Source organism: Equus asinus, chromosome 6, assembly GCF_041296235.1.
Source record: "Equus asinus isolate D_3611 breed Donkey chromosome 6, EquAss-T2T_v2, whole genome shotgun sequence".
NCBI lineage: Eukaryota > Metazoa > Chordata > Mammalia > Perissodactyla > Equidae > Equus > Equus asinus.
In genome coordinates, this window is record NC_091795.1 from 64772353 (window position 1) to 64844441 (window position 72089).

Consider the following 72089-nt stretch of genomic DNA (forward strand, 5'->3'; position numbering starts at 1 on the left):
GTTTCGTAAATTCTTTAGAACTTTCTACGTAAGAAATCATGTCATCTGAAAATAGAGACCGCTTTAATTCTTGCTTTCTGATCTTTAAACCTTTTGTTTCTTTTGTTGCCTTATTGCAATGGCTAGAATCACAAGGACAATGTTGGACAGAAGTGGTAACAGTGGACGTCCTTGCCTTGTTTCTAAACTTACTGGGAAAGTATTCACTATTTCATCACTAAGAATACCCTTGGTCAGAGTGAGGAAGTTCCTTTCCATTCCTAGATTGTTGAGAGTTTTTATTATAAATGCATGCTAAACGCTGTCAACTGCTTTCTCTGCATCCATCAAAATGATCGTATGGTTTTTCTCCTCTGTTCTGTTAATGGGGTGAGTTCCATTGATTGATTTTTTAATATTAAATCAACCTTGCATTCCTGGGATAAACCCTCATTGTTCATGATGTTTCTTCTTTCTTATATGTTGTTAGGTTTAATCTGCTAATATTTTGTAAAGAATTTTTACATCTATGTTCATAAGGGATATCTGCCTCTTTTTTATGTGTGTGTGTCAGATTTCAGTATTAAAGTTTAGCAGCACTTTAAAGCAAGTCTGGAAGCAGACCCCAGCCTCCTCTATCTTTTGATAGATATCTTTTGTAAGTTTGGTGTTATTTCTTCTTTGAACGTTTGCTAGAATTTACCAGTGAAATAACCTGCATTTAGAATTCAGGTTTTCTGTTTCATTTTGTATAAACATTAGTGATTTATATTTTTAAAAAATTTCTCCATTTCATCTAGTTTGTGAAAATCATTGGTATAAAGATCTTCAAACAACTCATATTCTCTTTTTATTGCTTTAATGTTTGTAACATCTGTGGTGACAATCCCTCTTTCACTCCTGATATTGGTAATTTGTGTTCTCTCTTTTTCTTCAGCACTCTAACAAAATTTATCAAATTTTTTTTTGTTCTTTACAAATAAACAACTTTGAGGCTTGCTAATTTTCTTTATTGCTTGCCTGTTTCTTATTACCTTCCTTTCTGCTCTCATATGTATTATGTTATTTGTTCTATTTTCGTTTAACTTGGATTCACCGTGGAATCTTAAGTCAATGAATTTAGACCTTTCTTCCTTTCTAATATAAGCATTTAAAGCCAAAAAATTCTCTCTGAGCACTGCTTCAGCAGCATCCCACAAATTTTGTTGTATTTTCACTATCATTAAGTTTTACCTATTTTCTAGTTTCTCTGTAATTTCTTCTTTCACCCATGGGTTGTTTAGAGTGTGTGTTTAATTTCCTAACATTTAGGGTTTCCCTTAACCTTACTTTTATTGACTCCGAATTTAATTACATTGTGTTTAGAGGATACATGCTACTGTTATTTCAATCCTTTTTATTTTATTAGGACTTGTTTTATAGCCCAGGATATGATCTCTCTTGGTGAATGTGTGCAGCTTAAAAGAACGTGTGCCCTTCAGTTGTCAGGCATGGTGTTATAGATACCAATTAAGTTAAGGGGTTGATAAAGTTGTTACAGACCCTCTACATCTTTACTGAATTGTCTAGTGGTTCTATCTATTTCAGAGAAAGGTGTTAAAATATCCTACTATAATTGTAAAATTTTCTCTTTCTTCTACTTCTTCTTCTTCTTCTTTTTTTTTTGGTGAGGAAGATTGGCCCCAAGCTAACATCTGTTGCCCATCTTCCTCTTTTTGCTTGAGGAAGAGTGACCCTGAGCTAACATCTGTGCCAATATTCCTCTATTTTCTCTGTTGGTTGCCACCACAGCATGGCTTGATGAGTGGTGTAGGTCCACACCCAGGATCTGAATGCACAAACGCTGAGTCGCTAAAGCGGAATGCACCTAACTTAACTACTATGCCACTGGGCCAGCCCCTCTATTTCTTCTTTTATTCTGTCAATTTTTGCTTCATGTATCTTGAGGTTCTATTCTTAGGCACATACACATTTATGATTATTATGTTTTCCTTATTAGCTGATCTTTTATATTTAATGTTCATCTCTTTTTTTGAATTTATTTTTAACTTTATGAGGAATAACTGACAAATATTATTGTATATATTTAAAGTGTACAACATGATGATTTGTTATACATATGTATTGTAGAATAATTACCAAGATCAAGACAATGACTACATCTGTCACCCCACATAGTTAACTTTTTTTGTGTGGTGAGAAAGCTTAAGATCTACTCTCAGCAAATTTCAAGTATGCAATACCATATTATTAACTATAGGCACCATGTGTACTTACTCTTCTTGTAACTGAAAATTTGTGCCCTTTGACCTATATCATCCCATTTCCCCCTCCTCCTCACTCCTAGCAACCACCATTCTATTCTCTGTTTCTATGAACTTGGTTTTTTTTTTTTAGATTCCACACATTAGTGATACCATACAGTATTTGTCTTTGTCTGTCTTATTTCACTTAGCATAATGCCCTCCAGATTCATCCATGTTGTAGCAAATGGCAGATTTTTCTTCTTTTTTATGGCTGAATAATATTCCATTGTACATATACACCACATTTTCTTTATCCCTTCACATTCCCCAGAAGGCTACTGTGGATGCAAGCTCATTTCATTGTCCCCAGTTCTTTCTTCTAAGCCACCGGAGGATTTTGAAGAGCTTGCTTGCTCCATCTGCTTTGCCAACTCAACTAAGAAAGGAAATCTCTTCTGTTTCCTAGGAGTTTCTTATTCCCAAAGACAGCAAGAATAAGAGGAAAGAAATCATTCCTGAATAATCCATCGAGTTGCTTTATTTAAAAAACCATTGCTGTTTCTAAAACTAGGATGCATGTTTTGAACTCTCCTGCCTGAAACCTAGGCTGGGAAACATCACGTAATTAGAAAACACTCGCTTAACAAGAGCTGGGAGCCAGCGGGAGTGCCTTCATCCTTCCCAAGCACCGGACAGGGAAAGACATAAGCAGAAGCACGTGGTGTTGGCGTGTGCTTTTATTGAGTGAGATGTGATGTTCAGAAAGTCTACAGCACGTATCCCGAGTGGAAATTCTTTCAGTAACAGTGCATTAGCCAGCCGGCCCTCGCTTCCCACCATCCCCCATTTCCTCCTTGTTCTTTCTTATACACAGTCATGGAATACGAGCACCTCCCCTTGGCTGGGTCACAGTGGGGCGTCACCTTCTTGACCCCCTCAGAGAATGTTTGCAGTGTTTTGCTATTTTCTCTGCTGGGTGCACTTGTGATAACAGGATGAGGCCCACTCTACTCTGGGGCTTCCTTGGTTGACAGGGCTCAATTCAGAAACTAGTTCTCTTAAAATATTAAAATAAGTCACAAACACCCGCCCCCTACCTCCAACTTCCTCATCCTGTTTCCTTCTGCCCTCCTTCCTCCTCCCCAAACAAGTGATGATCTAAAATCTGTTGGTAAAGGGTTTGCTACCTGGAGTGTGAGTTTCTCTACTTGTGAATGTTTTTCCTGCCTCAGGCTCCCTGGGTCTTTGGCACGCAGAGCACGTGTCAAGAACAGAGCAGAGCATCTGGGTCAGAGGGAGAGGTGCCCATCCAGGCCAGGGAGAGGGTACAGTTTCCAAGTCGCCTGGACAGCATGGCTGCTCAGCTTTCCTCCTGGCAGGTCTCAAAGCCGTTTGGACAATGATGTGTGTGTACCCCAGCGAGCATCGGCAGTGGTCCTGCAGGAGGCAACAGGGGTCTGGAGGCCCTCGTGAAACCGCCCAGAACATCCTCATCCTGGGAAACAATGACACAGGCAAAACTGTCACTGTGTCCATGTCACAAGGGTCTGCTACTGTGCATAAGCTTAGTTACAAGAGCTAAAAATGAGCTTTCGGTCGAAGGCCCCCTCCGTGTCTATCTGCCTCCTGCTCCCCACGTCACGCTAGACCATGATGCCTCCCTGAAATTTTAGAGATTTGTCTTCTCACTGGGGAAATTAAAAAAAAAAATCTTCCCTTTCCAGATTCCTCTGCTGTGTGGACTGCATGAGGAGATGTCTGTAAGAAATTGTGGGTAGATATCTCAGACAGAAAAAAAAAGCACTTTAAATTGACAAATCAGTCCAAACCACTAAGGTTATAACTCTTTTTTTCCTTTTCCAGCAGAATAGTAAAACAGATGTGTTATTGGCAGCTCATTAGTGCGAAGGAGAGGCGGTCTCCAGCATGACATCAGCCCACCGCTTGACCCAAATCTATTATTTCGCCAGAGAGCCTTACCCTGCCGCCTTTCCAACCGTATAGAAGACACACACGGGGGAGCGGGGAAGAAGGCATAAATAAGACACAGATTGGAGACTTTTTGATGTGTTTAGCACAGTTTTTGTGACTTCCTTTAATACCACAGACCTTGCCTTCTTCCACCATTAGGAGAACAAAAGACAAGCCTGAGATGGGGGTGGGAAGCAGGGGGTAGGGGGACCGATTCGATAAAAAGTTGTTTGCCTAATTAGCATTTTTAATTCAAACCCTGCAAAGGGGAGGCAAAAATGGGAAGAGAAGAATGCATACCACAGCTGAGGAACTTCAGATATAAAAAGTCCCTTCATTAAGCCAGTTGTTTTTTAATTCAAAATTGAACTTAAATAAAGAGCGACCTATAGGCAGCTGTTTCTAATATGGAGTCCCCACCGCACATGAAAGACGCATTTATTCCTGCAGCAGCCTCCCTACCCTTGGGTGTTATCAGCTGAACATGTTTTGAACCTACCTAATGCATTTGAGGTAGCTTGGGTTTATTTTTCTTTCAATAAAATAAATGGTTTTGTAATTAAATTTCTGCACTGCCTGTGCTTAATGGTTACATTGACAAGTGCTAATGTATGGCAAGAGAATGAGCTTGAAATGAAACATGCTGTTTTCGAATCTGCAAGCAATTTTGCAACGGGGCAATCAAACCCCTCGTGCCAGCGAAACATTTTCATTAATCTGTTCTTGGCGCCCCTGCCCATTGGCCGGCTGGCCCAGCGACGACACGTTTTAGCTCCCTCTTTGCCCACCCCCCACTCTGCCTTTTTTCTCAGACACACACACACACAGACACACACAAATATCATGAAGCGAGCCGTTGTTTGAAACCATTTTGTGGTCTCTGGCAGGCGGGCCGGTGGAAATTCGCTGACTTTACACCGTGAAATGTTGCAGCTGTCTCCACCGAAGGGACTGGCTGCCTCGACGTTTCAGTCCCTGGCAGCCTGTCAACAAGAAAATCTGTCCCTCTGTTTTCCCTTTTTTTTTTTTAAACTTTCCCCCCTTAGCTAAATTTATTTTTGAGTAAATCTTCTCATAGAAAATAGAGAACGGCTATTACATATCTGGACTTGGTCTGTGCAAACCACTTCAGGCCGTGGCAAAGGACGTGGCCTTCCAGCCTTGCACTTGTAGAAGGTTCGTGAATGGAAACCTGGATGGCGGTGGTGGCCTTTGCTGGGTCATCTTCTGCCCGCCGCCTGGGGAGGGGAGCCTGCAGCTCGTGCTCAGGCCTGCACAGGTACAGGCAGTGGGCAGGTGATCTCTGGCCCTGTCCTTTCCCCAAAAGGCCTGTGTTTCATCTGACCACTAGAGGGATGTCTTCCCAGGGCAGTGGCTGCTTGGAGCCTCCTAGGCCCCCACATCAAAAGCCAAGAAGGGTGTACAAGGCCCGCAAGCTGTCTGGGGTATGGGGAGATGGAGAGCAATGGGGTCTCTGGCTCAGTGGCTGCCCACAAGGTGTGCAACTCAGCATTTTCCCTCCAGGCTGGGGGAGAGGAGCCAGAGGCTGCCCGCATGAATGCTGACTCACCCCATCAGGGCAGGCCAGAATTACAAGCCGTCCCACCCCAGCACAGCTTTCCCTTGCTGTGTGCTAGGACAGCCTTGAGGGGAAGGGCTTCCGTGCGGTCCCGGCCTCCCAGTGGACGGTAGAGGAGACGGCTGCTTGTGCTGGTTTTCAGGAGCGTGAGGAAAGATCTCAACATCCCAGAACTCGCCTGCCTGTTTCCTAAGGTGTGAATTGCCTTTAATAAGGGATAAACCTTTCATTTCATAGGAGGCTTGACTGGAAGTCCTTGGGAAAGAGACATAGGGACTCGGACCTCCACTATGGTACAAATGATGGACAAGGCAAAGCCCACCATGAGAGGGTGAAAGAAAAAGCACTAGAATTAACTAGTGGCTGAAGGGCAGGAGGAGAGCTCTAGGAAAGGGGCGAGAGCAAAGAACTGGGGGACCAGCGTCACAGCCAACGGACACCTTCACACCTAGGGAGAAGTAGAAAGTTCCTTGGTTAAATGGCTGCTGGTAGACTTAGGGAAGAGATAGAGTCTTGATCTTATCGAGGGTAAAGGGGCAGAGGAGAGGCCCATGTCCCAGAAAGAGAAAGGAAAGATAGTGAGGAAGCAAAGCTGGAGGGCTACTCACACGAGTCTTGGCAGAGTCTCAGCCTGGATTCTGATGAAACCAAGATATAAATATTATGAGAACGCTGTCATCTACCACTCAGTCTACCATGAAACTGATTATACTTATTACTCCCACACAACAGTGGGACACTTTAGTCATTCATTCACTCATGCATTCAGCAAATAATAAGTTCTCACCATGTGCAAGCCATGCTGCTAGGTCTTTCAGGGTATAAGCATAACAAAGACATGGTCTGCCCTCTCAAGGATGCAGTAGTACTGTAATGGAGATACAAACAAAATGCAATGTGACTTCAGAGGAGGAAGTCAGCTGTGCCAGGAGGAAGAGAAAGCTTCATGGAAGAGGCGAGCCTTAAAGATGAGTAGGATTTCAAAAGGGGAGAAAGATGTTCCAAGGTAAGGAACCAGCATAAGCATGAAAGGAACCAGCATAACGTGAAAATATGAAAGTAAAAGTTGTATCTGGAGAATGATGGGTGGTCCCAAATGAAAGGAGGACAAGATAAATGCCTTTGGGGTGAGTGTGTGTGTGTGTGTGTGTGTGTGTGGATGTGTGTGTGGATGTGTGTATGGATGCGTTTTGGTGGGGGTGGGAAGGGAGGTGGGAAATGGAATTGAATGGCCATATTGAGAGCCATGGTCAGCAAGCTACAGAAGGCATGCTTTATGTTGCAAACCACAGCCACCCCTTAAAGGTGTTGGAGCCTTGAGGATGGGGGTGAATGAGTGGGGGAGTGGTGATGTGACCCAATCTATGTATTCATAATAGACCCTGTGAGCCATAAAAAAAGGGCAAGCTGAGGAGGGAACATACTGGAGGCAGGCAGACCAGAGTCTATTTCAAAAGCCCAGGTTAGAGAGGAAGAGGGCTGGCAAAGCACAGACAGTGTTCCTGGAGAGAGGGGATGGATGCTGGAGACCCAGCAGAGGTCAGGGGCAATCAATTGGATGTGGTGGGAGGAAGGGAAGCACCAGCAAGTAGTTTGTTATCTTCAGGTTCCTAGGAAGACGCTCATGGCCGTGACAGAGACAGGGAACTCAGAGATAGAAGTGGTTTGCGGGGAGGGAGAGAAGAAAACACCATCCAATTGGACATGTGGTGTTGGAGTTCCTGGCCATGACTTTCATGAGACAATATCCCAGGGACAGTAGAGGGAGGAATGGACCAGAATAGGAGAAATGTAGAACTCTGAGGAATATCCACATGGAGAGGTGCCAATGCCACATACAAGAGGGAGCAGCAGGGCATGTAGGAGATGAGCCAAGAAGAAAAGGGAGGAGAGTTTCGAGAAGAAGAGCTGGAACACATTTCTGATGCTTCAAGGATGCCCCTTAAGGGAAGGTGGTGAGGTGGTTGGTCTTGGCAATAAAGAGGACAATGGTTATCTCTGGGAGGACAGTCCCAGAGATAGTAGTAAGTAAAAGGGAAGTTGAGTGGGAAGTCAGAAGTAGAGGCAGCAGGATTTAAAGAAGTTTCCCACTGACGGGTGAAAGGAAAGTTTTCTTGGGTGATGGGCCCTCGAACAATATTCAGTAAGGAATCGGTAAGGAGAGAGAGATTGGAAAGGTACCAGACAGGGGACTCTCTGATGGAGCATGACCATGGAAGACACAGAAAGGGGTGGAGGGGTTGACCTTGGAAAGCAGCAGGAAGAAGGGGTGATGGGCCAGAAATGTTGAGATAAAGGCAGGGCAGGGTGAGAGTATTGGCAGCCTCTTGGGGAAGGAACTAAGATCATGCGCAGAGAGTGGGGGGTGGTAAGAGTGGGTGGCTTGGAAATTTGAGGCAGGAAATGGGATAGAAAGTCAAGCAGGATTGAATAATAGGGCCTTGAGCAGCGCTGAGAACCAAGCTAGAGTTGGAAACCTGGTTCTGCAGCGGCCCAGTGCGCATGGCCGTGACATGCGCTCCAGCCGTTCCTGGCCATCTGGAAGCAGGAGCAGAAGCAGGCAACAGGTGGTGGGATACTCTGCTAGGGATGCCACCACAGCTGCAGTGGTACCAGAGGCAAAGACCTCAGGCCAACCAAGGAGAATTTGACAGCAGGAAGCCTTTTGGGTGACATGTGTGAGCTTCACCTCCAAGACTGGTGCAACCTTGTCTTGGGCTGAAATTTGGAGAATAAATTTGAAAAAATTTTAAATAAAAATTACATACTACTGCAGAAAGAATTGTAAACTAGAGGTTTAGAAAACGAACTCCCATTGCAGCTTCTCCTTCTCCCCCTCGGCTTGCCATGCTGTGTGATCCAGCAGATCACTTGTTACATCGTTTCTCCTAGGCACCTACCTCTGGGACACCTTCTATGATTTACTAGCTTCCCAGAAAAAGAGATGCTATTTAAATAAAGGTAACCTCACTGAGAAAGAGGATTGAGTCTACAAAATTCTCTAGTTCTTGCCCTCCTGTTGCAGTGGTAAAACAAAGCAAAACCAACCAAACAAACAAACAAAAAGAGTTTTGCAGAAACCTCGTCGGTCTTTTGACTTGTTCTTGCTATTCATTGGGGCGGTCAAAGCTAAACTGATACCGAACCAATTTGACCCGGTTCCATTGGGAAAGTAAACCCTGTCAGAGCTGTGGTCGGTCTTCACCCTCCACGCAGATGGAGGATCCCGGCATTGGTTACAATCACCTCCAGTGCTGACTCTTCTATGAGGGCAGCATCCTAGTCTTGACCAGAGTGGAGGAAGGATCGGAAGAGCTCAGGCTGGCTGTCCAGGGTCAGGAAGGCTCAAGCAGGGGACAAGCCCAGTAGAGGGGGCACAGTGCACCTTGGGTGCTGTCCACTATGACCTTACTGATAAGGGGCAGTGATTGCATGGGGTCTGTTCTTCCATGCGCCCTTCAGGCATCTCCAAGTCCCTCTGCAAAGCCCTAGGGAGACTTTTGAAGCCATTCTTCCCTCCTGTTAACTTTAAGCTCAGGCGCTCTGCCATCAGCAGGCCAGAGTGAGACAAAGAAAGTCAGAGCCCAAGAAAGGCCTCCACAGGGTCAGCACCCGGGGTTCTGTCCAGCCTAGAATCTCGTGACTTCTGAGATACCCAGGCACAGTTTGGGGCAGGGACTATGAGGAGCCTTTACCACAGCCTTGAAAGGCAGAGCGTGGGCTGAGCATCCCGGGAACAGCTTCCACGATATCTCCTGATTCTCCAGTGAGCCCTTCGTATTTTCCGTCAAGGCCATGTCTAGGAAGAGTGAAGCTCATAAGTTGACTTCCCACTGTCTAAAATGTACACATCTTTCTCTCCCAAAAGAACCACTTCACCAGCTTGAATTTGTTGACCCACCAAAGAGAAGTAAATGATTGTGATTGGGATGTGCGACCCGCTAAATCCTTTGCTAAGTGTTCCCTTTTGCTACATTGTTTCACAGCACACCTATTATTTAGGCAGCATTATCCCCATTTTACAGGTGAGGAGCTGGGTTTGAATCATATCTAGATTAAAGCCCAAGCCTGTTCTCCAGATTTCCTCTTACTGCCAAACCCATAATACCTTTATCTGCTGAGCTATAGCAACCTCTGTCTTCCCAAAGGGGAGTCCTCCTAGTCTAACGCTCCATGTTGGTTTCTGTGAGCAAGAGGGCTGGACAATCACACATGTTGGCTGGAAACACACAAATCTCTCAAGTATTCATTGAGACCTACGACATGCTCAGCAAGGGGAGAAAGAGAGCCCGTCTACAAGAACACAGCTACCTGCTTTGGAATACAGAAAAACACACAGAAAAACACATCCACTTGCCTCATCTTCCTTGCAGCCAGGCCCTGGAGACACAGTTTGTCATTTCAAGATGCAGAATAAACATCAGGAAATAACTCTGAGGACCCAGTGAGCTGCGAGGAGCCCCTTACTACACACCATCCTGTAGCAGTGAGTCTTAGAGCAACCTTCTTCAGTGGTGGCGAATGTGCCAGTGGGAGGCAGGCATTCTTAGAGCCCCCAGCTGGCTGTACCCTGCTTTGCTTCTTTGATGTCCCCACTGGAACCTGGAGGGAGTGGCTGACATTGGAAGAGCGAAATGGGATTGTTCTGGTGATAAGAAGCAAGCTAGCTCAGCGTGCTGGGCAGCTCATGCTTTAGGTAGCAGAACTGACTGAGCATCACGATTCACCCTTCGGCCCTTGTTAACACTTCCAGGAAGGAAGCCGCACCGAGGAAGGAAGGGAAGAGGGAGGGAAGCGAGGACAATTCCCACAGTGTGAAGGTGCCTGGGCTGGGATGGGGGAGGGCAGAACCTGAAGGCTGGCTGCTGAGAGGGCCAGGGAAGGCTGGGTGCTTTGGGACCAAAGTGCTCATTTTGAGAAATTTCTTAATGACTTTACGTCCTGAGGGAGGCGTGTGAGCAATGCCTGGCGCCAGCCATGCTTACACGGGGCCTTCTGTCCAGATGGAAATGTGTAGGGAGTGAGGGAGGAGAGTGAGAAGAGAACGAGTGGCTGCTGAAGGTGACTGATGGCCTTGGGACGGCAAATCTGGCTCCTGTGGGATCGAGTTTTACTGGAACAAGACACAAAGATTAGTGACTTTCAGGTGAGAAAGAACCCCAGTTCCGGGCTTCTGGAACAAAGTTTCTTTGTGGTTCTTTGAGAGTTTCATTTGTGTTCTCCACCTCCAGACCTGTGCTCATGACCTCTCTTCCTTCTTTGCACATGTCCAAATCTGATAAGGCCAACTCAAGCCTTCATAAAGACCTCTTCACGCAGCCATTCCTGATGGTTGGAACTGGCGCCTCCCACCCCTGACCTGCTGACCTGCCACAGGCAGAAATGATGTTTGTTTGAGATTCCCCAACAGGGAGATGAGTTCAGGATGAATGCCTGTCTTCTCAGAGCCTCAATGTTAATCAAAGATTCTGGGCGAATAAATTTATAAGATTTAATATAGTAAAACATTTTATGGAGTCAAATACAAAATAGACAAGAATGTTTATATTAAAGCTGAGACTTAACAGAAATCTCATGAATGTGGAGGGCCACTTTGGGCCATACCCAGTTGGACACAAGCTTGCTCTCCTCTGCACTGGGGAACTTCAGCAGAAGCATTGGAGAAGCAGACAGTGTGATGTCAGGGGACATGGGGAGGCCCCCTTCTCTTTATAGAGGCTGGGTGATGGAGAGGTGAAGCCTTGCTGATTAAGAGCAAATGGAAATGGTTTCATCAAACTGCAGTTAAAAAATAACAACTGCCGGGGCTGGCCCAGTGGCACAGCAGTTAAGTTCACACATTCCGCTTTGGCGGCCCAGGGTCCACCGGTCTGGATCCCGGGTGCGGACATGGTGCTGCTTGTCAAGCCATGCTGTGGTAGGCGTCCCACATATAAAGTAGAGGAACATGGGCATGGATGTTAGCTCAGGGCCAGTCTTATCGAGGTCCAGGATATGATCCAGGTCTACTGGACTCTTACGTACTGTGCCATGCCACTGTGGGGCTATGAAGGAAGAGACGCACAATGTACATCTCCACAACTCATCATAGGCCCGCCCTAATATCTCGTGATTCTTGTGTTGGCCCCAAATGTTGACCTCCACAGTTGCAGGTACAGACCCCAGCTCCAATAGGGAGCTCAGTTTGTCCCACTGGTTCCTTCTCATCCTGGGGCTCCTGGGCCAGGTGTGTGGGGACCTCACCCCCTGCACAGATATCTGGAAGGTCTCACAGGGCCCCAGCTTGATTTATCTAACCAGAGATAAAGCGACTGCTTTGGTCCATCCCTTTACAATTTTGAGAATCGCCAAGTCAGATCTAAGTGTCCATAAGCAAGAGATAAGGATCAGTTTAGAGGGCAGCCAGGGTATGGCTGGTTGTCAATCCACTCTGCACACGGAGAACTCAGAGTTCTCAGGGTGCGAAATCAAGGTTGAAGCCTAACAGCTCATCTCCAAGGACTTTTCCATCGAGTAAGTGTCCTGCTTGATATTTTTCCTTGCGGTCACAGTGAGGAACGCTGGTTATTTTTAATTCACACACCACAACCATTGCATTCATTTAATCCCACAGCATTTTATTATGTGTCTGACCTGGGAAAATGTGTGGCTGCGGGGCGGGGGGGCATGCGGGGATGGTGAGGAGGCCTTCATTTTTCTCTCCTCTTTCAGCTTTTCCTTTCCTTGGCACTTCCCTGCAGAGGGAGTGGGTTTTGACATCCCACGTACACTTTTCCACTATCTGCTCAGATTTGCCCCGTCTCCCAAAAGGCCCTTCTAACTTTACATTGCACAAATTCATGTCCCGGGGACTTGCCAAATCTGTCAAGTCCTAACGTTTTCCTTGGCAGGGACCGCGCCACCCCACTGAAATGGGTCGGGTGATCCATCGGGCCTTGGTGCCGCTTCTCAGGGCGCCGAGTGCAGCCGCTGGGACTTTCCTGAAACCCTTCCCAGGCTCCGCGGGCTCTGGCATGCCCTGCGTCCCGCCTCTTCCAAGCCCGCTGGCTTCCTGGAGCATCAGCTGACTTCGGCGCCTCTCAGGCCCAGGGCCCGCAGGAACGTCATGAAGTTTTAAGCTTTATCTTCATCACCTCTACCCAATTCACCCAGCACCCTTGCCTTGTTCTCTCCCAACTACCCCTTGTGGTGGCTCCAATCTTTCGGGTCAGAGGGGAAAATTCATTCATCCCCTCAACCAGTATTTGTACAGAGTATTACACACTCTCTTCATTGTCCTAGGCACTTAACGATGAACCAGGTAGGGAACAAAACAACCACAGAGCCCGGCCCTCATGGCGCTTACATTCTAATTCATCTGATAAACTTTTAAAATGAAATTGTTAGAATTTTATATGCTCCTCCTCCTGGAACTTCTGCTTCTTAAAAAGAGTCTGGAGAAGTATAGTTTAACCTCCCCCAAAATGAAGTACCAATGGCCCAATTCCTGGTGTTTGCGGGGCAATATTTGGGACTGAGAGACCACTTTGGTCCTCTGGAACACAGCTTGACAAGCTCTGGCTCCTGGACAGCCCATACCTGTTTTGTATGGCCCACCAGCTAAGAATGGTGTTCACACCATTAAATAGTTAGAAAAAATCAGTAGAAGAGTAATATTTCGTGACATGTGGACACTGTATGACACTCACATTTCTGTGTCCAAACATGTTACTGGAGGACTGCCTCGCCCATTCATTTACGCCACGTCTGCGGCCACTTTCACGCTGCAACGGCAGAGTTCAGTAGTTGTGAGATTGCATGTGGCCCCTAAAGCCCAAAGCCTTTACTTTCTGGCCTTTTACAGAAAGTTTGCTGACTGCTGCTCTAGAATCACGCGGTAAAGACAGCTATTTATTTCCTGTGTGCATAGAGCTTGTCCAGTCGGGCAAGCAGGAGTCTCTCTTTCTCAATGTGCCTGTGGAAGAGAATCGTAAAGCGGACTTTATGTTGGAGGCTGAGAACTTGTTGCTGACATCTGTTTTCTCTTCAGCACACATGGAGACAAGCCCTCCTGGGAAGTGTCTGACAAAGGCAGGATTCCTTCCCGGCAGAATCTCCAAGGTTATTTGCTGAGTTCAGGAGCAAACTTCACCTTGGGAGGTTCTGGGCTCCTTAGGGGGGTGTGAGTGGGGGTCTAATCCATGCTCTCAACCCTACAAGTTTAAATAATAGTATTTATGTCTGTAGAAAGAACCAGGACTAGCAGTCAGAGGAAATGGGTTCAAATCCCCACTCTGCCACTTAATTAGTTGTGTGGCATTGGGTAAATTATTTAACCTGTGGAAAGGAGCCGCAGCTCCCTAATCTGTGCAAGGGCCAGCCTTGCCTACCTCAAAAGGCTGTTAAGAGAAAAGAATGCGATGATAAGCATGAAGGTGCTTTGTACACTGGACAGCAGCATGCAAATACATCGTCTTTTCTCTTTCCATGGATGGAGAGCAACATTGGCTGAATTCTCATCCTTCATTCTTCTTTGTCTGTGGAGACACCGTCAGAGTCAAGGTCAGAGACCTAGAATGGCGTTCTCCTTGACCTCAGTCAGGGGCTCTGCCTGTCCTGAGGCCCCACCTCCCACTCCTCATCCCGGGTTCCACCTCCTCTCTGGAGTCAGTTTTGGGGATTCTCAACTATGTGGGGGCATCAGCCTCACACAACCAAACAGGAACCATGGCAACACTCCTATGATTCTTCCCACAGGGTCCTGTCTCTTAGTTTGGAGGATGCCACAGCTGCCCTCCATCAAACGCCCCAAACCCCGTACAACGTATGATGGAGCTACTAGCTGCAGCCCCCTGCAGGGTCTATTTGCTTATTTCTGCCCCCAGTCTGTCGCCCTCTCAAGTCCAATGAGTTTTTTCCCCACTATGTACCCCTGATTATCCTAAATCCCACAGCTATCTTTTTCAGGTAGTTTAGGGTTGGGGAAAAGGTGAAATGTGCATAAAGGAATTATTTTTAAAAATTAAAATCTTTCGGGGCTGGCCCCGTGGCCGAGCGGTTAAGTTTGTGCGCTCCGCTGCAGGCGGCCCAGTGTTTCGTTGGTTCGAATCCTGGGTGCGGACATGGCACTGCTCATCAGGCCACGCTGAGGCAGCGTCCCACATGCCACAACTAGAAGGACCGACAACGAAGAATATACAACTATGTACCAGGGGGCTTTGGGGAGAAAAAGGAAAAAATAAAATCTTTAAAAAAAAAAAAAATTAAAATCTTTCGACAGATGGACATCATGTGCCTCCAGTTGTGAAACCCTGAGAAGGACACAACATTGCCTGTGGAAGAAGATTCCAGTAAAGAATACATACAATAGAACATCTTTCAGCCATAGAAAGGCATGAAATTCTGACACATGCTACAATACGGATGAGCCTTGAAGACATTACATTAAGTGAAACAAACCAGACACAAAAGGACAAACATTGTATGATTCGACTACATGAGGTACCTAGGGCAGTGAAATTCATAGAGAAAGAAAGTAGAATAGTGGTTATCAGGGACTAGGGAGAGGGGAGAATGGGAGTTAGTGTTTAATGGGGACAGAGTTTCAGTTTTAGAAGATGAAAAATTCAGGAGATGGATGGTGGTGATGGTTGCACAACAATGTGAATGTACTAAATGCTACTGAACTGTACGCTTAAAATACTTAAAATGGTAAATTTTATGTTATGTATATTTTACCACAATAAATTTTTTGATTAAAAAAAGAAAAAAAAATTTTAAATCTCCCCCCCTTACTGGACCATGAGCATCTTAGGGGCAGAGACTATTTCTGTTCTGCTGCCCTCCACTGTGTCATTATCATCTACATGGTACCTGGCACATGGTAGGGGCTCAATAAACTTTCTTTGCATGAAGGAATGAATGAATGGTATCTTAGGATTTAGTGATAAGACTGGGGTCATTCTATTGATAACTTTCACGAGTTTATACATATCCCTTCTATGAGAAATACAGCATTCTACACACAGTAGGCGCCTAATACACGTCAGTAGATGGTGACAACAATGAACACGAGGTTGAAAAGTCCGTCCCCCGAATCTCAAAGCCAAATGAACAGAACAAGATATATGAATAGGGCTAAGTTTAACAATATCTTTTTAAAAAACTTTCTTTCACGAGAGGGCTAGTAACTTGTACTTCATATTTTGTTCAAGGATTTAGTTGCCATAACATAATGATAACTTGGAAATTTGACATGTGATGTGGGAAGTTTGGGGTGGCTGGTTCACTGGTTGTATCTCCTGAGAAAATTCTCAAACTAGGAAAAAACACTCTGACAGTGACACACAAAGGCTGGTACTTATAATTACTGTCCTCAGTGTTTAGGGGAAAGAAGTTTTAATTATGGGCTGAAGAACAGATGTCAAATCCCCAGCCATCCTTCTGCCGTTTACTGTTTGTTATGTCACCCTGGAGCCCGTCCATGCCGGCAGCAATTTTCATGGGAAGCATCAGTGTGTGGCCAGAAGTGCATGGTGATGGATGGGCTCACGTGAGGATAGCTGGAAGGCCGGGCCTCGGGCTTCCGTTGGCTCTGGCCTTCTTTGCTTCTTTGGTCACTTTGTTTCCCTTCCCCCACAGCCCTCCTCCATCACTTTCATCTTCCCCTACAGAGCTGGATTTTCACAAGAAATGTGGACTCTCATTTCAGTTCCTGCAGCACTGGCTCGTCAAATACAGAAGAGAAGCCTGCAGAAACACCTCTGCTCAGGATGTCCGTGTTGTCCATGACACCCATGGGTAGCGAGAATTCTAAGAAGGGAGAGGGCCATCTCCTGGACAGCAGAGGGAAGAGGTGAGTGGCTTTCTTGGTCTTTTCACTTGGCACCCCAGGAGAGAACCCTTTAGCCATCCTGACCTTGTCCAGTCACTCCAGTGCTTCCTGGGGCTCTTTCCAGGTTTGCTGGCTGGCTCAGCCATTTCCACCAGCAGACCTGATCACCCATCTCCCTTACTCTTCTGAACTAAGCATGGATAATTCCCCTTCCGTTTTATTTAAACTAAGATAATGCTGGGATTTTGCAGAAGGAACTTTGCCAGAAATCTAAGGAAAAAACCCAAACATTTGGAACAGTTTCCTAAGCCTGGTGGACTTCATTAGTCAAGATCCCTGGTCCTTCTCCTGTTCCTATTTAACTCAGTTCCTAGACCAGCTATGCAAAGCCCTAAGCTGATAGGCACATGTTAGCTTTAGTAGATACAGCCGGTTCCAGAATGGCTATCCCATTTTCCACTCCCATAGCAGTGAGGAGAGTCCCATGGCTCAAGATGCTGGCCCTCCTCTGTTGTTGCCTGTCTTTTTTATTTCACTCACTTTGGTGGGTATGTATTAGTATCAAGTTGTGATTTTAATTTATATTTCCCTGAAGAAAAGCATGTGGAGCACCTTTGCTTGTATTTCTGAGACATTAGATTATCCTCTTTTGTAAAGTGCATTTCAAGATTTTTGCACAGTTTTACCTGGAGATAAGCCCTTTGTCAGCTATAGCTATTTTAAAAATCTTCTGCTCGTCCGCAGCTTGCCTCTGTTCTCTTACGCTTCACACTCAGATGGCCAATGACATCTTCCTGTAATATAAAACCAGAGAGTTAGAAAGACTGACTCTACAGTACGGCCAGCTGCTTTTACTTGATTGCATTTCCAAATCACATTTCAGAAAGTCAATAATATTTATAATTCAGCACCACAGAAGGTGCCCTTGTGTCCCCTCTCAATCAATACTCCCCTGAAAAAGTAAATTCTATCCTGACCTCTATCACCATAGATTTGTTTTGCCTGTTCTTGACTTTCACATGAATGGCATCATACAATGTGTACTCTTTGTGTCTGGCTCCCTTTGCTCTACATTATGTCTGTGAGATTCCTTTACTTTGTGTGTTGCAATAGTTTGCTCTTTTTCATTGCTATATGATATTCCAGTTTATAAATACACTGCAGTTTAGATTGTTTCCACATTGGTGCTACAATGAATAAAGTTGATATATAGTCATGTAAATTTATATAATATTTATATTTATAAACGTAAAATACATGAAGCTATATTCTTGTATGTCTTTTGATGGCAAATGCAATCTTGGGCCTATACCTAGGAATGGAGTTGCTGGGTCCTAGGGTATGAATGGTGCTTTTATTTTAGTAGATACTGCAAGTTTTCCAAAGTGGTTGTACCAGTGTATATTCCCACACACAGCGTATGAGAATTTCAGTTGTTCCACTTCCTCTCTAACACTTGGTATTGTCAATGTTGTTGTTTTTAATTTTGGCCCTTCAGCAATGTGTATATCTCAGCGAAGTTTTAATTTGCATTTTCCTGATGACTAATGACATGAGCACCTTTTCATAAGCTTGTTGGCCACTTGGATGTCTTCTTTTGTGAAGTGTCTGTTGAGTCTTTTGTACATTCATAAACTTTGGTTTGTTTGTATTTTTCTTATTGATTTGTCAGAGTTCTTTATATATTCTAGATATGAATCCTTTGTCAGATATAAGTGTTGTGAATATATTTCTCACAGTCTGTGGTTTGCCTTTTCATTCTCTTAATGATGTCTTTGATGAACGGAAGTTCTTAATCTGAATCAAGTGCAATTTATCAATTGTTTCTTTGCCTTCAGGGAGACACTCTGCCTTGGGTTCCCTCTCTGCTCTTGGCTCCCAGGCTGCAGGCTCCCTCCCCTTCCCACAGATGCCTTCTGCTCTGTTGCTGTCGATTCCCTGGATGGAGGCTGAAGCTGTTACTCTTCTTTGGATAACCAGAATCTCTCTTTTTCTGTTTCATGCCTGGACTTATTTCTTCTGTGGCCATAGATCTTGATGGCTGGAACTATGCATCCTCCCAGGGGACTCCCTGTCTGTTATCAGCAGTCAGTACTGCTTCCCTAGCTTCCTCTGCATTTCATGGTCCAGTCTGAGCCCCACCCTGGGCTCACTTACCAAGCAGAGGTGATGCACTCATCCTTATCAAGTCCTTCCTGGCTCTGGCTACATACCCTGCTACTTTGACAGGTGACCTTTGACACCCTTCAGTTTTCTCTCATCAAGGGAACACTTCTCAGGATCTCCATTCTACGGGATTACAATAGAAAGTTACTTATCACCTCAGGACCAAGATCTAACATCACAGGCTCAACATTTAAACTTCAAATTTAAGCCCAGCATAATCCAACCAAAGTTGATTCAAATGGCTATGAGCATCTCATTGCATATCTCGAAAGTACCACTAGAACTGCCCCTCTTTCTCCTTCTAAGGAGTTCTCCACTTGGAAGCGAAGTGATTTGGAAATGCAATCAAGTAAAAGCAGAAGTCCATAAACTTGGAAGTGAAAAAATTACATCTTCATTTCTACTAAACTCTATTTGAAAATTAGCATTTCTTTTCATTATGAATGCAGACAACAGACTACAACCTTAGCAGTGCCTGTACTGTGTCACCAAGAGCAATCCCAGATACCTCCACATCACATTGGAGTTGTTGACAATATTTTGAATTATCATTCACACTTGTCACTATTTCAGTGTTACAGAAGTTAGTAGTCCCACCACTAGATCTTGCATTTAACGTGTTAAAAAAAGAAGCAAATATAATACTATCTCACAAATTTGTTTCTTAAAAATATTCTGATAATTTTATTTCAACGTAATTCAGGCCCTTAAAAATATTATTCTGAGAAGGAACCCATAGGATTTACAAAACTGCAAAAAGGGTCCCAGGAATGATAAAGGTGAAAAAGCTCCTGTGGATGAGAGATTCTCTTAAACCCCTAGCAACTTAAAGTCACACGGTCACCAGCAGCTGTGCTTCCGGGTTGGGTGGTGCCTACTGTCTGCACCATCCTCGTTAACATGTTGCTTTGGGGGGCGGGGGGGGGGGGTCGGAGAAGCTCAAGGGGCCCAGGCATGTGGCTCCACTTTTCTCTGGATTCTGGCATTCCAGGGATTCTGAAAGAACAGGGCATCTCTTCTGCAGGTCAGAGGAAATGGGTAGCTATCCAGCTAAATAGATTTCATGCTTGACTTCAGGGGAATAGCCCAAATGATGATCTGTTTGGGAGAGTAAATTAAAGAGGTAAGCGGGCATGCTGGTTTTATTTGGTTTAACTTTTGCTAGTCTAGTTGCTCCCCTAAGCATTTCAAAAGAAGAATATAGGTTGTCAGACCGCTTTTCCCAGCATTGCTCTCTCTCCCACCCCTCAATTCAAATTTTGGCCAAATCCTGCTTTTCAGGAGGCACTGACCTTGGATTAGCTTGAAGGGAAGGATCTCTTCTCTCTGCAGGCCAATTGAAACATGACAATTTCTTTTCTCGCAACTCCGTATACTGAGTCCTGATTTCACTCACTCCTCCCATCCTTATCTCTCCTAATCACTAGCCTTCCTTGCATTTCGTGGACCAGAATGCTCATGAAGAAGAGGTATCTTCCCTTCCTAGGAACAATGCTTCTATATTCTCATTTGATGTTGAATAAAATGTAAAATGGGAGCGGTTTGGTAACATCATGTGTGAGTCCATTTTCTTGACTCATGCCTTGAAGAGCCAGCAAGATTTCCAGGTCCTTAAAATTGAAGACGGATACTTCATATTGCTATCTAAAAATCCGTAAACAGCCTATTTCTCTTTGACTCCCCCCACCCCTATCCTGTACCTTCCACCCTCCTAATGCATCCTAACCTTCCATTTCATCATACAAGCCACTGGAATGGTTGTGAGTGGGATGAAAGACACTTCCATTGACACCTTTGTCTCCTGCAAAGAACGGTGTTGACATGGCTACAACCACCTTCTCCTCCCTTCTCCCCATTAAAGTCACTTATTTTGAATGTTTGTGTTATTTTCAAAGAAAAGAGACTGTAGCAGACTCTGCTCATGACATTCTTCCAAGGAGCTGTAAGTTCTCTATAAAAAGCTAAGCTGTCATTTTTTGTTATCAGGACTACTAGCCAAATTGTTGAAGTTGACAGACTTTTATTAGTTGTTTTTGCAATACCCTGTCTTACTATGGAGACAAATAGGGGAACTCTGCTTTCACACTGGCTTTGTTTTAAAGTTCTTAGATGTGTAACACAAATGAATGGTTTTGAGCTGTTTCCAACCTGCAGTGATGGATGTCAGTTTCTTGGACACTACTCTGAAATCTGGGACTCTGAGCAGTGTTGTAATGATTGAAGGCAAGCCGTCCTGGACTGAGCAGTGGACTCTGGGTCAGGACCAGAACTCAGCAGTTCTAGTGCTGACCCTTCCTCTAACTAATGTGTGACCTTGGGTAGGTCCTTTAATGTTTTTGGTCCCCAGTCAACTCATCTATAAACGAGAGAGGAGGCCTAGATGAGATCTATGTGCCTTCCAGCTCTGCCATTTTATTATTCTAATAAATGAATCACAAAATAGTCACACAAACATCCCAATTAGAGCAATCAAGAAAAATAACTGTGATTCAGTTTTATATGGTATTAAAGATTCCCTTTTGACTTTTGAGCCTCTTAACGACTAAATATGTGTACCCCTGAAACTACTGGATCCCTGTAAACTATTTTTTAAAATTGATTTTGGACCAGTAAGAAATCCCGTGTCTTATTATCCGGGTCTCAGATTCTGAGTTATGAGAAGCTCTATTTAAAATGGTATGTTTTTCTTGCAGCAATTGTTAAGTGGTCAGATTTTATGATGTTTTAACATTCATTGCCATTCATTATCTAAACACTCTTCTACAATCCAGTGAGTGTGTGAGGTTAATAAGTAGAATGGAATTCATTCCGGGTTTGATTTCATCTGCTGATTCTAGTGGAAGGCCTCTCTCATATCACTTCCTTCTTTCTCAACATGGTTAAGGCAATGAGACTTGGAAAAGCTCAGACTCTGCTCATGATCTTAAATCTCTGTAACTTCGGGGAAGGAAAAAATGTGGCTCTGTGTCCTCATCCCCAAGTTTAACAACTGTAAAGCACAGTGGCATTTCACATGAAGAGAAATCTATTCATTGTCATTCTATTTTTTTTAAGGTTTTATTTTTTATTTTTTCTCCCTAAAGCCCCCCCGGTACATAGTTGTATATTTTAGTTGTGGGTCCTTCTAGTTCTGGCATGTGGGATGCTGCCTCAGCGTGGTTTGATGAGTAGTGCCATGTCCGCTCCCAGGATTCGAACTGACGAAACACTGGGCCGCCTGCAGAGGAGCGCACAAACTTAACCACTCGGCCACGGGGCCAGGCCCCATTGTCACTCTATTTTTTGAGTGATTAAAATATTCACCGTATTGCTTTCTTACTTTTCAAATACAGGATTTTCCCCCCTGTATAATGCTCATAAGACCTAATCATGTTTTAATGTTATATTCCATTTATTTGTTTGATTTTATAATGCTCCAAGAAAGAATAACGGGGGAAAATGGCTTCAGAGTACACAATGACATTTCACAGTCCAGCTGCATCTCAGGCGAAGGCAGCCCTGATCAAGCCGCTACTGAACGCAACACTTCGCCCGTTTAAGATTATGGGGTGCCACTGACCGATCCTTGGAAGGCTGTGTCCTTTTCGTCAAGTCATTCCCCCATTGAACAAGGCTCTCTCTCCCCTACCTTCCCATTTCTGGCTCCACCACCACCACTCCCTCCTGAGTTCACACTAACACTTGTACTTGGACTATATTTTCCAAAACATATACTTAGAGTTTCATTTACTGATTGCTTTGCTGCACTCCAAATGGCCCAGCATTTTGTCGATGAAAGAGTGTAAATCATGCCTTACGTGGGATACAGTAGGATGTGATGTTTAGAGAAAGGAAAATATGCTTCCTTATAGAAGCACCAGGCACTAAACCATCTGGATTGGAGAGAAAAATTTCAGTCATTTATCCTGATGTTTTGTCTACATAGTACCAAACATCTGGAACCTGGGTGACAGACTGAATTTTTCACTTCACATCCAGATGTTTTTGTATTATGCTGAAATAACCCAAAGAAGTCAGCTACATTTTTAAGAATTGAAATAGTAAAAGCATAAAAGTTATACTAATTTCATTTATTAAGTTTTGAGATAGAAAAGATGAATGAAATAGAAGCAAACTTCTGGTTGGTTCTTTATGCAATATGCTAGTTTTTTTAAAGAGCCACATGTTTTGTAACTCAACTATAAGAAATAAAAGAATTATGAAGGAATATCCCCAGAAATAGTCTGTCACTAAAAATATAACGATTTGGATTGTTGTTCAACAGTTGAAATGCTCAGATCCTGCAAATTCAGGTAAGACTTGGTCAGTTAAAAGATAAGAAATCACTCTCAAAAATAGTAGCTTAACAGCTTAAGAAATGAGAGTTTCACTCCAAGAGACTCTCTGGGAATACACTTATTCCTTGCACGCAAATGGGAAGGCATGGTCAATAGGTTATCAAGGTTTTCCAAGGAGACTTCACAGACTTTTAAGAGATGTGTTTCTGAGAAGTACTTTTAATAGTTCAAAATGGAAAATCAGATTCCAACCACCGGAGCCACCTTGAACATCTGTCACAAGAACACGAGCAGAAAGGAAAGTTTAAACATTCTGCAACGCAACCATTTGAAAAACAAAAATTGTGTTCTTTTGAGAATTTCTCTCGTTCTGTCTCACATTAAATGGAGTTGGGTCTAATGCTTATTAGAAGACATATTTAGAACATACGTCTTATATTAGAAGACATGGCATTTAATCTAGCTCTCAACTGCCAACAGGCTTTGTGGGCATTTCTATGCCATGAAATTTCCAATATATTTTTCATTATTTCCACAAAGGCATATAGAGTGTGCACATGACACATAGCTGTACTGTTGAGCTGAACTGGCCTGATGCAGCGTTTTTGCTGACTCAGCACATGGTTTCTCTTTTCCAGATTACTAAAACAACTTTCCTCTGGACTAAAGGCTTTGCAGAAAGCAACGGGCAATAGAAATACAGAGAGGCCTTATTGTCACCCTGATTATACCAAGTCTGAAGGCAAATGCAAAATCAGGCCCAATTTTTCCAGCTTTAGAGAATAAAAAAGATTCCCCTTGCCTGTCCCCCACCCCTGGCGCCCGTGGGAGTCATATTTACTTGGAATACAGCTTGTTTTTCACCCATCAATTTGTACCAGGCCTCTTCCCCTTGGGGTGAGACTCTGATGCAGGTTGCCTTGCTTTTTTTATGCTTTGTGTGGAGTATTTTAAGCAAGGCAGGTCAATCTCGGTTTTATGGTCTAGCACCAGCAAACATTTAAGAGCTGTACACCGAGGAAGCCGCACATCCTAGACATTGCATAGACACTTGTAGGGCCGGGGGTGACCTGGGGTCACAGCACTTGTCCACTTTCTCTGCCTGATTGATTCAGTGCTGGAGCCTCCAGACAGTTAGGGTTGTGAATGCATGCGGACCACAACCTACACGCTAAACCGCAATGGTCGGTTTTTATACACATCGACCGTTCTCAAAGTTCGGTTCTGTTCCCTGACACATTCAGCAGTCTGGCGCGTTGGGAATCGCTGGCTCCAGGGTAGCACGTGGAACAGGGTCAGGAAGAAGACTGTGAACCTCCGGTCTCCCCAAAGCCCCCCACTTCCCCCACCTTTAGCCTCCCCCACGACCAACTCGCTAATCAATGCAAATGTCGTAGGAGGCCAGGCCCGCAATTGGCATTCCAGAGTGCACAGACCACCAGCCGAGCTTTAAATAAGTGCAGATGTGACGGGCAGGAGAGCCAGGGAGGGCCGCCTCTCCGTCCCGCACCTCCCTCCGCGCGCAGGCCGGTGCACACCGCCCCGGGCCCTGGCTGTGTGCACAGGGCGCCCGCGGCGGCTGCAGGGAGTATGTCCGGGGGGAATGGGGTGCGCACCAAGTAACAGGAGAGGGAACGGAGGCCCCCGAGTTCGAGGGCAGCGCGGGAATGGTGTGAGCCCCGTCGTCCATAACTTCCTCGGCCCCACTGCTTCTTCCCTAAAGTGGCTGGAGAGTAACACACCCTCGTCGCCAGCCCGGGCCTCCAAGGGCCCGACTGCCGGGCCGTGCTCGGGAAATCCCGAACCTGGCTGGCTCGGACCGCTGGGGAGGCTTCGCTCTTCCACCGGAGGGATGCGCTCCTGCCCGCGATACCCCAAAGTCTGCATCTTCTCCCCTGCTTATCCCCACCCCACCCCACCCCACGCGGAAATTCACCTTCCCGTCCCAACCCCAGCCCAGCTCCAGAGCGCAGAGCTGGGCGCCGAGACCAAAGGGCGCTGTTGGAGACGTCCCGGTCTGCGGGCAGCAGTGTGCGGTCCGGAGAGGGCGGGCGGAGGCAAAGGGAGAGGTCAACCCCAGGCCAGTCCCCAAACCCGGGTTAAGGTCGAGGGGCGCTTCCCTGGGGCGGGATTCGGCCCGCGAGCTCAAGGCGCGGGGCAGCTCATCTCCGCAAAGAGCCGGCGCAAGTAGTGACCCGCAGGCCCCGCTGTAGCCGGACTCCAGGCTCCGCGTCTAAAGGGCTTAGAGGAAAACAGACGAAAGAGACAAGAGAAAAAACGGAGCCTCGCGCAGTCTTTGGTGTTTCGTCTGCCCTGAGCCTGGTTCGAATTTACTCACGAACATCCCCTCAACTCCCCTGTCTCGGGGCAGCTCCACTAACCCCGTACGGTCCCGGGGCTCCCAGCCCGCGAGGCCACCCTAACCTACGGTCTCGTCCTCTAACCCAGGCCCTTGGGGTCCGAGCAAACCCCCTTTCACCTATCCCCGCTTGTCACCGCGGGCACCACTCCCGTGCCCCAGGAGGGTGGCGGTAGTCAGAGCTGTCCACCTCCGCGGCCCGACGAGGCGCCCAGACCCCACAGCACCCTCGCCCCAGGGACCCCACCCCAGGCCCAGTGCATTCCGGTCTCCCCGCGCCCCGCCGCTGCGGGAGCGGCTCCCCTCGGAAACCTGCCGGCGGGAGGGGCCGGCCGCCGCGCCTGGTGCAGGCCCTCCTCCGCAGAGCGGCCCTGCCGCCCAGCCCGGTCGCCCCGGGCCTTCGATCGGCCTCCAGACACCCGTTTCGGGGCCTCTCTTTACCCGGCGCCCCAGCGCCTCTGGACACCCCGTCGGCCGCGGGCACGCTCGGCAGGACGCCGCGCAGAGACCGCCTGCTGGAGCCCCGGGGCTGCGAGCGTTACCCCGCGCCGCCGGCCGGCCCGGGCGTCCCTCCCTCCCCGCCCGGCGCGGCGCGAAGGGCTCCGGGCGGGAACCGCCGGTCCCAGAGGGCACCGCACCCTCCGCGCGGCAGCCCCACAGCGCCCGGAGCCACGTGCACCGACCAGGCGCCGCACCCGGCCCGGGTCCCTGCTGTCCCCGGCGCCGGAAGGAGCCTCCGCGCCGCCACCCGGGGTGCGCGCCGCCGCCGCCAGCCTGCCGCGCCCGCCGGCACCTGCACCCGCCTCTGCCTCTTGCCTTTCCATCCGCGCGTAGAAATGCCTCGAACTTTAAAAAAAATGTGTTTTTCAGAGTCAGGCACGAAAGAAATGAGGGGAATACGACAATGCGAGCGCCAAGGCACAGAAACGCCAGCCGGCCCAGAGCGACCTTGCTTGGCGCAGAGACTCTTATCGAGCGGGAGAGGCAGCAGCGACGGGTGTGCGGAAAGGGGAGCGATTCGTAAAAGAGAGAGTGATGAACACCTTCGAGTTATATCGAAAACCTATCCAAACCCTTCATTTCTGTTTGTGGACCTGGCCTAAGTGAAATGCCAATTGTAAGCAAAACCAAAAACTTGCATTTATTGATGCAAGTCCTCTTAAAAGAGGCCAACGGGAGTACGAGGCACATGGCAATTAAGTTGCTAGGTGAAGCAGCTACTATACTATACGTTACGGAGACGTTCTAAAGAGTTTTTCTATTATATTTTAAAGTGCAAAATTAGCTAAGCAACTTTCCCAAGAGTAAACAATCCCAGATAATATGGTTACTTTCCTAATGTAAAAATTCTTGGTGACGTGTCACCTAAAACAGTACTCACAAGGTTTCCGATTGTGTCACGTAAACAGCGGACTATAACCAGGCTAAAGAACTAAGACCCCTTATGTAAATACCTGATTCCGTCATTCAAAAATAGTTGTTGGTTTGTGTAGTAAATCTAAATAACAGGGCCAAGTTTAGCTACCCTTTCATGAATATCTCAACTTTCCTCCGACCCCAAGGAAGACAAACTCCAGTGTCAGTATTTTGTTCTTTAGAGGGAATAAATTGTCCTTTCATCCGCCTGAGGTGCTCAGGAATGAGATGTGCTAACCATTCATATGAGGATATTTTGGAAGATGGTGCAGGTGTGGGCTGACTTAAATTACTCGCTTTTGTGTTTTTCTAAAAGGTCAAATGAAGGATCTGGTTTTCGGGAAGGCAGAGAGAATACGATTTCCTGACATGAGTTAAAATGCCCATGTGCCCAGCCTCAGATGGAGGAGATAATACAGACCTGATAAGGCATTTAGCTGATGTACCCTGAAAAATGATGTGCCTATCAGCATGCATATCATCAATCAAAAATTATTTAATATTTGCTTTCAATTAACCAAATGACTCCACCATTTGGAGAGTTTTCACAAATAAGCGATTAGTAAAATGATCAGTAAAATCTTCCACACTCTCTCATTCATTTAATGGTAAATGATTGAGCAGTACTTTAACTAGTAGGAATATTTAGTAGTTTGGGAATTAGTGCTGCAGTTAAAAATAGAATGCAAGAATTTCACAGTTAAATTTTCTAAACTAGTAGAAAATATTAACAGAATTACTCAAGGGTTTTTTTTTTTTTAATCATTTTGGAACAAAGACTAAATTTAGGAAACAAATCAGAACAGCTCTAACATCTGAAGACATAAGCAAGTTGAGCATATGGTTTCTGGAATGATTTTCTATATAAAATAGCTTAGTGGCCTTAAAAAAAACTCTGCTTAATTAAACGCATAAAATTGGCCATATTAAGATTTTTTTTTTCTTATATAACTAGAATTCCTTGCATACCAATATAGGAAACTAACAGCTAACTTGGCTATATTCCCTAAGTATCAGTAATTTAAATGAATATAATTGACCTTATTAAGATGAATCATAGGACATAAAAGCTAGTGAGGAAAACTCTTTATATACAATTATGCAGATCAGTAATAGTTTTTAAGTCACTAATAGCTACACATAAATTTTCTGGGTTGAGGGAGAGACTGTAAATCTATCTTGTATAATTTTCTAGCCATCTTTTAATATGAGATAAATTATAGCATATAAACATCCTTGGGATCTGTTTTACTATAAGGAAATAATTTCCTTTGCTGTCAGAGATACCCATGAGGGCAAATTTTTATGATATATTTGAGAGCTGTTAAATCTGATAATTAAACACATAATTTCAAACCATTTCTCAGAAAAGTTCTCAGACTATTAATAGTATTTTATTTCTGAGAGATGCATTTAAAAATACAAAATTAGTGGCATTAATATTGGATTTTCTCAACTAAGAATCTGTACATAGAACAGGAAATATGTGCAAATAAAAACTAAGGATCAAGGTCCAGGTAAAGAAGGACGTTAAAAATTATGCAGGGCAGAAAAATAAGCTGTTTTCCGAACAATTCTTGCAGTGTTTTCTCTCTTAAGGTCTGCCCTTTACAAGGATGAAACTGTTCAGGGATCTGCTCCCCAACTTCGCACAACTGCAGCTGTGTGTATGTGTGTGCGTGCGTGTGTGTGTGTGTGTGTGTGTGTGTTTCAATCTCCATCTGCCTTTGCAGGGCAAAGAAATAAAGGAAGAAGGAAAATCTTGAGCTACTCTGACACACATAAAGACTTATAGTTTATTAATCGGAGAATTTAGCTTATCCCCTCCGCTATTCATCTGAAATTAATTAAGTGTGTAGAATTACAAGGTGGGTGTATCTGAGACAGCAGGCCCTACCCGGACTAATCAAAAGGGCACATGTTGAATGAGCACAATTTAGTTAAGGTTAATCCAGTGAAGATGATACCTCCCTGGTCTTAATTACTCTAGGTGATAGATGGTGGAATGGAAAAATAGGAAGGAAGGGAAATTCAGTCCTACTGAATACCAGGATTTTCTAATTTAATTTAGCTCTCTGTTTTCACAGAAGCAAACGGTTTCCATTCAGAGGGCAGGACCACACTCTTTGGGTTCCTGTTTAAGGTGGGTAAAAGAAAAAAGTAATTGCACGCGTATTTTAAGAAAAATAAATGGAAAACAAATATGTAGCTTTCAAAGGTGTTGGTGATAATGTGCCTTTCCTTACAGACATGTCAGTTCAGAATTTTATTACAGCTCAGTGAATTCTTTGTGATTTCTGCTGGGGGTTGGTTGCTTTTTTGAACTTTCTTCTGAGTGCCGAGAGATGGTCAACGGGCTGAAATCAGTAGAGACATTTCTGTACCTACAAGACTTCATTAATGAAACGAACACATAGGTATTATTAAAAACAATACGCTTTAAACTATTAATAAGTACACAGCTAACCACTATGGATGAATTGCACAAACATAATGTTGAGCAAAAGAAGCAGATGCAAGAATACACACATTATGATTCCATTTAAATAAAGCTCAAAAACAGACAACACAGATCTATAGTGTTACCAGTCAGGATACTGATTACCCTCAGGGGAGAGGTCTGCAACTGGAACGTGGAACAAGAGGGGCTTCTGGGGGCGATGACAATGTTCTCTTTCTCAAGCTGGGTCCTGGTTACACAGGTGTGTCCACTTTATGACAACTGTGGAGCTTATGAATTTGTGAACTTACGATTTGCACATTTTTCTGTATATACATTTTATTTCAATAAAACATTTACTTTACAAAATGAAAATGAATAAGAGAAAACATTACTAAGAAGTAAGGGAATGAGATAGTAGGACAACACATTTTTTAAAGAGGGGTGAGGGCTGAGGGTATAATTCCAGAAGAGAGAAAATGCATCAAAATATCTAGCAAAATATTATTAACAAAGTCTTAATGTGTTCACTTTGCCACCTTAATATCTACACACCCACAAACAGATTATTCCTCAGTATCCAGACCTCACCAAATATCTGGATCTTTCTTGTTTCTTTTGCATGTTACAGTCGAAGTCTGATTAAGGGGTTCAAGAACCTTGTTCTTTGTCACTGTTTAAAATGCAGCCCTCCCCCCCCCCCAAAAAGCTCATTTTCTCCTTGCACATGCATTAAAAAATCATCAGATGATTTCCTCGTTCTCAGTTTTGTGATGTATTTTCTGTTCAAGAGGGGGTATCTGTTTCTGATTTATTAGCATTTGATCCCCTAGTTTCCTGCCATTGATCAAGCCTAATACTTAACTCAGCTGATGAGTTTTATATGAAAACTGATATTTCAGGAAGACAGAAGGTTGAACCCATTTTTAATAGTTTTTTCCCTTCATCTCTTTCAGAGTTTGACATGCACGGGAGACACCTAGCAAAGCCCAAAACTGTATTTATTTTTCACCACATCTCCCTGGTATAAAACTTTTTGAAAGTAAAATTCATATTTATCAGTAGAAGAGATGTTTGTCCAGTGTCATTCACATCCTGTCAACTGTATACACATTTACACCCTCTCGCCAAAACATGCCTTCGCCCCACCGCTGTCCGCCATTCAATCTCCAGCAAAGTCATGGGGAATGAGGTCAACTCCTTGGACACATCTGTATTTGATCAGTTTGCACAAAATGGGGGCCTTCCTAACTCTGGACTTCCCCGACGTCCGCCACGACAATAGTTGATTCACCCCCGCTGCCTGAGCCTCCCTCAGGAGACTTTTTTTTCTCTAAGACTATACAATACCCAGGCTAAATTCGAGTCTAAGGAGCCGAGGGGCATTTGCAGTTCCTCTCCTTCCAAGCTGGCAGCATCGTGGGGGAGAATTTCCCTTCTTCACCTGGGAAGATGTTGTTCTAGTTCTTGCTAAAGCTGGGATGGTTTGTGGTCCTTGATCCATTTCAGGACTGGGAAAGAGTGGCAAATAGAACCTGATCAGAAAGTCATCAACATGTTGACAGTATTTCAACCGTTCTAGACCCTGATAGGGTCGATTCTGTGCTCCAGGTGCACATCCATGGAGGATTAGCATTTGCCTCTGTGTGTATGTGAGTGTGTGTCTGTTTTTTCTCTCTTTTTTTCCCCCAACCCTATTTTCAGCATTGAATTGTCAACATGTTATTCCAACAGAAAACCTAAAGGATAACTCTGAAGCCTCTTTTTTTTAAAGCGAAAAACAACTTTTAAGATAGACTGATAGCCCCGAGACGGTATTTTGTTAAGTAGATATACATTTTATTCACTTCAATAGAATGGCAATTTAAATGCAAATCAAAATTTGAGGAAAAATCTAGTGTAAACTTTTAAATTAAACATCAACCTGAAGACAGCACGGAAGAAGTTTCATTAAAGTTTGGGGCATGCTTAAATTCATTCTACTGGTAGAGCATTTAGAAAATTCCCCAGCAAGTGTTTACAAAATTTGTTTACCACATTTTAAAAATATATGGGGCTGACTGTCCTTCATTTACAAAGAGGGTGGACCAGGAGGCTGAAAAGACGAGGTAATCAGTTACCTTTCCCCTGACGCGCTTCTGAACGAGCAGGAGGCGAGAGACCCACGAGACAGTCCCCTTCTTCAGGAGCTGTCCGTCCAGTTGAGAGGACAAAGCAAAAATAGGCAAAAATGTAAATAACAGGAAAAAGCAAGAAATCTCAGACAGTCAGTAAGTGGCACAGCCACTAACGTGCAGATTATCCATCCTTTCCCCACGCTAAGCGGATCAAAACCGGTTCTTAGTTTAAGGCTGAAGGCGCTGCTTTTGGTCCCATCGCAGATCGCGATGCTGTTGCTTCCCCTTCATCCCATCATCAGCTGTGCTGGGGTCAGACAGACCTGCATTATAATCCCAGCACTTCTGGGACCTAGGGCAAGGTACTGAGCCTCTCTGTGCCTTAGGTTCCTTCCCTGTAAATAATGGTGCCACCTCAAGGGACAGGTGGATCAATGAGACGGTATGCGCAAAGTGCTCAAAGCAGTGTCTGGCGCATGCAGCATGCTCAGCACAGTCAGCGCTGACTGGTTCTTCCTCTTCCTGCCCTTCCGCATCCCTCCCACGTCAGCCAGTCGAGTTGTGTTTGACTCTACTGATTCAGTGTGGATGAAAAGGAATTGAAACACTTCAGTAAGCTGCTTTTTACTGCTCACTGCTTCAAGAGAACTGGCTGTCTCCAACACAACCCGACTCAACAGGGATGCAAATTTAGGGTGATTCATATCACCGTGTTTTCCCCTAAGTGCAAAATAACGTAGTGTACAAATAAAGGAACAGCTTTCTCCACCACAAAAGGATGAACTTTTAAAGGTCTTGCAATTGGTGTAGAAATCCTTCTTGGCGCCAGGGCCAATGTTTGGTCCCAAATGTCAATATGCTGGAAAGCCTGACCTTCTTGCATAGTTTTAACTGGTTTCATGCAAGTGACTCAAATGCTTTTTCCCACCTCTGTCTAGTCACACATGTTGGGCAGTTTTCTTACTCATCTCTGCTTCTGAGTCGCCTGATGGCCAAAGGACCCCATTGCCTTCTTTCTCCAGCGATCCCCCTTCTCAGGCGGGGCTTCCTCCTGTCCACATCTTCTGTGTCTGCCTCTGGCTTTTCGAGACACTGTGCATCTCCTGCACTGCCCCTGGCCACTTGCCCCCAGCAGCTTCCTTCTCCATACAGTCCAAACTACTCCTTTCTTCCTTCTTGGCCATCCAGGCCACTCTGCAGCATTAGCCTCTGTTCCCACTCTCTTTGGAATAACACCCTGGTAGTCACCTTTAGGGTTGGAAGCATTAGCCCTCTTGAGAACTCTTCTTTCGAAATCAGACTTTCCCAAGTTTCTCCCTTTGCTTTGCTCCCCAAACCCAGCTCATTGTACCCTTGACCTTTGCTCTGTCTCCCTTCTCTGGTTTTCCTGTTCATGATACTTCTCTGTCCTTGAGTGAAAGTGGGCGCTGAGGGGAGTGAGGAAGGAGAGTAGCCTTCCTTGGTTTGTCATGTCTTCCTCCTTCTACTGATCCATTATGACAATGCTGGAGCCTGCCACAACCTCCTCCTTCAGAATCGCTTCTGGGAAATCTGCTTAACCCCACCTACCTGCCTGCCAGCACCATCTAAAAGCGTCGTACATTCCAGGTGAGTGTGTTGACACTGTCCCTTGTCCAGGTATGGAAACCCCTTTACTTTTGTGTCGTGTCTTCAGGGATGTTTCTTGACAAGAGCTGTGCCTAATTCAGTTTTTTACAGAACCGGGCGTGTTGCTGTCATTGGATTAAAAGTCCCATCCAATTCTGTTAAATCCAGTTAATTTAAAAAGTGAAGATGATTTGAGGTTGCTCTGAGCAGTAAAGAAAAAGCAGAGAGGATGCCACATCTCTGGCCCCATGATGGAAGATGAACACACATGAAAGAAACAGAGCCAGATCTGCGTGACCGAGAGAGGTGCTAGGGCACCAGCCTTGGAGGGAGAAGCTCTCCGGGGGGGGGGGGTGGGGGGGGGGCGGGGAGTCCAGGCCTGTCTGTGTCCCAGGAGCTTTAGGGGGTGGAAAGGAGTGTTCACAATGACTCATACTTGGTGTCCAATTTACTAAGTTTTAAGCAATTGTTTTGAAAATATTCACACACTACTGAGTCACTAACAACTCAAAAACATCAACTTAACAAATTGGATTCCCCCTAACAAGTAAACATTTTTGCACACTTTTGCAATTAAAGTCTTCACAAGTCTAATGTATCAGAATCTCCTAATTGCTTTAATCACCTTAAAAAAATAAATCAACAATAATTTGATGACACAAAACCCACCAGTTCACTTACACTAAAATCTTACAAAGGGGCTAACACCCTACATTTCAGTGTAATTTTTCTTTTTCTTTGTTTTCATTTTAATTGTTAACTTTTTAGTTCTTTGTTCTTCGCCTTGGGTATGATTTTTACTCAACTACCCTACTGAGTCAGAGTTATTTTCCAAACCAAATTAAGGTTGCACGTACAGCCTTGGAAGGTCTTGATTCAGAACAAGGAACAAGCGACTTGGGTGTGTTTCCGAGGGCAGAGTCTGGCTGGCCAGGCACTTTATTATACAGAGACTTTATTCATTACATCAGAACTGTACAAATCATAGGTTCTGACCAAACAGATACATTTTTATTGTTTTGATCTTAATCTTTTCCCCCAAATGATGCTTGCTCTGAATATCTTACCTTATCCATAGTACAGTCTCATACAAGTCAACTTTGTAACTGCCTCTTCTGGGCATCTTCTCTTCATTTTACAGCGGGTGTAAGCCTATTTTGCTATTGCTGGTGCTCAGTGAGTCCTCATCCACTTCCATTTCAACTCAGATGTTTGGTAAATTTGGGTTACCGAAACTCTAGAGCTGAGGTATGGATGCTTCATGCTCCACTAACTAACCACGCGAACTCAGGCAGGTCACTTTCCCTGAGCTCCAGCTTCCTATCCTGGACTCCACTTCTGAAGTCCAGTCAGCTGTCACCATCTGTAATGGTTGGCTTCTCAAGTGGCAAAATGTATGTGACATACAACTAGTGCTGTAGCCTTCCAGGGAGGGTGTGACCAGTGTGAGGTGGACCTGGGGAAGTCTAGTGATGGAGTTGATGGGATAAGCAAGATTGAAGGATGGTTAGGGTCCAATCGGAAGAGAAAAAGAGAAAGGGCAGTCTAGAGAGGGGAAAAAACATGAGCAAAAGCCTTGCAGCAGGAATGAGGGGGTCTCAAAAGAAGTGGAATGCAAAATAAAAATATTCAAGAGAAACCATAGTAGTGGAGATACTACCGGAGGGGATATGCATATTTACTAATGGTGAACCTTGGGCATGTCTCTCCTGGCAGCTCTGTTATCTGTTACCTAAACATTTTTCCTACTTGTCAATTATGTATAGGATTTCCCTTGAGGATATAAGTTCAAATCCAGACACACTTTAGCAAAAGTGTGTGTAGTCTCTCTATCTGCTTTGTGCCCGGGGTTGGAGGGGAAGGGTACCATGTGCCAGAGCCTGAGGTTTATGAGTGCAGTGACTCTGCCACCTTTCCCTCTTCTTGCTCAGCCTCTGCTCTCCGTTTCAGTTTTCTTTGCTATGAGACCAACCCCTCCAAAACACAGCGGCTTAAGACAACAATTTACTATCTTTCATGACTCTGTGGCTTAGCTGGATTCAGCCAGACAGTTTTACTCCACATGATATCAGCTGGGGTCACTCACTTGGCTGCATTCAGCTGCTAGATGGGAAGCTTCATGCGTATGTCTGGTGCCTTGGTGCTTCCCCACGCAGTCCTTCCTCCTGTTGGACTCTCTCCCAACATGGTGGTTTTAGGATGGCCAAACTTCTTACACAGCCACTGGCTTCCAAGAGGGAGGAAGCAGAAGCTGCCTTAAGAAGGCCTGCATTTGGGAGTTCCAGAATGTCATCTCCATGGCATTTTATTGTTCAAAGCAAGTCACAAGGTCAGCCCAGATGAAACAGACCTCTAGATGGGAGGAGGAGTGTGTACAGAAGAGGGTTTGGCAGTAGCCATCTTTGAGGACTATCTGCTTCATCTCCTCCCCTCTGCCTGGTTGTGCATGCAAGCTGCTGGAGGGATAAAAACAACAACAGCAGCCGGCAAATAGACCTCAGAGCCAACAGCAGTCCCCAGGCCAGGTGTTAGAATCTCCCATCTGTGAGCCACTGCAATAAATGCTGGCAGCTCTGCTCGTTTTGACTCTTCATCACACACCTTTGGTTACTGCTCTGTTTCTCAAGTGTGAGTCTTTTTTTCCTCTAATTAGACCAAAAGCTCCCAGGGGCAGGACCACCTGTTCTTCTCCCCTGTGGCTAACTATATCTTGAGTCAGGCTGACAGGTTCTGAAGGAAGTTGAATTTGTATAAAGTTCCATGCATTCGTATTTCTTGAGCACTAACTGGAGGTCTGGAGTTATATCCGTGAACAAAGTGCCCGCACTCATAGAGCTTACATCATTATTGATAATGGTAATGATGACCACAATCATATCTACTACGCACTGAGCACCTATTCTGTCTCTGCCAGATATTGGACCTGTTACTTTATGTACATTATGTCCTTAATCTCGCCAACAGCTCTGTGAAGAGAAGTTACTCTGGTCCTCTTTTACAGAAGAAGAAACCAAGACTTTAAAGAGATTATATAATTTCCCCCAGGCCAGAGTGTATCAGTGACAGAGCCAGGATCCAAATCTGAGACTATGTGTCTCTGATGTGGGGCCATGACCTCCATTCTGTTACTAGCTAGCCATGCAGAACACTGATGCTCAATGCACAGTTTTCAGTTATCCCAAGAATATCACGACATTACCAAAATAAAAATACCAGACAAGCATGTGCAGGCATGTGTGTGTGTAAGAGAAGGCAGCTGATACTGGGAAACCCAACAACCCTAACATTGTGAAGCAGTGGTTCTCAATGCGGTCCATGAGTCAAAACTATTTTCTTAACAGTATTGGACATCATTTGCCTTTTTCATTCTCTTGCTCTCACAAGTGTGCACTGGAGTTTTCTGTATACTTGTGATGTCACATCAGACTGGATGCAGAGCATGTATAAAAATCAAACTGACTTCAAATAAATTAGACGTTAAAAAAGATTTTCACAAATGAAAAGAATGCTGGGCTTCTCACTAGGTTTTTGTTGTTGTTTCTGAATATGTAGTTGCTTTTCATAAAAGTATTATTTATATTAACATATAATGGGACTTACTGATATTATTTTTAAATGAATTAATACAAAATATTTAAAAATTTTCACTGCAAAAATGAAAATTATTGATAGATATAATTTATATAAACAAAAGCTAATTGGAGTCTGTGATAATTTTTAAGGGTATGAAAAGGAGTCCTGAGAACAGAGTTTGAGAATACTGCTGTTATGTGCTGCAGCTGTGGGGGAAATGTTGCAAACCTCTGGCTCAGTGGGAGAAGCTAAAGGTACAAGTCCTTTGCTAGAGTTTTGGTAAGCATTTTCAAAGATGTAAATGAGGTGAAATGAGATGCTCTGGGGGGCTGAGAGGAGGAGCCCCTTGGAACCATGAAGAACTCATTGAAAGTGGGAGTCAAGCAGGCTGTATCTCTCCCCACCCCTGCAGTCCAGAAGCCCCCCAAGAAATTCAAAGGGTGAGGCGTGCTTTGTCCGTTGCAGGTTACGGCGGCAGTCATTTGCTATGGAGACTGAAACTCCCCTTTGTGCTTGAGAGCCAACACTTTAGAAAACACCGCCCTGGCAGACAGTTGCATAGCTCTGATGGCTGAGGACCCAATATCTCCACACAGATTTGGTTCAAAAAAGAAACTAAGCAAAGCAACATCTACTCATCAGCCTTGTTCTCCCAAAGCAGCCAACAACCACCCCTCCATTTCCCTACCTCCCTTTATTTCTTCCCCCTATCTGGCCCAGATCTCTGAATAAGGACCAGGAGAACAGAGGCTTGTGAGTGGATGCTGTGAAGGAGGAAATCCATTGCTTGATCATTGTTGAACTCCCTGTCTTTTTCTCCAACATCCTGCGTTTGGGATAGACAGTCCCACTGAACAACTCGAATAGACCAAGTCACACATTTAGTTCTCCCTAAAACTTTGCCATGGTTGTGAAGATGCCAAGGAAGGTGTGAATGAAACATCTACACAAGAGGCCTGGTCTACACAGCCCAGCCTCACCATCTGACCTTCAATTAGATTAGAGGAGCAGATGACCGCAGACTGGCAGCATGCGGAACAGCCCCAGGCTAACCAGTGAGGTTTGCTAACGGGCTGTCAAGTTATGAAGCGGCTCATCCCTAAAGGTGGGCTTCTGGGCCCTGGGACAAACTATAATAAAGTGAGCCCAGGGAAAAAGGATTCAAGCCTTAGCCCCCAAGGACGAATCATTGCTTCCCATAGGAAATGGGCACATAGTTTTTTTTCCTGTCCTCACCACGAGCACCTCTTTACCTCTCTCCTTTCCTATTCTTTGCTTGTCTCCTTCGTCTCCCGCTCCTACTGCTTTCCAACACATTTCTTCCCCGCACACTCTCCCTTCCTCTTCTAGGCTTTAGGCCTGGAATCCACGGATGTGACTTGGCGTTGCCGGAGACCCCAAAGAGCAGAAGGGGCAGGAGGGGCTGCTGAGCCTGCGTCCTAATATAGAAGACAGTAGAGGTGGGTGGGGAAGAATGGGGGAGGCAGAATTAGAGGCAGCAAAGTGCCTTCAGTTTCAGAAAATAAGAAGCATGTGAATCTCATCTTGCATGGATTTTCTTTAATTTGATTAGGATAATGATGCTGTCTTTATGCAACCCCAATCATAGAGATAAATGTATCTGAATATTTAGTGTCACGCCAACCACATATTGACTTGTTGACAATGCTTGTCTAAAAGGATCTTAAAACTACAAAGTAATGCATCTCTAATGGTGGGACCCCACTCATTGAGACAGATTGGCATGAGTGACATTTGGGTAGAAGAGCTATTCCAGTCCTCTCCAGCTACGCCAAAGGGGCAACCATGGGTCCAATTATGTAAGAGGCAGCCTGTGTCCATTTCCATCTGAATGCATTTATTTGTAAATAAAATGACTTCTGGTGAGTTATGGTCTACAACCAAGAGCTATAGGGCCTTACATTTTGCATTGGTGATCCATTTTTTAAAAACTGAGAATTGCTCCAGCAAAAGGTGACCTCTTAAGATCTTCAAGCCCTATCCATGGAAATGAGTTGCCTGGGTGACTTGGCTCCATGCACAGAGGAATAGAGCAGCATCTATTCATTCATTCATGCAAAACAAATATTTAATAAGTGGAGGAAGAAGAAAGGCAATGAGGAAAGGGACCTCGGGGCTTTTGAGGGGGCTGGAGGAAGGGCGTCACCAGCTTCACAGTTAGCATTGAGCTTCCTAGCCAGCAGGACCAGCTTTGGAACCACAACCAGTCTTTGAGAGAAGCCTCCCTGCTTTGGAGCAAAGAATAAACCCCCAGGAAAGGAGAGAATGAAAAGGAGGAGGGAAACCTGTGGGCTCGACAGTGTCAGCTCATCACTCAAAATGGTACCTCAAGAAATGTCTCCCTGGCTTTGCCTTTACAGTTTGGCAGAAAAGAGCCCTCAGAAGCTCTTCGCATGAGTATGACTCATTTCTCTCTTGAGCAGGTCGAGCAGGAGCCGTCTGCTGAGGTCTGCTGGGAGGGGAGTCAGAAAGGCCCCCCAGGCTCTCCCACTGGCCCCTCTCTGATGCTGGCTTACTCTTCTGGTAGAAGCGCTGGGTCCTAAAATACAAACCCAGCTGGGATAAGCAACAGATTAAGTCTTGAGCAGCCATTAAGTCCCAGCAGGGCTGTGGCAAGAAAGCGGCGGCTGATAAAGGAAAGGGTACCTGGTATCTGGGATCAGAAGGCTTGAATTCAAATCTTACCACTTCTTAGTGGCATGATCTGGGGCAGGCCACTGAAGCTGTTTGAGAGACAGGTATTTATTTCCCTCATCACTGGTGAAACAGAGAGAATATCACAGGCTGATGTGAGAGTTAAGAGAGAAGATTTGTTAAATATGTTTTTCACATATAGAACACAGTAACGTCAGACATTATTACGCAATTTTATCAGGGCTTTTTGTGAGTGACAGCTAGCTGGGAGAAAGTTTATCAAGAGGACTGTAGAGGAGAGAGAGAGGAAGAGAAGGAGTGAGCCCCCCACAGAGGGGATATGGTCTAAGGCAGACTGGCTTGGGAGGGGTGCTGGGCACTTGCAAGGCACAAGAAGGTTGCGGGGAAATAGGGGAGGGGTCTTGAGGGGAGAAGTGGGCACAGAAGAAAAGCAGGGAAGATGCCCAAATCAATCAGCCAGTTTGGTGATTTGTCTGAGGCTGGGGCTCAGCTTTAGTTGCTGAAGTTCAGACTCTGGAAGATCCTTGAGAAGTGATGTGTAGAGGCCTGGGGCCTGCTCTCTGGGGCCAGGGACAGCTCCAGAAAGGGGCAGGGAAGTCATGGGACTCTCAGGCCTCCAGTCTAAGGTGGCTTTTGGAGGAAAGCTTGGGGTTTTCCCACTGCCATTCTCCAGGCTGGGGTGAGGGTCTACCCTGGGCCTGCCATGGGCTGGAGAACTCTCCAGGCCCTTCTTTGGGGCCAGAGGAGCATTGGGTCAGAAGGTGCTCAGCCTGGGGCATTTGGACCAAGTGCTTTGCCCACCCACTGGGGACCTACAGAGCAGGGTGAGGTGGGCCACAGAACCCCCATATTTAGCTCACAACTGATTAAGAAACCACTTCTAATGGAGACCTGTCTTCCAATTCTGAAAGCTTGGGCATCCTGGCTTATCTGGACTTCTGAGGCAGTCAAGGTTTTACCCAGGGAAACACATCCAGTTGTGAGGGGCGGAGGGAGGACTCAGGAAAATCACTTTAAACTAACTTTAGACTGCCTCTTCCAGCAGGGGAGTTCCGTAGGCCCCAGCTATGCTATTGCAGCCTGGAGGTTTGAAGGGCAAATCCCCCCAAACACCGGCACCGCCGCAGTAACCGCTCTCAGAGCTCACTCCTGGGCCACGAGGCTCTTACCACATTGTAAACTATACATTTGCAAATCTCACAGCTAATCCACAGTACAGCCTGTGTGCAATCTAATATGGGTCTCAAAGCCCGGAGGCACCCTTGTGGCACAGGCAGACCCTGTCTTAAGCCTCACACTGAAAAGTACAACTGGTTAGCCAGACTGCAAAATATGTAACTTGAAGTCCCCTTGCCATGAGAACCACGTCTCTGGAATTTCCTGGCTTCGGGAGGGGTGGCGTTCAATTTCTAACCTTTGCTTTCTGTTGGTGGAGCTCTTGCATTTTATTCCTGGGGTCATTTCTGTGTTTGGTAGGGAGGCGAGGGGGCAGGGAGAAAGGAATGAAAGAGTCTCGATAGAAAAACAACAAGCCCGAGGCTGCCAGGAGCGCGCTGTGGAGCCCCATCAGGGCCTGGCGCAGTGGGCTCGTGGACGAAGCAATACAGACAGAGGCCACGGAAGTGTTCCGTCTGCCTCAGCCCCACACGCACATTGGGACAGGTTTTCCCACAGCCCGAGAATTGTGGCAAAATGAGAACAGCTGTCATATCAGGTCAAGAACGCTGGCTTTGGGGCCAAGAAAGCTCATTTCCAGCCCTGCCTTTACCACTCGCTACTGAGGGAACTTTGGAAAATCTCTGGCTGTCTGAGCTTCAACTTCCTCCCTAGTAAATGGGGCTAAGCCACCTGGCAGAGACTTGTGAGGACTGGACAAAGTAAATGAGGGAAAGCAGGACCCCCACAAGCTCATCTAGGGACCTCTTTGGAATATCTGGGTTCAGCAACATTTCCTCTGCAGCTTAGCCCAGGAACAAATCCAACATCCAATGAGCAGCTACATGTGCTGGCTTCCTTGCTTGGCCATGAGGGCTACACTGAGGAGGGTGAGCAAGGCCACCATGAATGCACAATCGAGTGCAGAGGACAAGCCACCAACGTCCTCAAAGATGACTAACATGACAAGGCATCTTTTGCTAAGAATCAGTAAATGTTGAAAAGAACTGGGAGGAGAGAAGAATGAGCATTCGATAGTAGATGATAGAGTCTTTCAGAGAGAAAAGAACCCTTCGGAATGCTTCATCCAGTTCTCTTTGACATCCTGGAATATTTCTTGCCCCCCAAACTTCTAACCAAATGTGCCCAAATTCAAAAAGTCACAGGATCCTTAATGTGAACAGTTTGAATAAACATTTCCAGATTAAACTGGCTTCAGGGAAAGCTGGCGTCTTTAGCCTCACAATTTTGTCTTTCATGCCCCAAGTCTGTAGGCTCTGGCACCATGCAGAGTGGGGCAAGTTCCTGCCTCACGGATACATAGCCGTTAGAATTTTAGCGTTCTGGATGTGCTCTGTTTTAAAAAAATTATCGAATGTCATCATATGATTCAATGTCTTGGCTCCTGCCCGAGAAAGGCTGAGGTCTCCTCTGAGGGAATTTCTTGTTGATAGCTGAGGCCTTCAGATTGGGACCAAGCCACACGTCCCGTCTCCCCTGCAGCCCTGAGGTTCAAGCTGCAGCCACCAGGGAGGATTGGAGTTACAACTTAAAGAGCGCAGTGACATTTAAAAAATATCTGAGCGCTCCTGTCGTTGCCTGAAAAACGTCTCCAGGCCTTTCCCGGTGTGAATATTACACGACAAGGGCCCCATCCTGCAGAGTTACTTCCAATCTGAGTGATTTCTGAAGGTCACACCAAGGCTGGAGGTTTAGATGAAGCTGCATTAACAGTGAGGAAGCATGGTGTGCCTATGAGCCAGGAGTGGCATTTCTGTGGCGAGCTAGGTTACTGGATATTAAAGCAAAACCAGGGATAAGTAACAAGAGAGACAGAACAACAGAGGAAAATGACTCTAAGGAAATACAGCAACGTATTTACAGTGGCTGTCTTTGTGAAAATGGTATGATGGGTGATGTCTATTTTTTCTTCATACTTTTCTGCCGTGAAAATTGATAATTAGGAAAATTCCAAATAACTATTAATTTAAAAATAAAACAAAAATACAAGTGTTCTTTTGAATCTAAATCCCTCAGGGGCTTGATTCTGTATTATTTTAGGCAAGTTCCTTAACTCTTTTTAAGTTTCAGTTTTCTCATCTGTAAATTGAAAACAACAGTAATACTGCCAACCTCAAAGTGTTGTTGTGAGGATTAAACGCAGGAAACCAGGTCACGATGTTAGAGGAACAGCTGGCATTTGGTAAATCTCAATAAGTTTTAGTTGTTCATCATCATCCCTCATTTCTTGGAATTAAAAAAATGTATATATGGAATGAGGAGTTGGTGCCATCCCTTCTGGATAGTAAAGGGAGAGTAATTCAAGCCTTAGCACCATGGTAATAAGGTCTATTGTTCCCAAACAGGCAGAGCCAAAGCATGCTAATGTGAGAAATGGTCTTCCCCCGATGTGAGAGTAAGCTGTAGCACCTTTAAATCTTTAAATCATTGCTTGGTTTGGTGTGTTTACTTTTTCTAGTAAGGAAAATAACCATGTCTTTCTAGTAGGGAGTTGAACTGGAACTGAAGGATCCACATTCACCCTAATAAGAGCAGAACACAATCCACCCCTTTGGAGTATGTGTGACAGAGCAAAGTTTCCATAAGCATCTGGCCCAAGTTTTGCAAGGAATGTGGTACTAAGGGGCAGAATCTCCTCCCTTTGTAGGGAGGGAGAGCTGTTGTAGGAAGAATAGAGGCATCTGACCCAGGAACTTTAAGAAGATGGTGGCAGAGATTGCTCGTGGGCCCCCAATATCCATCTCTTCTTCTTGCTTTAGTAACATATCCTTGGATTTTAACTGGCCACATGGGCACCCAGAATACAGACACATTTCCCAACCTCCCTGGTATCTCAGTGTAGCCATGTGACTAGGTTTTGGCCAATAGGATGTGAACAGAAGTGATGTGTGCAACTTCTGGGTCATGTCCCTAGAAGGAAGGAGGATGGTTGCTCTTCTCCCTTGATCCCTCCTCCCGCTGGCAGACTGTAGACATGATGGCAGGAGAGCCGGAGTGGCCCCTGCATCACAAAAGGGAAGCTGTGCGCTGAGGAGAGCAGAACAACAAGACAGGAGTCAGTTTCACACACTGTAAAGCTGTCATAATAGCCATGGACTGTTCATGCTCAGACTGTTAGAGGGAGAAAAATCAACTCCTATCTTGTTTAAGCCACTGTTACTTTGGGTTTTGTTACAAGAGCCAGACCTGTATTCTACTTAATACAGGGAACAAGAGGAATAAAAGACAAGAAACTGGATTTGGAAGAGGAAAGTTGGGTGGGTGAGAATGTCCACGGAGGACCTTCCTTGCAATAGCCTAAGCCCGAAAGGGCCATTGGTTCAGAATAAGGAACTGGTTGAACATTTGGAGAGTCGACCCTTGTCCCTTCCGTACTTGATATCACTCACTGGAAAGCTGCCCAACCTCAGGAAAGAACTTGTATACCCAGGCCTGTTTGGTCCCCTGGGATTTTGTAGGACAAGTTGGCCTGGGGAAGTAGAAGTCTTTTCTGCCCTTTGGACAAAGCAGTACTCTTCAAAGTTTGGACCACAAACTAGTGCAAGCCCTCGAACTGTTTGTACCCAGCTCCCATGAGATGAGTATAAAAGTTCAGGGTAAGCGATCAGCAACTTTTATAGCAATTTGACGTTGCTTCAACATCTGAGCATGTGATTATTTTTCTAGAAATTCACTTTTTTTGTATTTGACAAAAATATTATTCTCAGTGGATTGGAAATAAAAATACCGGTTCTTTACTACAGATGGCTTAGGAAGTGGAAGGAGGGCTAAAATTGCATTGAGAATGTACTCCAGGTATGAGAATTCCATGAACGATGACTTTTACAAGTTAGGAAGGTGTGACAGCTGAAGAGAAAAATTAAAAGCCCTGCTACTCTTACTACCGTTAGTTCAACTCGGGACTGTGCCATCACTTGTGGGCAGAAGGAGAAGTAGAACTCATTATTAAACATCCTTAGTTAGCCAAGCACACCGAGTCTATGCGAAAATAGAATTTTCAAGAAGGTAGAATCGTGACCTTCATACAAATACGAAATGAAAATGTGTCAAGGATTTTATTTAACTCATTAAATGAGGGAACCAGCAAGATGTTGAAACTAATTTAAACAATAATTTAAAGAACAGGTAGACATGTATATAGGAAATCAGAAGTCTGACATGAATTTGCTAATTATTTGCAAAACTAGTTAATATCCTGTAACACGAAGCAGTGTGATGTTCAGGATAATTTTTGCAACAGAGTCGAAATAATTGTGTCTCTACTTGGCAAAATGTATTTTATCTCCATAGATAAGAATCACTTGCATCTATGAATTTTCTACCTTGAACTTCTGCCCCTACAGAGGTGTCAATTAGCCTAGTTAATAGACAATCAAAGGTGCATCCCCTTTTGAGTCGGATAATCCCTAGAGGGTCCATCAGATAACACGGGGTGCTCCAGTGAACGGAACGCACACCCGGTAAAAACAAACAACTCTTCTTTTCCAAGTATGGCTTTCACTCCCAATCTGCAGCAGGGTGGGAAACCAGGTGAACCTCTGCCTGTTTGACCTGCCCCCCTAGCTCTTCATTAGACCATTGAGGAGCCAAAGGATCAGCAGGTCCTTTGATCATGGCTCCTGGGGTTGTCCCATGGGCTACCTCTCTCTCCATACCGAGGAAACAAAATCGTCACTGTGAATTCTTCTTCACTTTAACCCTTTGTCCCCTAACCCTTGGGTCCTACAGGCTCTCCCTAGCCTCTGATAAATGTCAGCCTTCTTTTCATTTCCATTTCATTCCATTCTGAGGAAGGGGGGCCTTTAGCTCCCAGAAGTAGAACATCTGCAAGACAATTTAAGTATCATTTTGCAAAGAGCTCTATCAAATTCCTTGAGGTGTACCACTAAATGCCCTTTCACAGTGTGTACCAGGTCCCAACGTGGGGACAGATGGAAACAGTGTATGAAGAGTAGAGAAATCCCATCCCATCACAGTGGACGTTTGCATCCAGCGCTCGCCTCCACACCCATGCCATCCACCACAGCACCGTGTTTGCGGATGACTCTGGAGCCTTTCGCACTCTGGGAGGCTAAAATTCTATTTATTCCTCTCCAAGCAGGCAAAGCTGTTTGAATCAGAGGCACTGAGGCTGGTGCAATTAGGCAGGGCAGAAGACTGGGAACAGCTAGAGCCTGATGGACCTGATGGAAATCCAGGATTAGCCATGTGTTACTTGTATAGTTTCTTGCAAGTCACTGAAAACTTCTTGGGACCTCAGTTTCCTCAAATTACCTACCTGCAAGGGGTTTTACAAGGATGAGCAATAATGAATGTGAATTACCTGGCACACCCTCCATGCTCAATACGTGGTAGTTGCTATTATTATAAGAGAGAGTTCACTGAGGGCCAGGATAGTCCTGTAAGAGACGGGACTTTAGGCAGTGAAGAATAGGCAAAGAGGAGAGATGGAGAAGGAAAATGGGAGGAGGGAGGGCATTCCAAGTAGCGGGCATTCCATGAGCAAAGGCAGGGAAGCAGAAATGAACACATTCACTTCAGAAGACGGCCAGGAGACTAATGAGTGTAGGGGAGAAGTGGGACCAAAGGTGGGGCAAAGGGGCTGGCAAGCTGAGAGAAGGAGTTTGGACTTAAGGCAGCACAGAAGGGATCTGTGGAAGGTTCTGGAGTTCATGCAGGTCTTGTATTGTACAGTTGTTTCCCTTTACTGCAGCGCAGCAGAAATACCAACATCCATTAAACCCCCTCTCATCGCTCTCCTTCCTCCTCAACAGGACGGGGGTCCCTCACATCTTGATGCAGTTCGGGGTAGAGCTGCCTCCCAGCTGCCAGAGGCTCTGCAACTAACTCCTCGAGGGGAATTCAGATCGTGGTCTTAATTCATCATGTGTTTGGGAAGACATGTGAAGGCCAGCCAACCAGTTCATCTTTCAAATGAGGCTTATTTCACCAAACTTTGAAAGTTGGAGTCAGGGCGGCCACCATAATTACTGCCGTGTAACACAAACCTACAAGTACACTCTGTTACCATCTTCAGAACATGCCTAACGGAGGTGACCTCCAGGAAGACTGAAAGGCACAAAGTTATTATTTTTGACCATCAAATTGGCATTTGTGCTAACATTGGCTAACTGCTCAGCCACAGATAGAGTTTAAAAAAACATGAAGGTGCCTATGATTTACTCTCTAAATGTCAGGTGAAGATTATTAACCTGATGGTAATAAATTCTTAAAGAGGCAAATTGCTAGCATCTTCTAAATCAGACATAAGCAGCAGTGTGTGTGTTCAGCGGGTTCTATAGGTGAGTTCCTATTTCTGAGAAATGTTTTATGTCCCAGTGCTTTCTAAAACAACTTCAGATTATGTGGCTTTCAAAGATAGCAATGTCAACTTCCAAGCCGATTCAGGAAAGAAAAGGGAGCCACATTTTATGTTTAAATTTTTTTAAATTTTTTTATTTTTAATTTTTTGAATTTTATGTTTTCAGTGTGAAAACATCTTGTGGAGAATTTATAATCTAAGCAAACCTTACAGAAACTTTTGTAATTTGTATTTAGCTTATGCTATATTACTTTGCACATGAGCGTGAGGTGCTGGGCAGAAATTCTCAATTTGTACTTGTAGGGGTATTTTATTTCTGTCACGAGATTATAATGTCACTAAAGGAAATAAACACATTTCTGTTTCTTTTGAGTTTCCCACTAATACCTGATACAAGGTTCTTCATCTACTGTGTGCGTTGTGAACGAGTGAATGCTATTAGTGATGCTCTCAGCAGCTCGTAACAAAATGCAAAACTAAACGCAGCTTAAACAACAGGGGTGTTTACCAGCTCACACAGCAAGAAGGTGGAAGGCAGGGCAGGAGCAGGGTTGGCTAGTGCAGAGACTCACCCATGACAGTAGCACCAGCCTCTTTCCATTTTTCTGCTCCACCATCTTTTGCATATGGATTTTCTTACTCATCACACGCCACACCCAAATGCAGGAATTGCCATTTCTCTTTGCTCTTCTCTTAAGGAGGAAAATCTTTCCCAGAAGCCTCAGGCCAAGTTCCCCTGAGCTCCCATTGGTCAGGACTGGGTCACATGACCAGTCCTAAGCAATCATTTTGAACTTCTTTGGCGAGAGATGGTCACTGTTAACCAGGAAGCAACAGAAGGTTGGTATTGAAGAGGCCACCAAGAGTCTGTCACTTATCTATGTGTAAAGGATGTCTCTAATGTGAGGTGAGTGATAACAGTGGGGAAAAACAAGTTTCAGAAGTTACGTGGTGCAGGGACAGGTTGCGAATCATGGATGCCAAGTGCCTGGTTTGAAGAAAATTCCCCAATCCCTCCAGGCCTGAAAATTTGGAAGTCACTACAGAAAGCAGCAGAGTATCAAGTTGGCCCTGTAGAAAGTTCTGTTTACTACTCAGTTCTGTAAATTGGTTAAAACAATTAAAAAAGGCTATGCCCATCGTGGTCATCCTTGAGATACTGGCTGCTGTACATATGTGTTCCATTACCTGTCCAGCTTCATAAAAGCATGAAGTACTTTGCAGCCAATCTTGCTTGCAAATGAAATGTATAATAGTAGGTTATTTGCAAAGATACAGAGTAAGTCATAGTTAGTTGACATATGGTATGATGCAATTGTGTCACATTATAAAAAGGCTGAAAGGCTAGCAGTCTAATGAAGCCATCAGCTGAAAGAATTAGCCTCTCTTCAGGAGATGCATGTGACAGCATCAAGTATCTGGACCAATTAGGACAGAAGGATCTGGGTATTTGGACGTCTGGAAGAAGAAGTCCTAAATGACCTCTAAGTAACTGAAATCAACAGAATATACAATATATACATTGTATATTATATGGGCATACCTCGTTTTATTACACTCTGCTTTATTGTGCTTTGCAAATATTGTGTTTTTTACAAGACCCTCCACCAGCAAAAAGATTATGACTCACTGAAGGCTCAGATGATGGTTAGCAGTTTTTAGCAATGAAGATATATACATTTGTTTTTTAGACATAATGCTGTTGCACGCTTAATAGTCTACAGTATAGTGTAAACATAACTTTTATACGCACTGGAAAACCAAAAAATTTGTGTGACTGGCTTTATTGCAATAGTCTTATTATTTTGGTGGTCTGTAACCAAACCTGCAGTATCTCTGAGGTTTGTTGGTATAATATATATTATGTAATATACAATGTATAACAATACTATATAACATTTATAACACATACATAGATATTAGATAGAACAGAATAGTAATATTTCAATTTATAACAAATGACTTTAATTTCTCTTTTATGTTAGATATGTCAGCTTATGTCACTAAGACAAAAGAGAAAACCTGTGCAATCATTCTAGCAACATAGGTTGATAGATTTGACGTATAGAAATCATGCCAGTGAAATGTATTGCACCAATGTAACAAGAATAGAAGTATCCGTGTAAAGCAAAAGGACATTATATTTGCTAGGCTGCTGCAGACAGGAGCCTCATTTCCCTGGTATTATCTGGCTTTTCTGGGACATGGCTCTCAAAAGCAGAGTTTTCTTAGGTGTTACACACTCACGACAGGCTAAATCCTTAGGAAAACCTTGGTACCTTTGTGGGCAACTTCACAAAGCTGTTAAGTGTTCATTGCTCTTAAAGTATTTGGCAAAAGTCAACACCTGAATTCCAGTCTGTTCCACCTGCCTTGAGGAACTGGGGATGAGACGGCTCTTGGGAAGAGCAGATCCTACTCATCCCTCCGGCCTGCACCTGCTCTAACCCAACTCATAACACCCAACACGCTTAGCATACAAGAGACCTCCTGGCAGCCCTTCTGCCCTTCCTCCTTCCATTTTGTAAACAGAGCACCTACACACAGGAACTCAAACACAGAGAGGGTAGAAAGAGAAGGTATGGACACTGTTCTCATCTCAAAGAGCTCAAGGAAGACAAAACCACTCATGAGCTAAATGGTGGTGGGCAAATTGAACTGAGTGTGGGCATCTTCTTCCCCTCCCCATCCTCGCCCTTGAAGTTCTTGGGTCTCCCTGGGTATTCTCTCAGAGGTGACTTGCACCCCACTCTTGACCCAAACCAGAACACTCTCAGTGGGCAAAAGAAGCGGCTCTGGAGGGTGGAGCTCTAGAAAAAAACCACCAGCATTCTCTGAATGTGGAGCTCCCAGGGCAACAGCGAAGTAAACATTGTCACGGAGAGGCTGTGATTCCTCCTGAGCACACCCAGTGTACAATTGCAGGCAGGCCTTAGTCATGCTACATGACGACGGGGTGAGATAAACACAGAGACTCTGTGTTTAACATTTCCGTCCGTGGGGCCGCTGGGGCCTCTTCTGAGGGCACAACACACTAGTCTTGCCAACATTCCTTTTTTCCCATCCCTGCTCTCAGCCAGGGAGGGAAGAGCAGGACACCACTTCCTCCCTTACCCCTAACGCCCAAGCCCACTGAGGAGTTGAGATGTAGGTGGTGAGTTAATGTGTCACATCCAAGCTGGGCAGAGCTCCTGGGTTTGCTGCAGGGCCAGCTTCATGGGCACGAGACCTGTGCCGTACAGGGCCCCACCCGTAGATGGGCCCTGGGCTTAGATGGGCCTGTGCTTGGTTTAATGCTCTGCTGTCACAGTCTTAAAATTCTCAACGATTTTTGAACAAGGAGCCTCACCTTTTCATTTTGCACCGCGCCTCACAAATTATGCAGCCAGTCCTATTTGCCATGTGGTCCTTAAAGGGGTTGCACCCTTTCCTCCTCCTGTCTCCAGAAAGTGCAACTCCCCCATTTCCAACTTTCATTTTCGTAGAACCATTAAGTCACCTGAGGCACACTCCCAGGCAGACCCGGTGGGGCAGGAAACTCTGTCCTGACTGCCAGGGGAGAAGCTAAAAATGAGACAGACACATGCTCTGGGTGTGCAACCCTCACCCCTCCCTCCAGACTGTTCCCAGCCCAAGACCTTCCATCCCACTTCCTGAGAGGTCCCTCCTCTCAGTCAATCAGCGTGTGCTTACTGCTTATGGCTATTGAGAGCTCTGTGTGTGAGCGGTAAGATAGGAAAGAATGGCACTTTACCCTCATGGAGTGTAATATCTACTCGGGCAGACAACAGTTGGCAGACAAAGTCACGGTATATGCTGAGTGCCAATGAAGACCAGTGGCGATAAAGAGATCAGGGAAGAAGAGCTCAGCATGGGCTGGGATGGTCAGAACTTCATGGATGAGGTCATGGTCTGACCTTATCTCCATCTCTTCCCACAGATCAACCTTTAACCTTAGCTCGTCCTCTCACAGAAACATGCTACTGAGAAGAAGGAGGGGTGAGGGGGGTTGGGAGAGGATCTGAAGGCCCTCATCTCTAGAAAATAAAACAACTGCCACCATGCTCCCTGTTGGTGAGGATAGAGGACAGATGAAGGGAAACTTCTTCTTCTTATAAATAATTAACTCAACAGCATCTCATTCAGAGCAGAACAATCAATTCTGATGAGGAGGAAGTGATGACCCCTAAGATGGGTGATACTCTGAAACTTCTCATGGACCACAGAGGTTTGCTTACCAATAATTAGTTTGATGCTCACTTCTTTATACCAGCAGCACAAATTCTCTGTACCACACAATTTAGGATAGAGTTCATTTATTTGGAAAAACCTGATGCTCTGGAACTTTCTTCATGAATGTGAATCTTCCCTTTTTTTTTTTTCTTTTAACCAATTGCTTTCTAATAAAACAAACATTTATAGATCAGTCACTATATGCCAGAGACTATGCAATGGGCTTACTACAGATGATCACTTGTAGATCTCACATCTGTATAAGTAGATACTGTTTGTTATGGGCTGAATGTGTCCCCCAAATATATATGCTGAAGCCTAATCCCACGAAGTGATGGCATTAGGAGGGGGTGCCTTTGGGAGGTGATTAGGTCGTGAGGGTGGAGCCCTCATGAATGGAGTTAGTGACCTTATAAAAGAGAGCCAGAGAGCTCTTCCAGCCCTTTCCGCCATGTGAGGACAACAGCAAGAAAACAGCTGTCTATGACCCAGGAAGCAGGCTCTCACCAGACTCCGCCTCTGCCGGCACCTTGATCTTGGACTTCTCAGCCTACAGAACTGTGAGAAATAAATGTTTGCTGTTTAAGCCGCCCAGTCTATGGTACTTTTGGTATAGCAGCCTGAACTAAGATACTACTATTATCTTTAATTTACAAATGAGGACAGCATGGCACAGAGAGAGTAAGTAACTTGCTCAACGTCCCTCAGATACAAGGTCGTGGATCCAAGATTTGCACCCTGGCAGTTTGGCACACAGCTTGTCTTCTAAGTTATCTCCCCGTCTCATACATCTCCATTTTGCCTGGAATTGAGCATAAAATAAATACTTTAGATTGATAGGTTCACTAGAGAAGTGAGAGACCATTGGAAATTCAGAACCAGTCCATGCTCTGGGCCTTTGACCTCACTCTGCAGACCTCTTCTCTTCACTTGGTTGAGGGTGAGGTTGTCTTCAGGTTCTTGAACCCACCTGGAGAGTTTCTATCTCTTTTAATGTCAGTTAAATTAAATGTGGCATTTGAAGATTCTACCAAATGTCGAGCATCTTAGATGTATCTTAGAAGATGCTAAGAAGCATTTGCAAATTTCCATGGACCACGTTGCCTGTGGTTACAGATCAGTCAGTCATTTACTTGTTCTGCATAGAAAGTTCTCTGAATAAGGCATGCCAGCTCAGGACCCTTCCTCCTCTTGGTTATTGTAAACTCTTATTGTCCTAGAGTTTCCTCAACCAGTGTTCTCACCTTATGGCTGAGTAGAAAGGGTGATGGACTCCCTGGGCCAAAATAATAATAAGGGCAGCCACCGTTTATCAGCATTTGTCTTTAAATACAAACAGTCCTCACTTTGCATGGTTGTGCTGGACTGTAAAAACGACCATGTAAGCTGAAACCCTGCAAAGCAATCTTAATAATCATGGGGGAAGATCATAATTGTTCTGTGATCTTTAACATTTTTTGTCAAAACATTAATAACTCTCTTACTGTCAGTTATAAATGTTTATTGAAATTAAGAAATTAATAAAACTAATATTTACTTAGTACATTGTAGTTTAAAACTTTAGAAACATTGAGAATTAACGTATTATGTTTCTCTGTAAAAAACCTATCAAGAGAAGTTTGAATAGTACTTGCCTCCTTCTCATCACAAAACGTATGATACAGAGTAAGCAACTTTTCTACGCATTGACAGATTGTCATACTCCTTTCTAAGCTTGGATCAGCTTCCAAACCTTTGTTCTTTGGGCTTTCAATGTTGTGAAGTATCTCTGAGAGTTCCTTTCACGTGAAGTTTTCTGCTGACTTCACTTCCTCTGGGACATCTTCATCCTTTTTGTCACAACCACTCTCGTCGTTTATGTCATCAAGTTTGCCTTCACTAAGATCCTCCTGCTGCCTACCAGAGTCTCTAGAAGAGTGACGTTGTCAATATTCCCACGGTCAGCTATTTCTTCTCTAGCTCCATTTATGTTGGATTCAAATTTCACTTCCAGATTATCATTTCTGTTTCTTTGCTGCACTTTCATCTTTCTTGGCCAGCGCCCTCCTTTGAATATCATGTAGTTTACCAATGGAAGGCAAGGAAATAGCACAGCCACGCACTTCGCTGTCTGTGCGTGAGCCGAGTAACGGATGCGCAGTGACCAGTCACCCACAGGCTTTGAAAGCCAGAAAGGAAGAAGTGACACAACTGGTCACTGATCATGACATGCCTCTGTCAGTTACTCAGATCTGTGGATTGAAGAGCTACCAGAGAATTTTGTACTTTATGCAATTATTCATAGTTAATACACATGGTAACTGAAATTCAAATCATGTCGTTGGGGACTGGTGTTGTTGAACTAAACTGAGGTAACTGAAATTCATGCTTATTTGAACTCTACAAAGTGAGTACCATCTGTATGTTATCTCATTTAATGCTCACAGTAGCCTTATAAAGGATGAAGGTGATGCCATTTATTGTACCCATGTATAGATGAGGAGGCTTAGGGAGGCCAACTAACTCCCACACCCTGGCACATGGCAAGGCAGTGACGGAGCTGGGATTCGGGAGCCTGCACTCCTCACCCCGACTCCACAGGGCCTTGATTTGGAAGGAGGAAGGTAGTTGTGCGTTTCCCTGGAGGCCGCCTCATCACACAAAGGGCTTTTGCAGCCTCATCACACTCCTTGTTTTGGGCTACGTGGCCGCTTTGACCTAGGTCTGATTTAAACTTCCCCAATGTCCTTCACGTTGACAGGTGGCTTGGCTTACCACCCACCGAGGCAGCTAAGACAGGATTTTCATGTCCATTTGAAATAGCAAGAAATGGAGTCCCGGAAAAAGGAAGAGCATAGAGCATGCAGCAGGTTGCTAGGGCACTTTTGCAGGGCTGCACCCTCTGATGCCCACAGCTAGAGCCTGAACAGGGACCAGCCCTGAAACTGGGGTGGCTGGGGGCTGCATAGACAGCTGTTGCTCTGCCCCACACCCTCCCCACCCCTCACTGGCCACACCTTTGGGGCTCCCCACCCCGTCCCAATAGCAGGAAAGCCTGCTCTCACTCACTTGACCCAGCCCAGATAGAAGGATGTTTCTCATTAATAGGATCAAAAAAGGCATCTCTCTAAGAACAAAAGAAAACGTGGCTTTATTTGCCAAGGTCACCCCCCTCAAAAGCTCTCTAGAAAGCGTACAAAATCGTTAAATTATCAAAACATTAATTAGATTGTTAAATAAGACTGACGCTAATCCTCAAAGCATGCAGGGCAGGCCCTTTGATGGATCTGGCCTCATGGCTTTAGGGTCCACGGGCACTTCCTCTGCAGAAAGTTGCACTCTTAGGGGGAACAGCTGAAAAAAAAGCTAGTCATTCTGTAGAGACACCACCGGCCCCAGCAGAGTCAGACTTGGCGATGGGCCCCTCTGACCACCACAGCCACGAGAGCGCCCTCCTCGCCTCCAGCTTCCCCTGCTCCCAGGGTCTGTATCTTCCCTCCTAACTCTGGAAACACGTGATTATATCCTGTGACTTCAGCTCACAGATCCGTGTGTTTGAGTCTGTCCCTTCAAATATGTTGTAAGCATCTTGAAGGCAGTGACCAGCTATTACATGCTCTATTCTCAACAGTACAGACTTTAAAAATTGGACTAAAAGAAACCTTTCATTTCTACTTTATTTTTCTCCCTACTTTCTGTCTGCCGCAGCTCATGTGAAAGGGAATGTGACCTGGAAATTGGCCTCACTTGCTAGTCCACATGCTGACACGGTATTCTCAGTTTAGGCCCCAGAGTCAAATCCATGGCCTGCTGCAAGGAGTTTCTGTCCTGCAAATATGGATGAGAAGATACTGTAAGCCATGCTGTGCACCTGTGATTCAAGTGAGGCAGGGGAAAACGAACCTTTCTGCTTCCCTGCTCCCAAAATTTCTTCTTCTACTTTTTAGACTAAAAGTCCACAGATTGTTTGGACCTGTTGGAATAGGACTGATAAGAGAAAAAATGTCAAAAAAAAACCACCGTGTGTTGGGCAATTTGAACCAACTAATTTTAAAAATCATCATTTATTGGATGCCTATGAATTGTCAGACGTTGTGATAGGAATTTTCTGAAGTCTGAAGAGAAATTCTCATTCTGCAAATGAGAAAGCAGCTTCAGAGAGATTATGTAACTTCTCCAAGTGTAACCAGTAAGGCAAGAAGGAGGATCTGATTCAGTTCTGTCTGATTCCCCCCAGGGTCTGTCAGCTGTTAACCTCTGATTCCCGCTTTAACTGCTTTCCTAGCATGGGTGCAGCTCTGCTCTTTCCAGTCCTCTTTCCTCTCCTTTTGTCCCTTTAGCAAATGCTAAGTACCCAAGGTCTGCTCTGGGCCAGAGTGACTGGACTAGGAGTACCGGGCAGAACTAAGGGTCCACTTGAAGTCAATGCTCATGAACATGAATGTGAACTGTGGCTGTTTTACTCCAGCCACAGTCAGCTGCGTGCGTGCAGGCATGGAAGCTTCAATTCAAAAGAACTGAGGTTTTGCCAGGGATATACTGAAGGGAGAAGAAGCCAGGGAGCTGAGAGGAGGGGTTCTAATCATAGACTGTGGAATCTAAGATGAGAAAGAAGGAAACGGCATTGGAAAAGTAGTGAGAGCAACGAGTTAGAGGTTCCAGTGGGGCTAACTCAGAGCTGGCGCTGGTCCACAGAGTGTCTTCATTGCGTTAGATACACGCTTCCCCTCTAAGTGAAACTGTCCCACAGTTGTGCAAAGAAAAAGCTGCCACTTCCCCTGGGTGGATAAAGCCACGAGCCAGGGTACACAATGTCATTTCTGGAGTTTGGGCTGGATTTCAGGGCCCACTTGTCCCCTTGGCCAAGGACTTTTTGTGCAGTACACAAAATGCATAACTGTACATGGTAGCCCTGGGTCAAAGGATTGTTGGGGCTGAGTACTAGAGGGATGTGCTACAAGACAGCAGGTGGTGATCCCAGAGTGGGAAGATGAACTCGAGACTGTGAAAGGATCGCAGTCATCAGAATGAGAAGGTTATAAGGTGTGAGTGTCTGTGATAAGATTGGGGACGAGGTATTGGAGCGGAGGTTGTCACGAAATGGAGAAGTTCGGGTGCTGGAAGGATCATCCTCATGGATACTGAAATCACCAAAAATTATAGCGGCAGAGTGTGGGAAACAGTGCAGTGAGCTGGGACTCTGTGGATGACTATGACAAGAGACCATCGTGGGATCTATAGGTGGATGGCGTGTGCTTCAAAGCAGGCATTTTAGAGAGGAGAGAGGAACAGTGGTGCCCGAACAGCACTGAGAATCAGGGAGGACCCCCTACCCCAAATCCAGATCCAGGGGCACTAGTGACGGAAAAGAAACAGGCCCCACTTGGCGGCTGCAGAGGAAGCTGTGTCCTGAGTGGAAAGCCAGCATTCAGTTAGAGCAAGAGAGTGAAGAGAGCATTCAGGGAGAAGAAAAGATGGAGGGGATTTTACTTACCGTAAACCAGGAGATCCAGAGAGCTTGGGAAACTGGGGACATGGGAGACAGGTTAAGATTAGGAGCTTCGTGGAGCTGTCTGGAGGTGAGAGTTAGGTGTTAAAGGATGATCTAGGAGTTCTGGTCTTCTCGGAGTAATTGACATAAACAGGAAGAAAGGGCATGACGGAATAAACCAGATGGTCTGCAAGGCAGACTATGGCCATGAGGGTGGGAGTGTCTTGTGCGAGCACACAGAACTCTGAGCCCACTTTACTCCTGCTGATGGAGATGAGGAGGCTGGGGGGAGGTTGCATTACCCTCGGTCTGTATCTGATTACCTTATCAGGAAAAAAATGCCTACCAATTAGTCCTATTTTGGTGTTCCTTCAACTCCAGGTGTCTCTATCTTAATGACAAGTGTAATTCACTCTCTCGGACTGAACATAGCAAGTCAGGGATGCCCCGGAAGGCCAGGCCTCCACCAGACTAAACTTCTGGACTCCTCATCCATGCAGCTGCTCCCAACTCAGAATTCCAACTAGAATGTCCAGCCCGACGGGCCCTCTGAGGGCCCTCATCCTCGCTGCCTTCTAATGAGCTGGCCTGGGCTGTTCTGTAAACTGTTGAAGCCATCTTCAGCTCACTCTAAACCGGAAGGACTAGATGTATATCGGGAGAAACCAAAACACTGTTTGATTAATCACCACCTTGCAAGCAGGAGAGTGATGGCTGGGCACGAAATGTGGTCGTTATCTAAATGGACTGCCGGCCTGTCCCCGGGATGCCGAACAAATGGACTCCCCTCTATTTATAAACAACCCTGAGGGATGAGCAGCTCGGTTTACGTTGGGAAGGGGCCATCATTCATTTTTATCCATCATACTTGCTTTTAGTGATATTACACACACACCCTGCTTGGGCTAGAATCTCAACAATGCAAGAAGTTTATGTGCTTTTAACACCAATTTTGAGGGTCTCTGTGTACATTTCATCATGTGAGGGTAACGGTGGGACTGAAACACAGTGTGTGAGCTGATTTCTTCCTCAGGGCCTCATGCAGGGTTCACGATGAAGATGAAATGGGGTAAACTACTGTTGGCCCCCAGGGTATGTTTGTGAACTGCAGGTGACTACAGGAGGGGCGAAGGCATGAAGCACTTAGACAACCAGGAATCTCCTAGCAGGAAAGGGGGTGAAGTGGAGCCAGGTGAGGAAGACCGTCTGTGATGTGCAGGTGAGCCTGGTGCAGCCCTGGCCTGAAGCGGACATTTGGTACGTAACATTCGCTAAATGGATAGAAGAAGAGAAGGGGGGCCTGGAAAGAGCAGAATCCCTCCACTTTGTGAATACAAATTACTTAACATTAGAAGAGCATTTTCATCTTTTTCAGCTCTCCTCAGATACTAATTCTTATGTTGAAAATAGCCCTGAGCGGAGGGCAAGGAATCTGATTCTCACTTCCTAGATGAGGCATCTGAAGCCCCAGGCAGCGAGGAAGCTAGCTCAAAGTCACCCCTGTGTTAACTGCAAGGTCAAGGCAAAGCCGCAGTTTTCAGATTCTCAGCTTAGGAATCATTCCACTCCGTCCTTAGCGTCTCTATTGTATGTGGAGCTCTGTGAGGATGCCGAAGTGTCTTCCTTCCACTTCCACCCAACCAGGGAGGAAAGAAAGACAGTCTTATGAAACCATCAGACACCAGGCAGAGATGCTGTCTCTGTAGGAGCTGAGAGGGAAAATGAGAGGGTGAATCAGGGCATCCCTGAGGCTGTGGGGCTGGTGTCCTTACAGCGGCGCTGTCGCAAAGTAACATGATGTGAGCCTCACAGGTCAATTTACATTTTCTAGGGGTTGCACTACAAAAAGTAAAAAGAAACAGGTGAAATTAAATTTAATAATATATTTAGTCACACACAATATCCAAAATATTATCAACACATAATCAATATACTCGATTATTAATGAGATATTTTAAATTCTTTTGTTTGGGTTAAAGCTTTCAGATCCCATGTGAATTTTATTTTATTTTTTAACAGCTTTATTGAGGAATAATTGATTTACAAAAAACTGCACATATTTAATGTATACAAGTCAATGAGTTTGGACACGTGTATACATCTGTAAAACCTCCCCACCCATGTATATTTTAAACCTCTATTCAAATTCTAAATTTTTATTAGAAATACTTGATTTATATTTAGATTTCACAGAATATCCAGTTGAAAAAGTAGATTCACATATGAAGGTTGTTCCAAACAGACTTAAAAGTTTTCTATTGGCTTAAGTATCAGTTTTTTAATTTAAATTTAAATGAACTAAATTAAATATATTTAAAACTCAGTTCTTCAGTCGTGCTAGCACATTTGAGGTGCTCGGGAACCACACATGGCTCTTGGCTACCATATTAGATGGCTCAGCCCGGGACTAATAGTGGCAGCCACAGTGGCGGAAGCTTGGCTGTTTATAGATTCTCAGATTCTGGGAAGTGGGCCAGGCTTTCCCTTTCCCATCCCGCACCTGCCTGGCATCTTCTTTCCATTTGTTATCCTGTTCAGTGTGACTCCTTACAGCGAGGACAGGCCTCAGTCTGTGACCCACCCATTAAGGGATGCATAACTGCAGGACGTGGTGCGTGTGGATTTGGAATTCCGCTCTCGTCTCCTCTGACAAGGAGGCTAGTGCGATGTCATGGCACGCCAGTGCCCTCTCAGGCCCACAGAAGGATAATGATCCTTCCCCATGGCTGTCAACATACACACACAACCCCTACACACCACACACACACACACAATCCCCCATACACACCACACGCACCACATATACACACACATACACACCATGCACACATATGCTCACACACCATAAACTCACGCATCTGTTCTTCCAAGGTCTCTGATGTTGAGTGAGGAGGAGGAACTGTCCATTCTACATTGTTGACCCTCAAAACTTAATTTTTGAATGATAGGCTTTATGCACTGAACTGGAAGTTAGGAGACCTATGATCTATTTCTGGTTCTACTGCCACTGAGCCATGTGTAACCCAGACCAAACCAATGAACTCCAGTTTCCTGTAAAATGAGAGGTTAGGTCCTTCCCAGAGCTGATATTCTAGTCCAGGGATTGGCAAACTACTGCTCCGGGGTCAAATATGGCCACACCCATTCGTTTACATATTGTCTGCGGCTGCTTGCAACTCTGATCTCTCAGAGTTGAAGGTTTGGGCCAGAGACTATATGGCCCACAAAGCTGAAAATATTTCCTCTATAGTCTTTTATAGAATGAGTTAGCTGATCCTGTTCTTGTCTATGGTCTCAACTCATTTTAATCCTCTCTACATGTTAATTTTATTCCTTATTCACTCAACAAAAATTCATTGGTCACATTATTGTACAACATATTGTGAAAATTGCTGAAATACAATGGTGACCAATACAGGCAGTCATTGCCCTCAGGAATTTTAACATTCTTGCTCAGAGTAGAGGCTGGATCTCTGGTGTGATAGAGACTGCTGCTGTCCTCCAGTGGCCATCTCCACTTCGTCCATACAGTGATGGTTAATTTATGTGTCAACCTGGCTGGCCCATGGGGTGCTCAGATATTTGATCAAACATTATTCTGGGTGTTTCTGTGAGGGTGTTTTTGGATGAGATTAACATTTAATCAGTGGACTGTGAATAAAGCAGATTGCCCTCCATAATGTGGGTGGGCCTCATCCAATCAGTTGATGGTCTGAATAGAACGAAGAGACTGGCAGCAAGAAAGAATTCTCCAGTCTGCTGGCCTTCAAACTGGAACTGCAGCCTTAGCTCTTCTGGGTCTCTAACCTGCCAGCCTACTCTGCAGATTTGGGGCTTGCCAGCCTCCATACTTGCATGAGCCAATTCCTTATAACAAATCAGTTTCTATATGTAAATGCATCCTATTGATTCTGTTTCTCTGGGGACCCCTGACTAATACATATAGTAACAGAAATTTTAGCTGGCAAATGGCCATCTGGAATAAAGACTACGTTTCCCAGTCTCTCTTGCAGTTAGGTGTGGTCATGTGGCCAATGGGATGCAAGCAGATGTTCACGTAGCAGATTCTAAGGACCTTCCTTAAAAGATTGCTGGCACGTGGCTTTTGCTATCTCTTTCCCTCTTTCTCATTCCTGCTGCTTGTAACAGAGATGTGGCAGGGGGTGCTCCATCTTTGACCACAGGAGAAGGAGGACCAACCTGTGAATTGGAGATCTCCAAAAATGAGGAGAACTCAGAATGAATCTAGGTTCCTGAGGGCTCTGTAGAGCAAAGCCACTATGTTGTTGTTCTTGTTTTTTTACAGATTGGCACCTGAGCTAATATCTGTTGCCAATCTTCTTCTTCCTTTTTTTTTTCTTCTTCTTCTCCCCAAGGCCCCCCGGCACATAGTTGTATATTCTAGTTGTGAGTGCCTCTGGTTGTGCATGGCCTGATGATCGGTGCCATGTCCACACCCGGGATCCGAACCTGTGAAACCCTGGGCCGCTGAAGCTGGAGCACAGGAACTTAGCCACTCAGCCACGGGGCCGGCCCCCACTGTGTAGTTTTGAAATTTTGCTTGAGAGAAAAATGAACTTCTTTGTCTAATCCACTGCTATTTTGGATGTTTGTTACAAGTAGCCAAACCTAATCCTAAATGACCTACCCAGCCCTTCCTGTGTCCCTCAGCTGTGCCTGAGGACAACATCTGCTGCAACCGAGGGGACCTGCCACTGAGTCCAGAGTGTGCTGAACGCACGTGTGTAGGTCATGATTGCATTTACAGATCCCAGAGGCTAGGTTGGGACAAAGTAGGGTTGTCCTCCCATGGAAGTAAGTTTAAAAAGAAATGAGGATTGTAAGCTGAACATTACGGTTCCTCCTCTCTCCCATGGATAGATGAAATTCTGTTTAAAAAACAAAATTTTTTTTTTTAAATCAGTCGGTTGAATAGTTTTTCCTTGTTTTTAATGGAATGTGGTTTTTTTCAAACATGGTACTAAAGTGTTGAAGTGAGCTATTTCTGTTCTTTAAGGTGACTTGGATATTACAGGGTACAAATATACCTATGTGTCTTAGACTATATTGCAGGCACATGGCATTCATAGCCACGTTTTTCTTCCCATAAAAATATTTTTTACATGCAAAACAAATGTTCGCTAAACTGATAAAAACTCTGTGTGTAGTCCCTGCCACAGCCTCACCCACCAGCGCTGTGCAAAATGTCTCTCGTATTAGAGATGCCAGTCATCTGCTTTGTCGGCGCCCTGACTCACAACCCGTGCTCCTAAGAAGCACATTCCCCACCCACAGCTGACTGCACTCTGGGTGGGTGCCCCACACAAGGGCAGCCAAGTCACGGGCTCTGCCCCGTCAAAATGATCAAGGCCAGTTGAGCCAGTTACACTTCTCTTAAGACACAGAGAAACAACCATTTAGTTTTGGGAACAGAGGCCAAAAGTTGTACAGAGAGTTGCCACAAGTGAGAGGAGCAGGCAGTTATGATGGGCCACATGCAAGGTGGAGTAACAGAAACTCTGAGTAAGAGGAGAAGAGAATGGAACAGACAGGTAGACAGGCAAAATGGAACAAGAAATGTTGGGAGAGACCGCCCTCTCCAGGGCTGCCTTGATTCCTCCTAGCTTTCCAGGCCCTGGTCCATTTCCAGCTCCAGCGCACGTGCTCCTGCAGCAAAGCCACATCTATAGGGACCTGGGGAGTTCCTCCTCTTCAATGGTCTGTCCTTTGCCCCTTTCCACTTTGCCCAGTCTTAATGGGGCCAGGTAATCTCTGAATGCATCACAGCCAGACTGCAAACACCAGCTCTTCCCCTAAGGACTGTTCACTCAAGCATTCCTGAGAGTGTCAAACAGAAGAGGACAAAGGGCAATTTTCTGGAAGGGCAGATGTAAAACTTGAGGGAACAAAACCTGCCATCTTGCCGCTTGGAGTGGGGCCTCTTAGAGGCATTTGTTGGGCTCTGGGCTTCTTCAGAGTTAGAGGTTGCCTCTGATGGGAACCCCAGGAAACAGTTGAAGACAGAGAGGAAATACCTTCCGCTGAAGTTAATCTTAAAAGGTGGGGATTATACTGTGAACACCCCAACTTCTTCCGTTTCTCTTTGGCTGAATAAGACCAAGCCTTGTTTGCTGGTCAAAGCTAAACAAGGCAGTGTCTCTTTGGACTCCTCCTCAACAACCCCTCTGCCGCCCCGAGGCTATCTCAGGCCTGAAAGACCCATAACTGTAGGTCTGTGTGTAGAAACTAGTTTTGGGTCTCTCACTGAAACCCAACCCCCAGCCCAGCCATACAGCATGAGCTCATTCTGCCCCAACTGGGAGAATGAGAAAATGGTCTGTGAATTTCTCTTCCACTCTGTCAAAATAAGAACAGAAAAAATACACCTCTGCAAAAGTGTTTTCTTTCAGCTTTTATTTGCACACATTCTGTATAATTATGGTCAGCAAGAGGACATTTTCCACAGCCACACTGGCAGTATTTTCCACACAAAGGTTTATGCTGGCGGGCAGCCTACCCTTGAGCTATTTATTTGTGTGGTGGATAAAAAGCCATCAGACCTATGGCCAGTTAGACCCCAGCAAAATGTTTTCACTTGGCCCTCTCCTGTAACAGGGCGTATTATTCTAATTTCCCCTCCACCCCTTGTCCATCTTACACAGGTAAAGTGGTTCAATACGGGGCAACCATCTTCACACAACCAACTCTATGGTATACCTTTCACTTAACTACTAATGTCCACATTTTAAAATGCTTCTTCCTATCTTTCAAGATCTTAGAAGTTTCTTATCCAAGTTTATTCCTCATGACTCCGTCCTGTTCCCTCTCTATCCAGTTAAGCCTTTTGCTTCACTGGCCCCTCACACACCAAGCCCATTTCCTCCATCAGGCCATTTTTTATGCTGTGCTCCACCATCCGGACCCTGAATGCCTGCCTCCTTCCTTCAGCTTCTCTGAACCCTACCCACCATTCAACACACAGTTCTGGCCCCCTTCTCAGGGAGGCCCTCACTGACTGCTGAAGTTGTCCCGGTTCTTCCTTCCTTCCATGTATGAGCTGGCCACTAGCTGCCCATTTGTAATTAATGAGTCACTAGACAAGTTGATCAAAACGTTGACATTGGTTTGTGCATAGAGCCGTAGCATAAATCAAATAATTCATTTAGCAAGTATTTACTGAGCACCCACCTTATGTTCAGCCCAGTGGGGAACATTTCATGTCAGAAATGTGTGGGGATTCATGGGTGAATTAGACCTGTTTCTATCCTTGAGGAATTTGTAGAGACCTTTGAGAATACAATCTAAATAAATGAAAGAACTATCCCAGAGCTGGGGCCCAAAGTATGATGGTTCTTCAAGAAAACATGAGGTAGACAAGAAGGGTAGGAAGAGCCAACGCCATCCCCTAAAGTGGGGCAGGGGTTGGGAGGCAGTTCCAGCTGATGGCAGAGCCAGCTTTCTACTGTTCGTTGGATGGATAGATGGAAGGATGGATGGATGAATGAATGGATGGATGTGAGTATGGATGAACCAACAGATGGATGGTCCAAAAGGCGTCCATCCATCTACCAATTCAAGAAACATTTAGGGAACACTTACTATGTCTCAGTCATGGAGGATACTTAGATGATAAGAAGCCTCAGTGAGATTGTAGTCTAGTCCAGTGGCACGGCAATTCAGTCATAAGTCAACCAACAGTGACTTTAAAAGTTCAAAGAGAAGTAATAATAGCTACCATTTTTTAAGCCCCTGTAATATGTTAGGTGCTTTTGAAACATTATTGTTATATTTCCCACTCTGGGGTGCTGTAGCAAGCTCGTAGGGGCACTGAGAGTTATTCTAAACTTTGAAGGAAGCATAACGATACTCAACATCTGTTAGACACTGTGCAAACTACTAGCTCGAGGTGGTTCACAGTTTTAACATGAGATTCTGCGACATTCCTTTTGGTGATGTCATATCTTGCAGAGCCGGGTCTTTGGGGGCGTCTACAATAAATAAACAAGAACCAAATGAAAATCAACATGGAACAGGAGATGGGGGCAGCAGGGTCCAATGAGACTCCAAGGTTTGAGAATTTGTACAGTGCCCGCGAGATGCATACATCTCATTAATAAGTAATTGTTGCTACTTAAGGATGAAATAAAATGATTACTTGTTTTCTTTCAATGTGTATCTATTACTTTGTCCGGACATAAATACTTCCTAAATTGTTTGGTCCTGATTTCTTAATAAATGGGACTCTTAGGTGTTTCTTAAGGCCTAGAAACACAGAAAACACTGAAAAAATCACTAAGGACAACTTGAACTGAGAAAGTTTGAGAACTTCTGCATTCTTGCCAATTCTCTCAGGTTGCTAACTTGCCAAAGATCACACAGGTAGTAAGTTCCAGAGTCAGGATTTGAATCCAGATCTCTTCTAGCGGTCTCTAAGCCCACATCACTTTTGCTTATAATAACGATGGCAGCTCAGTGGGCTTATCGAGATGGGTAGGCAGGACAACACGGTGGGGCAGAAGTTGGAGAAGTGAGGTGGGACTGGCAGATCATGGAACTGAGAGGACTTGATCAGAGCCTTGACGGGCACACTGCCCAGTCAGTCTGTTCTGTCACCTTTTTGGTGCTGAGTTTCCATAGGACCCTGGTCTGGTGGGAGGAACAGCAAACAACCCTAAAAGGTGTGCAGCAAACAGACCCTATGATTTTGACAGGGCTGATCACACTGAGAGGGAGAGAGGGGGAGGGTGTGGAGACCATGGTGACCTGTCAGAAATGGAGGCTGAGTCTGCACACATTTTGAGGGACAAATAATTTTTTTTTTTTTGCAGCCTGCTGATTTTTGAAAATGTGAGCGGCTGCTGTCGCAGTAACACCCCCAAATGACCAGGCTTCGGTCATTTCAGGTGGGCAGAGTCCAACCAAGATTGTGAGGAGAGTGGAGGCAAGTTCCCCTGAGAGAGAAACCCTCTGGAATTGGGAAAAACTTAGGTCAACATCATTTGAACCTTGACCTCGTGCTCTTCTGTCCCCTGGCAGACGTTTCCTCAACCTCCAGAAATTCCTTCTGACTTAAGGGGAGACTCCTCCTCCCTCACCCTGAGAGGCCTCCAAAGTGGGCTGGAACAGAGTCGGGGCAGGACCCCAGGGAGGCACGAAGGGCCCCGTGAGTGTGGAGAGGCTTCTCTGCAAAGATCTTCAAAGGCTGAGCCCGAGGCACTGAGCCCCCAGGAGGGCCTGCTTGGAGGAGGAGCGCTGGAGGGAGAGCCGCCTGAGGGGCCGACAGAGACCCCCTACTGCGGCAGCAAGCCAGCTTGTAGGAGCCCCGAGAAGCCTAATTCAATTACCCTTATCAGAATGCCTCTGAACTTAACAAAGCAGATAATCAGTTCCAGAGACAGATACTGTGTGGGGGGCCAAAATTATTTTGCTTCCCAAAATTGGAGGCTGAAATCGGAGATGTTTGGGTAATGGAAAACACAATCTCTCCCTGGGCCCCACTCCCCCCGGGTACCCACACCTGAGACACCCCTGTCATTGGAGCCAATGAGGCTGGGGTTCGACATCCACATCCATCTTCTCCTTAAGACACCTGGCTGTAACCTTGACCTCCTTCCGATACCCTCTTTGTGCCGTCACCAGAAAGAAGCTGTGTAGAGGCTGGAAGCAGGAAGGGAAAGGGATTAACATTTATTGAGTCCCCCCCCCCCCATATGTTTCAGGCTCATCAGATACATTCTCTAAACCACCCAATGTGTCTTTTGAAGAAAAATGTTAGTGCCATCCCATTACAGAAGGCAATGGAGATTTGGAAAAGTTAAATCAGTGCCTGAGGACTGGCTCCTCTGAGCAACACAGGTTAGAGTCCCACACAGGTATCAGACTACTGCTGATTGTCCAGACTCTGTCCGTCTCTAAAGGCGAGCTCTCAGCTCCTGATTACCAGGAACTGTAGAACATACAATGTTAGCACCAGAAGGAACCTCTCCTATCAGTGGATCACACCCCTTACTTACTTATTTAAACTTGCTGTTTTTATTAGGTAATATTTGATGTGTACAGAATAACACATACGTGTACATGTAAAATCATGAAGCACAGTCATCCTAAGACCTGTGAACCCCCTGCTCCACCTGAGAACTAGACCATCACAACGGATGCTCCTTCCACGTTTTTCTGCCACCTCCCCCACAGAAATAACTACTATCTTGAATTTTGTGTTTATAGTTCCCTTGATTATTTTTATTTTTTGCCAAATACGTTTGTGTGATACGTTGCATCATCAGTTCTTTAGATACCCTTTGACATATGACTTCCCAGTTCCTCCCATTAGGGGTGGAATAAATTTCCCCGGCCATTGACGTTAGATTTGCTTTGGCCAGTAGAATGTTGTAGGCAGTGACGGCTGCCAGTTTTGAGCTTAGGCACTAAGGGGTGTTACCTATTTCCACTTTCTCTTCTTATATTTCTGCGTGTGCCATGAAAAGACGGTGCTCCAGGTCACCTGCTAGTCCAAGGAAGATGAGACATGAACTCTAAGCCCAGCTGAGTCCAGACTTGATCAACCAATCCCAGCCGACCCACAGACACCTGAGCAAGAAGATGAATGTCAACACCTGCTGAGTTTTGGACTAGCTTGCTACACAGCATTATTGTGGCAATGGCTGATGATACACAATGTATCTCTAAACAGCATATTGTTTACTTCTGCTTGGTTTTGAGCTTTGAAAAATAATAATTAATATGGCATGTCATCGTCTACTACTTACTTTTCTTTCCCACCCAGCATTGTGTTTCTGAGCTTAATCCAATGGAATATAATACAGCAAATGCACTATGACGATACCCCCCTCAGTTTGGAGATGAGGAAGGTGAAAGATCCACGGAGCTCATGAATGGCTGAGCCAGCTTGGGGGCCCAAGTCTCATTCCCTCAGCAACTATGTATTGAATATAAGCAGATCGCTTTCCTCAGTGCTGAGAATATAAAGGTGAACGGGACACATAAGATTCTCGCCCTCGAGGCCCTTGCATTACAGAGGCCACTTCATGGAAAGAGGGCAACGCACGTTTGTGTCTTCTATCATATCACTGCCAGCATTTGCCTGTTGCATCTGCCCTGCCAGCTATTTCCCCTCATTCCATTCACCAACTCCTATCCCTGGGGGAGATGGTGTAATTAAGGCAGGATGTGAAGAGAGCAGGCAGATAGCTCTCCTGGGGGAGAACTGCTGGCAGGCTGAGTTCCAGGGGAAGAGGCCAAAGTAATAGGGAAGCTCGGGCGCCAGGATTGATTACTTTTGGGAGGCAGGTTCGCGTTTCTGCAGATGACATGTGTCTGCAGGGAGCAGGCAGCTGTCTGGCCAGAGTGGGCCCTGCAGTGAGCCCAACAGCCCCGTGGACTTGGCTCCTGGAGTGACCACAGTCATCAGCAGAACATGTTTGGGAGACAAAGAAAGGATGAGAAATGTTCCTCCCCCTTGAGGACTTTGCAGTCAAATAAGCGGAGCAGGAAACACAAAAAATGCAGGCCTCAAACTCCTTCAACAAACACCAAACATCATAGACAACCAGAGCTGAGCAGATCCACGTGGACGGACACAGATGTGCAGATGCCCAGAAGTGGCTGAAATGACCAGGACATGCTGTCATTCCATAAACAGGTGTCTTTTGTTTCTCTACAATATTTGGGTAGTTCCCCTGAGAGTTGCCTTTTATTCCAGCTTTGGAAAAATACAGTAAGAATCACTTCACATTAAAACTAGACTGAACACAACCTCATACTCCCTCAATGATTCGGAAAGCATTCCAGGGTGTTGCAGGGCCTTGGGGACATCATTAGGAAAATCAGTTACCATATAGGATTGGAAGAAATAGCATCCTGATGATATGAGGTTTCACAGTGATTGGGTCCTGGATAAAGAAGTTATTTTCAGTAATGAAGGATTAGCAACTCCTGCCAGATACGGAAATGGCAAAACCAAGGAGAGCGAGCGCTTGGCTGTTCCCAGCTCCCACGCTCAGCTCGGGGAGGCTGGTGGCTGCTCCCCTCCACCTGGACTCCCACCACCACCGAAGTACCTGAAGGGACCAACGTCCTTATTGCTGCAGCTGCTCTGACAGCCCCACCCCCGTCATCCTTCCCAGCCACAGGTCAAACTAGGGCATCTTTGTAAACTCTCTCCTGGGTCTCATTGTCTGCCCTTTCTGGTCAGAGATTTCTCAGAGAGCGGCCACAACCATGGGAGATCACTCCTTGAGCTGAGGGTTTTCTGGACTGGGAAGGTCTGAGTCAGAGTGCAGTGGCCCCTGCCTGGGGAGAGGAGTACTGAGGAATGTTTTACCTGTCTCTCCACTACTCCCATTTGAAAACTCCCATTGCTCTGTTTTGTTGTTGTTTATTTTACTCCAAAATTAATGTTTTCAAAGACAGTGATCCTGCCCCCATGGTTATGTGTGAGGGACTCTCCCAGGCGAGAAAAGCAAGATGTAGCCTGCAACGAAGTGGGCGAGGAGCCAGTGGTCCCTATCAGTGACCCAGATCTTGCACGTGGTGGGTGACTGCCAGGTCGGAGGGCAGCAGACTGAATTGGAAAGAGCTAGAAGTCCTTAGGTCAAGTCCCAGCCCTCCCACTTCCTAACAGTGCAATCCTTGCAGTCAAGACTCCTCACCTCCCTGGGCCTTGGCTGTCCCATCTGTAAATAGGGGCTGAGAGGATGTTGGCTTCTCACTGTAGACATTTCCCACCTTGAAGAGCCTGTAGGGAAACCAAACGTATCCAGAGAGGTAGCAAGAAGAAAGGAAGAAAATGACCAAATTTATTTGGGCCAAAGTTAAGAATATACCAAGTGGCTCTTACCCTCTGTTTCACAAAATGTGGTATATTTTCTTTCTTTCTGGTATTCATTGCTATTATACATGTGTGTTAGTTTTATTTCCCCAATCAGATTACATGTTTCTTAGGATCAAGAAAAAGTTTCACAGAACTCATTGAATTTAAGAACAAATTTTATTATTAAGAAAATATTGCAAAACTAGAAATTATATTAATTTCAATTTATTAGGTTAGAATAAATATCTGTCAGTTTGTTGTATAGCATTATAGATGATCTCATTTATTTCTCACATCAACATTTTCAGATAGATTGTGTTTCTGTTTCCACTTTACAGATAAGGAAACTGAGGACGAAAGAGGTTAGATTTGCTAAGGTCTATATAAGTGATAAATGGTAGAGCTGGGCCTTGAACTAAAGTCCTCAAACTTAAATTCTTAGACTCCTTAGAGGTCATTTGTGTTTCTTCTTTGTCTCATGCGGCACTCAAGACAATGCAGATACATAACAGACAATCAATAAATAATTGTGGGTTGATGGATACCACATAATTACAAATTGCTCAGCTTTAAGGCTGGGGCGGAATCACATGGCCCTGCATGATTTTTTTCTCACCCAAGAATGCCCTTGGGCCCCTTTGAGAGTCCCATCCTCTAGGAGCCAAGGCTCTGGAGGGACCCGCCTGGACCTGTTGGCGCACAGTTCCAGTCATGTGGCTGGCCAAGGGACCTGTGGTTCCCCCTTCCCATACGAGAAGCTGGCAGGCACGGGCCAGGACTGGAAGCCCCCTTTACAAATACATTCCTGTTTGCGTTCACCCCTGGCCAACAGACAGGGCCCTACAAACTGCCCAGCAAAACCAGCCAGGAAAAAGCCCTCAGTTCTGGCCACAGGAACTTCACCAATGCATCAGCGTGAGCATGAGGCGCCAGCTCGGCCCACAGGATGCCCGGAGGCAGTAACTCCAGCCAGGCCAGGTTGCATAGACTCACTGAATTTAATTTGCTCATCAGGGGACTGTAATAAAATTGAAAAGCAAATACCTGGTGCAGTTAAGATGGTCATCTTAACCACAAATAAGACTGGACCTGTGTCCATCCCATCCGACCCGCCAGCTCAGTGTGAGAATACATTTGTATGCAGCTCACTGAGGGCTAGGTGCTTAGCTCTTCTCGTGACATCAGCTCTGGATTTGGTCACTTTGCCAGCTTACCCTCTTCCACTGACAGTGTGTAAGCATGGCCTTCCTCCCCCAACACCTCCCCATTCTTCATCCTCACAGTAGCCCTTGTCTGGTTCTTCATCCGCTAGCCCAGATCTCAGCTCTGTGTGGGCCCCTTGGTCTACCGACATGGTGCTGCAGGTCAGCTTCTTAAGGATCACTTCCAACCATCATGCTCTATGCACAAATCTTCAAAGACTCCCTCGTTCTTATTGTGACAGATTTGGACCTGGACTCCACCTCAGAGCTCTTCTAAAGCCTCCGCCAGGCCCCACCAGCCATCTCCTATTTCTCCCAGCACACACCTCTGTCTCACCAGCCTGGGCTCCCCATTGTCCCAACACACAGTAGACGCAATCTGACCTCATGGTCTTAGTTCATGTTCCTCTCCTCACCTGGAGTGCCCTTCTCTATGTCCTGTTCTTTCCTGACCTTCCCATCCTCCCAGGCCCCTTCTCAAGGAATCCTTTCCTGCTGTCAGTGATCTCTCTCTTCTCTAAAACTCCACAACACTTAATCGTAACATCTCTTGAATTGTTATTAAACTATTCCACAACGATCACTATATGAATAAATATACTATATAATAAATAAATCCCTCTCTTAGGCCTGGCAACCTGGGTTCCTGCTTGGGCCTTCATCCAGCCCTGCCTCTCTCCATGGGGATACGCAGGCCTTTTGGTGGGAAGAGGCTAGAGTCCTCCAGTTGCCCTTCAGTCCACCTGCTAGAGGATGAAACCAAGACAGAGGAAAGTAGAATGGGATTTGAAGAGAGAGAGATCGAGCCCAGGTGGTATTGTTGAAACTCTGGATCCAGCCTGTGCCGAGAATTTTCAATTAAGTAAACCAAAATATTTTCTTTCTTTGCTTAAATTAATTTGAGATGGGCTTCTGTTACTTGGGACTAAAACTAATGAATACAATCGTGGTGATGATGAGGATGATGATAACAGTGATGACGGTGGTGGTGGTGGTGGTAGCTAACATTTATCAGACTACCTGCATGTTCCAGGCACTCTGCTTTACCCATGTTCGCTCTTTATCCTTCCACCTACCTCATGAGGGAGTTGTTATTATTATCTCAGTTTTCCAGGTGAGGAAACAGAGATTGAGAAAAGCTAATTACTTGCCCAAGGTCACACAGCATTCAAACCCAAGTCTGTCTGACTCCAACCTGTGCTCTTAACCTGCTAAGCTTGTTTTCATGGGTCACCAACGGTGCAAGTTGGACCATATAAAAGTCATGGGATCTAGATAGTGTGTAGTTAGCCACTATGGGACCGCCAAGGCTCAGAAAGAGGAGGAAAGGGCAAAGGTCAAGGTCAGGATGCACAGGATGCAACATGCTCAGACACCCAGCAATCCTTGTCAACAGACGAGGAGAGGAGAAAATGCTCCTTCTCCAAAACTCGTTCTTCCACACCTCTCCCTCTATACCCTGGTCGAAGACTTTCAGCAGAGCTTTGGGAAGAAGGACAAAACTGTGAGTCTTCCAGGACCCCTTTTAATGTCTCTGCAGGGCTCAGTCCATTATGCTTTTTAGCAAATACACAGAGTAGCTTATACCGTCACTGGGTTAAATCCTAACAATGAGCCGAGGTATGTTACAGCACAGA

At 45.3% G+C, this 72089-nt stretch overlaps 1 long non-coding RNA gene across 2 annotated transcripts; it reads left to right on the top strand.

The window, feature by feature from the left end:
- Positions 1–6317: 6317 nt before the first annotated feature.
- LOC139045602 (uncharacterized) lies at positions 6318–30310 on the top strand. Of its 2 annotated transcripts, XR_011504299.1 has the most exons (4): positions 6318–6781; positions 16466–16609; positions 28894–28949; positions 30203–30310. It is a non-coding gene; the product is annotated as an uncharacterized lncRNA (long non-coding RNA). The 2 variants fall into 2 exon arrangements; XR_011504298.1 differs by lacking the exon at positions 6318–6781 and having other exon boundaries at positions 15898–16609.
- The last annotated feature ends 41779 nt before the right edge of the window (positions 30311–72089 follow it).